The 72,089-nt window shown below is 33.3% G+C and overlaps 3 protein-coding genes across 3 annotated transcripts; 2 read left to right on the top strand and 1 right to left on the bottom strand.

Moving 5' to 3' along the window:
* The first annotated feature begins 1 nt into the window (after position 1).
* LOC139892771 (eukaryotic peptide chain release factor subunit 1-3-like) lies at positions 2-3,417 on the top strand. Its single transcript, XM_071875894.1, has 3 exons — positions 2-93; positions 918-2,371; positions 3,086-3,417. Exon 2 carries the CDS (start codon positions 928-930, stop codon positions 2,239-2,241), a length of 1,314 nt encoding a protein of 437 aa, XP_071731995.1. The 5' UTR covers positions 2-93; positions 918-927; the 3' UTR covers positions 2,242-2,371; positions 3,086-3,417.
* A 14,039-nt stretch (positions 3,418-17,456) lies between these two features.
* LOC139889506 (uncharacterized) lies at positions 17,457-18,179 on the bottom strand. Its single transcript, XM_071872454.1, has one exon. The coding sequence runs from the start codon at positions 18,177-18,179 to the stop codon at positions 17,457-17,459; it is 723 nt and encodes a 240-aa protein (XP_071728555.1).
* A 9,552-nt stretch (positions 18,180-27,731) lies between these two features.
* On the top strand, positions 27,732-45,068 carry LOC139889505 (uncharacterized). The gene is made up of 2 exons (XM_071872453.1): positions 27,732-28,896; positions 44,929-45,068. The coding sequence occupies exons 1-2, from the start codon at positions 27,732-27,734 to the stop codon at positions 45,066-45,068; spliced, it is 1,305 nt and encodes a 434-aa protein (XP_071728554.1).
* Positions 45,069-72,089: the final 27,021 nt, after the last annotated feature.

Raw genomic sequence — 72,089 nt, 5'->3', positions numbered from 1 at the left:
TAGGGTTTTCGCCGCCAAGAATCACTGAAACCGTTTCTTTTCGCTCTCCTTCCGCACACCACCGCCGGCGATCATCTGCTACTTGTTTTTCTTGTAATTATTTATTTCTCTTTCAGATCTGAGTTATTTAATTATATCATATATTTATATTCTTTCGATTGGCGTTGTTCATGTGCAATTGTATAGCTTATCATCAGATCTATTGCTATAGTCGTTATTAATTTTTTGGTATATAGTTTGTTTTAGATCGTATGGTTCATATGAATTATATAGTATGTATGCATCTATTTGCCTATTTGATGTTACTTCAGACTGTAATCATATCCTGGAGTTAAACTCTTGTTTTGACTATACGTGAATGAGTTATGCCTTAGATTTATATCATTTAATTCTTATAGAACCATAGGAACTATGATTTATCGATAACTGATTACCTGGAGTAGATTATGAAACTTCCATATCAGATGCGTGCTTATGTTATCTCATAGTTATTTTTTGTTTATTTTTTATTGTATATTTAGGGCAAATTGAAAGTTAGTTCTACGACTAATTTATAGAGTTATTGCAATGTCGTTTTAATTCTATTAGAGATGCTTTCTGTAGATTCTGCTGGAATATATATTTGTATAGTTATTGCAATGTCGTTTTAATTCTATTAGAGATGATTTCTGTCGATTCTGCAGGAATATATATTTGTAGAGTTATTGTAATGTCGTTTTAATTCTATTAGAGATTAGAGATGGTTTCTGTAGATTCTGCAGGAATATATATTTGTAGAGTTATTGCAATGTTGTTTTAATTCTATTTGAGATTAGAGATAGAGTTGATTTCGGTAAACTCTGCAGGAAAATATAATTTTTTTAATATTTGGTAATCGAGATTGTTTTTTAATGTTTTCTGCTGCTATTGATTTGCAGTTTAAGTACAATGTCGGAAGGTCAAGAAACTGATAAGAACATCGAGATCTGGAAGATTAAGAAGCTTATAAAGGCATTGGAAGCTGCTCGAGGAAATGGAACGAGCATGATTTCTCTGATTATGCCTCCACGTGATCAAATTTCACGAGTCACGAAGATGCTTGGTGATGAATATGGAACAGCTTCGAATATTAAGAGCAGGGTGAATCGTCAATCGGTCTTAGGTGCCATAACCTCTGCTCAGCAAAGGCTCAAGCTTTACAGTAAGGTGCCGCCCAATGGGCTTGTGCTTTACACCGGAACGATCGTAACTGATGACGGTAAAGAAAAGAAAGTTACTTTTGACTTTGAGCCTTTCAGACCGATAAATGCGTCTCTTTATCTCTGCGATAACAAGTTCCACACTGAAGCTCTTAATGAACTGTTGGAATCAGATGATAAGTTTGGTTTTATTGTTATGGATGGTAATGGCACCCTTTTTGGGACGTTAAGTGGCAATACTAGGGAGGTTTTGCACAAGTTTACTGTTGACTTGCCAAAGAAACACGGTAGAGGAGGGCAATCGGCTCTGCGTTTTGCTCGTCTTCGAATGGAAAAACGTCACAATTATGTAAGGAAGACAGCAGAGCTTGCGACACAGTTTTTCATCAATCCTGCTACAAGTCAGCCCAATGTTTCTGGACTTATACTTGCAGGGTCTGCTGATTTTAAAACCGAGCTTAGTCAATCTGATATGTTTGACCAGCGTCTTCAGGCGAAAATTCTGAATGTGGTTGATGTTTCTTATGGGGGTGAGAACGGTTTCAATCAGGCTATCGAGTTGTCTGCTGAAATTCTTGCTAATGTGAAGTTCATACAAGAGAAGCGTTTGATTGGCAAGTATTTCGAGGAGATAAGTCAAGATACAGGAAAGTACGTATTTGGTGTTGAAGACACATTGAAAGCTTTAGACATGGGAGCTGTCGAAATACTGATTGTGTGGGAGAATTTGCACATGACTCGTTACGTGCTTAAGAATAGCACTACGGGTGAAATTATTATAAAGCATTTGAATAAGGAACAAGAGTCTGTTCAGAGTAATTATCGAGACTCTGAAACAAATGCTGAACTTGAAGTTCAGGAGAAGATGTCATTGCTTGAGTGGTTTGCTAATGAGTATAAAAGATTTGGGTGCACGCTTGAGTTTGTTACTAATAAGTCTCAAGAGGGATCGCAGTTTTGTAGAGGCTTTGGTGGAATTGGTGGCATCCTTCGTTACCAGCTCGATATTCGTTCATTTGATGAACTTTCTGATGATGATTTGGAAAATTATGAATCGGATTAGCAATCAACCGATAATGATCAAACGCTCGTGCAGCAAGGGGAGGCGGGTCAGGAACCAGGATCGGGCACCGGTAATCAAGCTTCTATTCAAGTGCCTTGCGTAAGTCTCCGTTCAAGAAATCCTAACAAAGGTGAGTTATCTTCTTCACTTGTCTATATGGTAACTATTACATTTATTTTGTGATTTTAGATTCTAATTTTTATGCTGTTTTAACTTGTGCGAGTAGATGTAGAGTTGCATTGAAGTTCTATTCTCTTTATTTTAAACTCTTGTGTTTCTTTTGGATAGTGTTATGTTGGTAAGTCGTAAACGCTTTGAGTCTTCTGTCTAAAGTTAAAACTGCATTAAAAATTGAAGTGACAAAGTGTTATGTTGTCAAGTTTAAAAACGCAAAATGGTCTTTTTACTGCTATATTGTTTATGGAAGAGTCGGTTTTATTAATTTTTACGACAATTGCTATAAGCTCTTCATGAACTATTGGAGGTTTTATGTGCAACTTACAAAACAACATTGTTTTGATGAGATTAGTGAAGGGTTAAGCTTACGGTAGGTACAGGCATTCATGTTAAAGTTTATGTTTATTTTTCTAGGATTGCTAGTTCCACGTGGCTAATTTTACTGGATACATACAAGCTTCAAGTGTAAATGCTTGTATCGTATGTATTAGTCATGGAAAATGCATGTTACATTGCAGACTTAGCAAATATTCACTGGACACATTAAACAATATGTAGTTGTGCAAGTTTTTCTATTATCAAACTTTGAAACTTATGGCTCTCTTTTATGTTATTTGGTGTCAAGTATTGCTGTAACACGTTTCTATGGCTTTGGATACTGAAACAGGTGGAACTATATCCGTGGAGCATAAGAACAACAGTCTTTGTGATAACCACCTGATAAAAAGACCTCAAAAGACTAAAGAGTAAGACGATCTATGCGATGGATTGTTCAAGTACATGAGTACATGATGATGGCTGTTTTTCTTCAAGATTTTATCTTGTCTGAATTTTGATTATATGATATTTGCTATTGTTGGAGTTTAGTTTTCTTTGAAATTTGTGTGTGCACTGTTTTTATATCTACTGGGGATTGCTTGTGATTCCATGATTCTAATGCATGTTTTAAGTCTCCCAGATGTTTATGCTACATTACTTTTGAAAGTGAATAAATGTTTTGATTTATATAGTTGTGGATATATATGTTAGTATTATAAATGATGGTGTGGTTTGTTTGGATGGAGTTTTGCTCATGCAAACGGATTCCCGGAACAGGTTTAGGTTCTATCTTGGGATCATCATAAACGGTCACGGTTCTTCTCTGAATAGCTTTTTCAAGGAAAACCTTATCCCTGTACCCGTTGGTGACCAGTAGCCACTTGATGACCACTAAGCTTTTGATGCTTTGGATTAAATGTTGCCCATAGTTTCTAGCTGAGCAACTTGCATGAAACTGCCTCATTGTTTACCAAAGTATTTATAAAATTAAAATGATCAACTGATTTGCCAAACAAATATATGATTACATACCGTGAATAACTTCAATTCAAATGGTGACCATAGTATTTAATCGAACACCTTAAAACATGCCTCATTATGTTAACCAAATATTATAAAAAGATCAACTGATTTGCCAAAAAGAAAAGTATATGATTTCATATGGTGAATAACTTCATTTCTTTTGTTGATGCTGATTATTGATTTGACACACACACACACACACACACAAACGTGTTCTCTTATAGAGGGTGTTGTGGTAATTATCAACCTCGTTAACTCCTATCAGGGTTATCTGTATGAGTAATTAAGTCTTTAAAAAAAAATTAAGTAATAGAATGTAAAATTGCTTGCTTTTCATTGAACACACTCGTATGTATATATACACCATGAAGCCTAACTAACACCCTGATTTTCAGGGATTACAATCTTTACAAATCATATCATAATCTTTTATAGATATGATACAGCTAATAATATAATATTACAATCTTTACAAATCCTATCATAATCTTTTATAGATATGATACAGCTAATAGTCCCCCGCAGTCGAAACGGGAGGTAGGCGGACGTTAAGACTGTCCCGAAATTCATCAAACAAAACCAGAGGGAGGCCTTTTGTGAATATATCTGCAACCTGATGTCGTGAAGGTACATGCAAGACTCGAACTTGACCACGTGCAACTTTTTCCCGAACAAAGTGTATATCTAAATATGTTTCGTCCTTTGATGCTGAATGGGATTGCTGGACAAGAAAATTGCACTTACATTATCACAATAAACAATGGTGGCTTTTTGAATTGGTCGATGTAGTTCAAGAAGTAAGTTGCGCAGCCAACATGATTCAGACACAACATTTGCAATCCCACGATATTCGGCTTCAGCGCTTGAACGAGATAAAGTTGGTTGACTTTTTGAAGACCAAGAGATGAGGTTATCTCCCAGGTAGACACCGTAACCGGATGTGGATCTCCGGGTGTCCAGACAGCCAGCCCAATCGGCATCCGTGTAAGAGACTAAGTGTGTAGTGGTGGAACGAAACATATGAAGCCCATGATGCAATGTGCCTTGAATATAACGAATTATGCGTTTGAGGGCGAGCATGTGAGTGTCGTATGGTGCATGCATGTGAAGGCAGATTTGCTGCACCGCATAAGAAATGTCCGGGCGAGTGAAAGTTAAATATTGTAGTGCTCCTGCAAGGCTACGAAAATAGGATGGATCATGATACGGTTGCCCTTGTTTTGAACCCTGTTTGGACTTGGTATCGACCGGTGTTTTAGAGGGTTTACAAGATGTCATACCCGCTCGTTCTATAATTTCGCGTGCATATTTAGACTGACTCAGAAACAATCCATTCGGAGTGTGTTGAACAGAAACACCCAAGAAATAGCTCAATCTACCTAAATCCTTCATTGCAAATTCGTGGGATAAGTGGTGCATAATTGTTTGTCGCAAGTGATCCGAGGATGTGGTCAAGATAATATCGTCGACATACAAAAGTAAATAAGCTGTGTCACGTCCATTTTTATAGATGAAAAGGGAGTGATCACATTTGCTGTGAGTAAAACCAAGAGTAGCGACGAAATCGGCAAAGCGTTGGTACCATGCTCGAGGTGCTTGTTTGAGACCGTAGAGGGATTTCTTTAAATGGCACACATAATCGGGATGTGTCGGATCTCGAAATCCCATTGGTTGATACATAAAAGCTGTCTCATTTAGATTGTCATGTAAAAAAGCATTTTTAACATCTAGTTGCCGTATATCCCAAGAGTTAGATAATGCTAAGCTGAGAACCACGCGAATGGTAGCAGGTTTAACCACGGGACTAAATGTCTCTGTGCAATCTATTCCAACCTGTTGAGACCTGCCATCACCAACCAAACGAGCTTTGTATCGCTCAAAAGAACCGTCAGAGCATAATTTATGTTTAAATATCCACATAGACCGTATAATATGCATATTATTAGTACGAGGTACAAGTTCCCAAGTCCCATTTTTAATAAGAGCACGAAACTCATCCGTCATGGCACGCTTCCAGTGAGGATCATTAAGAGCCTCACGAGGGTTACGAGGAATCGGAGATGGGGTCATAGTGGCGTGTAGATTAAACGGGGTTTTTGGTTTGTGAATTCCGTCCATGGCACGAGTAGTCATTGTGCGTGGAGGAGGTGGAGGAGTGAGCTCGGGAGTTGTGTTTGGGGCAGCAGTGATGGAAGTAGGAGTAACATGTGATGCATGTTGTGAGTTTGGAGTGGATGGTGGTGAGAAATTAGTTGTAGAGTGTTGGGCTGATGGTGCCGAATGGGGAGAGCCCAGAAGAAACGGTAGGTGAGTGAGATTGAAGTGGCGTATTATTTGTGGAGCTAGATGGAGAAGATTCTGTATGAGCGGGTTGGGCTGAACTTTGTGATTGGGCCAAAGGGTTGGATTGGCCCGGGAGTGTAGGTGTTGTTGGGTTTGCGAGTGGAAGAATCGACAAAGGAGAGTGGAGAAATTCATAGTTTTCAGATTGTGATGGTTGTGGGTTAGAGAAAGGAAAGATGGTTTCATTAAAGACAACATGTCTAGAAAGGATGATTTTTCGAGAGCGAAGGTCGTAGCATATGTAACCACGATGTGTGGTTGGATAGCCTAGGAATACACACGGGGTTGAGCGGGGTTGTAGTTTGTTGATAGTGGTGGCGGGAATGAGAGGGTAGCAAAGACATCCGAATACTCGTAGATGGTCGTATTTTGGTTGGCGTTTGTAGAGTATGTGAGTTGGAGAAAGATAGTTTAGTAATTTAGTGGGGATTATGTTTAGTAAGTATGTCGCCATGGAGAGGGCGTGATGCCAGAAATTAGGTGGAGTGGAAGAGTGAGATAGGATGGTGCGAATGATGTTATTAATTGCACGAATTTTTCTTTCCGCTTTCCCATTTTGTGGAGAGGTATGAGGACACAAAAACCGAAATGCAATACCTTTTTGTTTGCAAAAATTATGAAAATTGGAATTATTATATTCTGTACCCTTATCGCATTGAATTGTTTTAATGTTGATTGAAAATTGAGTGAGGATATATGTATGGAAGGATGTAAAGATGTCGACCACTTGTGATTTTTGTGCAATAGGAAAAGTCCATAAGAAGTTAGAATAATCATCTAAGAAAAAAACATAGTACTTGTGTCCTGCAGAACTAAGAATAGGTGAAGTCCAAATGTCAGTATGAATTATTTCAAATGGGGACATAGTAAAAGAAGTAGAATCATAAAAAGGTAACTTAATATGATGAGTTTTTATTACATGAACTTATAACCGACTTATTTTTAAGAAATCGTAAGATGTTGGCGCCAGGGTGTCCAAGACGTTGGTGCCAAATGTCGGAAGAAAGTGCAGCAAGTGAAGTGGGAGACTTGAGTTGTTGAAGAGCGGAAGAACTGAGTGGATAAAGGTCCCCCGTGCTATTACATCTCATGAGTTGAATGCCTGTCCTGAAATCCTTAATAGTGAAACCAAATGGATCAAATGTTATGGCAAGATAATTATCAGTAGTTAAACGGCGAACAGAAAGGAGATTTTTAATTAAATTAGGAGCATGAAGAACGTTTTTTAAAAGAATAGGTTTATTTGTAAATGGTAGTAAAGTGTTCCCAATTCCACGAATGGGAAGAGTATCGCCATTTCCAACGATTATTTGTTTCGGAGTGCTCAAATTAAAATAGGGAGAGAGAGTACCTCGATTACCAGTCATGTGTGATGAAGCGCCACTGTCCATGTACCAATGATCATCCGGCGGGTTGAGTGACATTGTGTATAGTGCTTGATCTATGTCGGTAGGAGAGTAAGAAGTCGTGGAGCTGTTCGAGGTAAACTGGGCTTGTGGACGTGGGCCCAATAAACCAGCAGACCCAGAAGGCATATTGGGCTGATTCCATGGGGTGGTAGGGTATGGGCATGGGGATGAATTAATAGTCCATGGTTGATTAAAAGAGTGTTGGGCCCAATTAGGTGGTGCAGCCCAGTTATTGTTGGGTGAGTTCCAATTGGGAGGTTGATTCCACCTAGGATTAGACTGACGAGAAGAAAATTGTGTACCAGTATTACCAAAATTAGGGTACATGTTGCGTCCTCTTCCACCTCGTCCACCCCGTGCACCTCGATTACCTGATCGGCCACGTCCACGGTAACCTGATGACCCTCGATGGTAACCAGAATTCTCTCGATCACCAAGACCCTGTAGCGACCCCGACAAATCGTCAAATGACGGCGTCATCTACGTATGGTCCCATTACATGGTCGTAAGTCTTTATAACAAAGTTTGACCGAAAAGTATGTCGCATTCATTTCGTAAATAAGGGTGTTTCAAAGTTTACAAAAGTAGTTTCCATAACAAGTACATAACAATGTTTAAAGTTTGTATGAAACACGTGCGACACGATTAAAAGTAGTCAAAAAGACGCTCCACGTATGCAAGTATACTCGACATCCAATGCAAGTATCAAATAGTATGAGCGGAAGCATGTATCACCTAAGTTCAAGGACCTGAGAAAAACATAGAGAATCTGTCAACGAAAACGTTGGTGAAATCATAGGTTTAAATAAGTAAATGAGTAATAGTAAGTTGAACCACAAGATTTGCAACATCGATAAAGCCATAGTACATTCTAAAAGTTAATATTCACGAGCACCCAATTATCAAAGCTTAACGTTCCGTCCGTTAAATACCCCATCAATTAGTGCTAGAACAACACTGTTCCCGAAAATATATTTCATTCGTAAACGGTAGCGAACCGTTTGAATGAGGGTTTGTCAAACCCATATGGCCATATAACATAAGTTCTCGCTTACACCATCTGATGTAACTAATGATAATCGGATTGGGGATTTTCGTTCTAAACTCGTATGTAGAATGTTTGTTTTCCCGTTCTTGTGTTCACTTAGTTCAAAAGTATCGTTTATGTTTTCTCATCCCAAAAGTAAGTTAAAAGAGTAAAAGTGGGACTATGATCTCACCTTGTATGCACGAACCAAAAAGTACTTCGACAAGTAACGTGTGCAAAGAACAATGCTAGTCTTGACCTAAACAAATAGGTTGTATCAATAACGATAGTCACGAAGGGTCAAAGATGTTCAATTAGTCCTATGGCTCAATACGACTCGATTAATATAGCATGTGAATCAAATCATCAAGTTTTATGCAAGACACAAGTATAAAAGCATGTTAGAAAGATTGCATAATTAATTGATTAAGTTTGACAAAAAGTCAAACTTGGTCGGTCAAAGTCAACGAAAAAGTCAACACGTTCGGGTCGTGTCCCGAACTATTTTTCTGAGGTTCTTAATCACGTATGAGCATGTTAGGACAAGTTACATGTGAATCGGAGGTGCGTAGCATAGCAAACATTATTCAAAAATTGACCAAGTTGGACAGAATTCTGGCCAGGCCATTTGGCGCGCCGCGCGGGGTAGGGGCGCGCCGCGCCACCATCTGTGCAGGTCTGTTTCTGTTTTTCCCAAGTATGCACGAGCCAAAACCTTTTCCAACCCAACTCTTGACCCGCAAACACTTATAATGCCTATTATATATCGTTGGAAAGGTAATTTGACGAGGAATACAACTAAGCACATTTCATCAATCAAACTTCCACTTACAATAACCAAAAACCGTAATTAAACATTCATAATCAAAGTTTAAGTTCCAAAAACGCATTTTATGATTCGGGCAACCAATTTACATGTATGTTATGCCGTTTCGAAGGTAATCAAACACACATTGCAACAAAACACTTAACAACAATATCTCATAGCATTTGACGCATCAAAAGTTCATGTAAAGCTCGTCAAACCCTAATCCAAAATCACAAATTCAACAATCTTGCATATGAAACTAATCCATGTCAACCTACATACCAATTTGAAGCTAGTGATGCTAGGAACACAATTAAAACATGAACTTTCATCATTCAACAACATATGAACACCTAAAACTCAAGATTAAGCAAGCATTCTTTCAATATGAACTAGTTACATCAAAATATCAAAAACGAGCATACAAATCACATAAACAAACTAGACTCGAGCCATAGACACTAATTAACAACCTTATAACTTAAAAATCTCAAGAACACAAGAATTAGTGATTTTAGAAAGTTACCCAAAATTGATGAAATCGGTATGGAAACGAAGAGGAGATCACGAGGAGTTCAAATATGCTATTTGTTTTGATCGAATCCTTCTTGAATGAATTTGGATGATGATTGAAGGTTTGAGGGTTTTGAGAGAAAAAGGTGAAGTATTATTTGGGAGGTGATAAAATGAATGGAGAGGAAAGAGTTGACTAATTGACCTAGTCATCTCTTTCTCCATTTGGCAACTTTAGTCCCTCAATTTAGGAAACGGGTACGGGAATTACCTAAACGAGATAATTCAAACGCGTATTAACGAGATGTGTTATAAACATATAACGGAACTTAAATAGTTAAACGGAAAAGTAAACGGAAAAAGGCGGGATGTTACATTACCTACACCTTAAAAGAAATTTCGTCCCGAAATTTAAGTAGGCGTAGTAGTCGTTGTTTCTTCCTCGAGATCTTGCGTTTCCGAATTCACGAATAGATGAGGATACTTCCTTTGCATTTGATCTTGTCTTTCCCAAGTAAACTCGGGTCCTCTTTTGGCATTCCAACGAACCTTGACAATCGGAATTCGGCTTTGTTTCAATGTCTTGACGGAGGTGTCCACAATTTCAACCGGTTCCTCCACAAAATGAAGTTTGTCATCAATAGTAAGTTCTTCGAGAGGGATGACGATATCGGGTTCGGCAAGACACTTTTTCAAGTTAGATACATGGAAGGTAGGATGAACGGAGTTCAATTGAGGCGGAAGATCTAAACGATAAGCAACGGTTCCAATACGTTCCAAGATTTCGAAAGGACCAATATACCGCGGATTTAGCTTCCCGCGTTTCCCAAAACGGATTACACCCTTCCAAGGTGCGACTTTTAACATTACTCGGTCACCGACTTGAAATTCAAGATCGTTGCGTCGTTTGTCGGTATAGCTCTTTTGACGACTTCGGGCCGTCCTAAGCCTATCTCGGATTTGAACGATTTTCTCGGTGGTTTCGTGAATGAGTTCGGGTCCGGTGATTTGCACGTCGCCTACCTCGACCCAACAAAGAGGTGAACGACATTTGCGGCCATATAGCGCTTCAAAAGGTGCGGCTTTAATACTCGCGTGATAACTATTGTTGTAAGAGAACTCGGCGAGAGGTAAGTGCTTGTCCCAAGCTTTTCCGAAATCAACCACGCAAGCTCGTAACATGTCCTCTAAGGTTTGAATTATACGTTCGCTTTGTCCATCGGTTTGAGGATGATATGCGGTGCTCATGTCTAAACGCGTTCCCAACGCTTCTTGCAATGTACGCCAAAATCTAGAAACGAAACGGCCATCTCGGTCGGAGATAATCGATAAAGGTACACCGTGTCGGGCTACGATCTCCTTAATGTAAAGTTGTGCAAGTTTCTCCATTTTGTCCGTTTCTTTCATGGCAAGGAAGTGTGCGGATTTGGTGAGACGGTCAACAATAACCCAAATGGTATCATAACCGCCCGTCGTTTTTGGTAGTTTTGTGATAAAATCCATCGTTATCCTTTCCCACTTCCATTGCGGGATTTCGGGTTGTTGAAGTAGTCCGGACGGTCTTTGGTGTTCGGCTTTGACTTTGGAACATGTCAAACACTTGGAAACATAAGTAGCTACGTCCCTTTTGATGTTCGGCCACCAATATAGTTGTTTAAGGTCGTGGTACATCTTATTGGCACCGGGGTGAATCGAGTATCGTGACTTATGGGCTTCATCTAAAATAAGGCTTCGTAGGTCCCCATAACTAGGCACCCAAATCCTTCCGGCGTAATATCGGAGTCCGGTCTCCCTAATTTCGAATCGAGAGACGAGAATGTTCAAGAGCTCGTGTGAAAGGTTTTCATCCTTGAGAGCCTCATCTTGGGCTACCCGAATTTGGCTATTAAGGTTTGTGTGGATGGTGATGTTTAAGGCTCGGACACGAAGAGGCACCGCTCTTTCTTTTCGACTTAAAGCATCGGCTACTACATTTGCCTTCCCGGGATGGTAACGAAGCTCGCAATCGTAATCGTTTAAGGTTTCAATCCACCTTCGTTGTCTCATGTTTAGTTGCTTTTGATCGAAAATGTGTTGGAGGCTTTTGTGGTCGGTAAAGATAGTACTCTTGGTTCCATAAAGATAGTGTCTCCACATTTTAAGTGCAAAGACAACGGCTCCGAGTTCGAGATCATGTGTCGTATAGTTTCGTTCATGAATTTTGAGTTGTCGAGAAGCATAAGCAATGACTTTCGTTCGTTGCATCAATACACACCCAAAACCATGTTTCGAGGCATCACAATATACAACAAAGTCATCATTGCCTTCGGGAAGTGACAAGATAGGAGCGGTGGTTAGCTTCGTTTTCAAAATTCGGAATGCGGATTCATGTTCGGTCGCCCAAATGAATTTCTTTCCCTTGTGAGTCAATGCGGTTAGAGGACGTGCAACCAAAGAGAAGTTTTCGATGAATCTACGATAGTACCCGGCGAGACCCAAAAATTGACGAATGTGAGTAGGAGTAGTAGGAGTCTCCCATTTGCTAATGGCTTCGATTTTCGTTGGATCGACTTTAATACCTTGGTCACTTACAACATGACCAAGAAATTGAACTTCCTTTAACCAAAATTCACACTTGGAGAATTTGGCATAGAGTTGTTCTTGTCTTAAAAGTTCAAGCACAAGTCGGAGATGTTGTTCGTGCTCTTCTTCATTTTTAGAATAGATCAATATGTCATCAATGAACACAATAACGAATTTATCGAGATACGGTTTGCACACGCGGTTCATAAGATCCATGAACACCGCCGGTGCGTTAGTGAGACCGAAAGGCATGACAAGGAATTCATAACTACCATAACGAGTCCGGAAAGCGGTTTTGGAGACATCTTCCCCTTTAACCCTTAGTTGATGATAACCCGAGCGGAGATCGATTTTCGAATATACACAAGACCCTTGTAGTTGATCAAAGAGGTCATCGATGCGAGGAAGAGGATATCGGTTCTTAACCGTCAATTTATTTAGTTCACGATAATCAATGCACATTCGTAGGGATCCGTCTTTCTTTTTAACAAACAAAATCGGAGCGCCCCAAGGTGAATGGCTAGGTTGGATGAAACCACGATCAAGTAGTTCTTGGATTTGACTTTGCAATTCTTGCATTTCAGATGGAGCGAGTCTATATGGTGCACGCGCTACGGGTGCGGCTCCCGGAATAAGATCGATTTGGAATTCAACCGGTCGATGAGGCGGAAGACCCGGCAATTCGTCGGGAAATACATCGGAAAAGTCACTAACAATTGGCACATCTTCGATACGCTTTTCGTCGGCCTCGACTTTCTTAACGTGAGCAAGAATCGCGAAACAACCCTTGCGAAGTAGCTTTCGAACTTTAAGGCACGAAACGAAATTGAGTCCGGTGCAATTTTTGTCGCCATAGACAATCAATGGTTCACCATTCTCGATAGGAATTCGAATTGCGTGAAGATCGCAAAGAATGTGAGATTTATTTTTGACCATCCAATTCATACCGATTATTACATCAAAACTCCCTAATTCCATGGGTATCAAGTCAATTTCAAATTCTTTACCCAAAATGTTCAAAGTACACCCCCGGTAATATTTGTCGGCACTTAAGAGTTTTCCGTCGGCCACTTCGATGGAATAAGTAGTATCTAAAGGGTGTGGTGGAGTGCAAAGGGTAGGAGCTAAAGTCTTGGACACAAAACATTTATCGGCACCCGAATCGAATAAGCAAGTAACATAAGAGTTGTTGAGAAGAAACGTACCCGTGACTAGTTCGTTGTCATCTCGGGCTTCCTCGGTGTTGATGTTAAAGGCTCGGCCTCGGTTGTTGGGGTTGGTTTTCTTTTTCGGGCATTCGTTCTTATAATGGCCCGTTTGGCCACACTCGTAACAAGTGACCGTTTTTGGAGGATTGGGCCCCTTTCGAGCGACGGGGGCGGTGCTTGTGCAATTGTTGGCCCTATGACCAACTCCTTGGCAACGGTGACAAATTAGCTTGTTACATTCGCCGTAATGATGTTTGTGGCACTTGTTGCACAAAGGTAAGTTTCCGACATAACCCTTCTTGCCGTCGTTGTTGAAGGGCTTTTTGGTGAAGGTGTTGTCGTTGTAGTTAGTTGAGGGAGTGGCTTCCCATTTCCTTTTGTTGCCACCCGACTTGTCCTCGGCCTTAGGAGCCGGTACTACGATTTCGTCAACCGTTTCAATTAATTGGCGAGCCATGTTCATAGCGGCTTGATGAGTAGTGGGTTTGGATGACATCACCCCTTGTTTGATGCTTTTTGGAAGACCGAGCATGTAGAGCTCAATCCTTTGAGATTCGGGGTTAACAAGATTAGGACACATCAAGGATAGTTCGGCGAAGCATTGATTATAAGCCTTAAGATCGTTTCCGACCGCTTTCAAAGCTCTTAGTTCTTCCTCGAGCTTTCGGGTTTCTTCGCGCGGAAAGTATTCGACAATCATCTTTTCCTTCAAATCGGCCCAAGAGAGGGCATGAGCTTCATCGGTACCCACCGATTGAACATAGGTGTTCCACCAAGTGAGAGCAACACCGGAGAACGTGTGGGTGGAGTATTTGACCTTGTCTTGATCCCGACAACCGCTTATGCTAAAGACGGCCTCGGTTTGTTCAAACCAACGAGTAAGCACAACCGGTCCACCGGTTCCATCATAAGTGTGAGGTTTGCACCCCATGAAAGCTTTGTAGGAGCATCCCTCGTTTGAGTTACCGGCCCCATTGTTGTTGTTGTTGTTGTTGTTGTTGTGGTTGTTGTTATTGTTATTGTTGTTGGAAGAGTGACCGGCCATGGCCGCATCTACGGCGGTAGCTATCATCCGTTCGAGAGCTTGTTCGGTAGTTTCATTGCGGCGTACACGACGAGGAGCCATTGTTCCTTCAAAACAAAATAATACCGTTGGTTAGTATTCTAAATAATACTAACCGTGATATGGGATAAAGATATAGAGAAAATTATCCTTGACCCGCCTTAAATTCTTTATGTCATAATGTCGGTATGTTCATATGAGTCACCGTAATATAATTTCCGGGAATTATATTACCCTAATTCATATGTGCATTCGACATTACGTCATATAGTCAAGGTGGCGTGTCAATTAAATTATATAACGCAAGATTTAGATAGAATAAGAGTAGATATGAGTAGAAGAGTTAGAGTATAAATGCACAATTTGTCAAGTAATTCCTATGTCAAGTCTATATGCCGGTTGTAGTCTAGACTCACCAATGTACCCTAAGACTCGGGGTTGACACCAATGAACTCTAAATCCCTACAACCAAGGCTCTGATACCACTTGTAGCGACCCCGACAAATCGTCAAATGACGGCGTCATCTACGTATGGTCCCATTACATGGTCGTAAGTCTTTATAACAAAGTTTGACCGAAAAGTATGTCGCATTCATTTCGTAAATAAGGGTGTTTCAAAGTTTACAAAAGTAGTTTCCATAACAAGTACATAACAATGTTTAAAGTTTGTATGAAACACGTGCGACACGATTAAAAGTAGTCAAAAAGACGCTCCACGTATGCAAGTATACTCGACATCCAATGCAAGTATCAAATAGTATGAGCGGAAGCATGTATCACCTAAGTTCAAGGACCTGAGAAAAACATAGAGAATCTGTCAACGAAAACGTTGGTGAAATCATAGGTTTAAATAAGTAAATGAGTAATAGTAAGTTGAACCACAAGATTTGCAACATCGATAAAGCCATAGTACATTCTAAAAGTTAATATTCACGAGCACCCAATTATCAAAGCTTAACGTTCCGTCCGTTAAATACCCCATCAATTAGTGCTAGAACAACACTGTTCCCGAAAATATATTTCATTCGTAAACGGTAGCGAACCGTTTGAATGAGGGTTTGTCAAACCCATATGGCCATATAACATAAGTTCTCGCTTACACCATCTGATGTAACTAATGATAATCGGATTGGGGATTTTCGTTCTAAACTCGTATGTAGAATGTTTGTTTTCCCGTTCTTGTGTTCACTTAGTTCAAAAGTATCGTTTATGTTTTCTCATCCCAAAAGTAAGTTAAAAGAGTAAAAGTGGGACTATGATCTCACCTTGTATGCACGAACCAAAAAGTACTTCGACAAGTAACGTGTGCAAAGAACAATGCTAGTCTTGACCTAAACAAATAGGTTGTATCAATAACGATAGTCACGAAGGGTCAAAGATGTTCAATTAGTCCTATGGCTCAATACGACTCGATTAATATAGCATGTGAATCAAATCATCAAGTTTTATGCAAGACACAAGTATAAAAGCATGTTAGAAAGATTGCATAATTAATTGATTAAGTTTGACAAAAAGTCAAACTTGGTCGGTCAAAGTCAACGAAAAAGTCAACACGTTCGGGTCGTGTCCCGAACTATTTTTCTGAGGTTCTTAATCACGTATGAGCATGTTAGGACAAGTTACATGTGAATCGGAGGTGCGTAGCATAGCAAACATTATTCAAAAATTGACCAAGTTGGACAGAATTCTGGCCAGGCCATTTGGCGCACCGCGCGGGGTAGGGGCGCGCCGCGCCACCATCTGTGCAGGTCTGTTTCTGTTTTTCCCAAGTATGCACGAGCCAAAACCTTTTCCAACCCAACTCTTGACCCGCAAACACTTATAATGCCTATTATATATCGTTGGAAAGGTAATTTGACGAGGAATACAACTAAGCACATTTCATCAATCAAACTTCCACTTACAATAACCAAAAACCGTAATTAAACATTCATAATCAAAGTTTAAGTTCCAAAAACGCATTTTATGATTCGGGCAACCAATTTACATGTATGTTATGCCGTTTCGAAGGTAATCAAACACACATTGCAACAAAACACTTAACAACAATATCTCATAGCATTTGACACATCAAAAGTTCATGTAAAGCTCGTCAAACCCTAATCCAAAATCACAAATTCAACAATCTTGCATATGAAACTAATCCATGTCAACCTACATACCAATTTGAAGCTAGTGATGCTAGGAACACAATTAAAACATGAACTTTTATCATTCAACAACATATGAACACCTAAAACTCAAGATTAAGCAAGCATTCTTTCAATATGAACTAGTTACATCAAAATATCAAAAACGAGCATACAAATCACATAAACAAACTAGACTCGAGCCATAGACACTAATTAACAACCTTATAACTTAAAAATCTCAAGAACACAAGAATTAGTGATTTTAGAAAGTTACCCAAAATTGATGAAATCGGTATGGAAACGAAGAGGAGATCACGAGGAGTTCAAATATGCTATTTGTTTTGATCGAATCCTTCTTGAACGAATTTGGATGATGATTGAAGGTTTGAGGGTTTTGAGAGAAAAAGGTGAAGTATTATTTGGGAGGTGATAAAATGAATGGAGAGGAAAGAGTTGACTAGTTGACCTAGTCATCTCTTTCTCCATTTGGCAACTTTAGTCCCTCAATTTAGGAAACGGGTACGGGAATTACCTAAACGAGATAATTCAAACGCGTATTAACGAGATGTGTTATAAACATATAACGGAACTTAAATAGTTAAACGGAAAAGTAAACGGAAAAAGGCGGGATGTTACAGACCCTGTGTTCGATTATCCTGATTTTCAGCAGTAGAAATCAAAGCTGTGTTGTTGGTGTTGGAGTTGTTCATCGTAGCCTGGCGATTTCTTAGTGATTCTTCGAGAATTAATTTCGATCGAGCATCGTAAAAGGTAGGCAATTTATCCATTTGATTGATGTGAGTTCGAATTTGGGCGTAGTTGTCGTTGAGGCCAGCAACCAACTGTAAAACCAATCGATGAGGTTCTACCTTTGAGTCAACATCACCTAACTGATCTGCAATCATCTTAAGTTCTTGACAGTAGGTAGACATGTTGGGAAAATCGTCTAGTTTGGTGTTGACGAATCGATTTTCCAGAGCTATGGCTCGAGAGTGTTTGTTGTCGTGAAACATGCTCTTGAGTCGATCCCATGTTTTCTTTGCGGTGACATCGGGTTCCATTATCGTGTTCATCAGATCAAGAGAAAGAGTAGCGTATATCCATTGTAGCACAATAGCATCATGACGAGCCCATAGTTCAGGAGGGGTGATGACTTCCGTGTCTTTGCCTTTGGATGAAGAGGCTGGTGGTGTTTCAGAAGTAAGGTGATCAAGGACGTCATGTGCACGACAATGGATTTTAAATAGTTCGGACCAGGAATTGTATTTGCTAGTATCCAGGTCCAGTTTGAAGGGAAGAGAGTATTGGATTTGGTGGATGGGTTGAGCAGCAAGTTTGAGAGGATCGGTTGACATGTTTAAGAGATAAAGAGAATACAGAGGATGAGTATGGATGATTGCAGAATAAGAAGAAAGGAAGATTAATTTGAGATGTAATTTGCGCGGTATTAAGCTGCTGATACCATAATAGAAGGTAAAATTGCTTGCTTTTCATTGAACACTCTCGTATGTATATATACACCATGAAGCCTAACTAACACCCTGATTTTCAGGGATTACAATCTTTACAAATCCTATCATAATCTTTTATAGATATGATACATCTAATATTAAGTAAATATATACTTCGTATTAAACTTTCTAGACAAGATGTATAAACCATTACAAACTTGTGTATATTTAAAACATTAAAGATTACAAGCTAAACTTTTACTTTAAAGCAAAAAACATATAGACGATCAATGATTGGTTTAGACCATTCTCGGAGTATTGTTGTGGTGTTGTGGTATTGTGGGAGTGCTTTTTACTGATGTGATATTATTGTAGAATGAAGGAAGCCTTATGGTAAATGCATTGTTGTGAACTTGTGGTGTTGTGATGTTATGGGTAAAATATAATTGGTATTGGATAAATAAAGAAATAAAAAGAAAAAAGAAAAAAATGTTGACCAATCACAATACACAATAATCGTTGTGCATACCGTGACTTTTCCCACAAAAATGACAACGATGCCATTGACAATGATGCATAAGGGGTTGTTGTCATTGTTTGTGGAACAACAATACCCATTATTGTCATGCATAGTGAATGGGCTTATGTAGGATAAAATATGTGGAATTGTAAGTCAAATCTTTAAAAATAGGATACAATATGTGGGATTGTAAATATTTTAATTTGTGTTGTATAATATGTAATAAACTTTATATATTTGAAAACACATTTAAAACTCAATTCATTCATATAATTTTCATTAAATATTACATAACACAACTAAAAATATTTATAGTCAAAATTAATAAATAAAGACTTTGAAAAGTCAATAATGAATACTATTGTGGGACGAAGGGAGCATAGTTTTAACAACGATTGAATTTCGAGAAGGATAGTAGATTGTACAACATACTAACTAGCACAAAAAAATGTTGTTTCAACGATTGAATTTCGAGAAGCATAATTTTAACAACAATTGAATTTCGAGAAGGATAATTTTAACAACGTTTGAGCTTATTCTTCTCTTCTTGATATATTGACAAACAATCTCTAGCTATAGTCCACCTAGATGGAAATTTAAACGAGGGATTCAGATCCAGACGAACTCCCTTAACCATTCATCATCGACAACACTAAAAGATTAATACACATGCGAGCTAGAGATTTTCTAGCCTTTTCTTGTTAAAAGGAATAAGCATCCCAACCGCCACCGTCCCCAAAGTGATGGGTTTGAGGTTCAAGGTAGTTTGTTTTGTCATATATTTTTATTTTGTAAACAGGTAATTTCTTGCATACATTTTTTAAATGATATGACATGTAGCTCGTACCATAGGTTTTCGTTTCGACCGAAATTTTTCTTGAACAAAAGCTACATTTAACCTCAGTATTATTACTACCTTTGACGTAATTAAAATACTCCCACACCCATGATCTTTTATTACCACCATTATTCTCTTCATTTCCAATAGATTCTTAGTCGACATCAATCAGAGGTGTCTCATTCTTCTCCAAATCCACATCGATGACGTGTTCCTTATGTTGTGATTCCGTCTACAAAGTTTAAAGTTCAAACGATCAAAGTTGCAAAATATTATTATCAAACACGATAGTGTGACATGTGATCTAGTACAATTAAAAGTTGAAATATAAATACCCGGCAAACGGGTCGGGTTGGGTCGGGTTGAGTCAGAGATCAAATGGGTTTGGGTCGAAACAGGTCGACTTTTGAATGGGTTGAACGGGTTGGGTCGAGACCGGGTCGGGTTGGGTCAGGTTCGGTTGAGACCCATTTATTTTCATAATTTTTTGGGTCGGGTTGGGTTGGGTCGAGACCCATTTTCAAATTTCAATTTCGTATTCTAGGTTTCGGTTTTACATTTCAGTTTTGCGTTTCGCAATTTAGTTTTTAGTTTCATTTCACATTTCAGTTTTCAGTTCCCCTTTCAGTTACGTTTACGTTTTGGTTTTCATTTTCACGTTTCGTTTTTCAGTTCCCCTTTCAGTTACGTTTATGTTTTACGTATAGTTTTGACCGTTTTACGTAATAGATAATATATAATAATAAAATTTTAAACTGTTGAAAAACAAAGAAGCGTAACTAAAAAGACTTGATTTTTCAAGTTTAATCATTAATTAAATTGTTAGAGAGAACAGTTACATTGATTGAATTAAATTATATATTTAAGTGGTTGTTTTGTCGGTCACACATTGACGGTACATAAAAATATCAATAAATTGGATGTTATGGTGTTTAATTGTGCAGACCCGTTTGTCATACCCATTGAACCCGCTCTAATTTTTTTTAGATATAATATATAGACCTGTTTGGGTCTGCTATCATACTAAAAAATTTATTCAGATGAACCCGGAGGAAACCTAAGGTCGACCCAACTGACCCATCTTTTGAAGAATGGGTCTTGTTTGCCAGCCATAAAATATATGCACATACATCTTACTGAGTTTGGCAAACAGAAACATAGTTCACTAAAAAAATATATGGAACAACAACAATATCATACAACCATACTATTCAGATGAAAAATGATGTGAAAAGCATGTCCATACACTATACACAAACATACACATTCGAATGAAAATGATGCATACTAAACCATGAATACCTAGTTGGTTAATATATTAATATTTCATAATAGAAGATCAAAAAGTGACTAATTGCACATCGATAGTAGCTAGTTTTTAGACACAAAACTCAACTCATTTACAAGTGAGTTCATATAATCTATCAAAAATATTAACAAGAATAGTTATAGATTATCGTTACCGACCTTAATGCAACTTATATTCCGGGAATTGTAGATGGTACTGCTATTGAACGTAGTTACAACATACAAGTTGTGAGACTCACAATGATAACAGGGCGGTTCAGTTAATATGGTGCGGATATCATTTATTTTCATAACCGCTCCATAAAATTCGGTTAACCCATAAGTGTTAACCATATCCACGGTTACATCTTCGGTTCGATTTTATCGGATTAATATGATTATAGTTCGGTTAATTTGATTATCTGCTCAACCATAGAACTTATAATATAATAACATATTTAATATTTATTTAATTAATTTGATAATAATCTTCTAATCTATATGGTAATAGTAATTGCATATATCTATCTATCTATCGATCTATTTATCTATCTATTTATTTCGACTCTAGTAACTGAGGCAACAACAAGCGTTAACTTATTGGCGTCTTGACTGTCTCGTAGAGTATAAATTGAATTTCAAGTAGATTTTACTACTCATGGAAATTTGATTTTAACATTTTCATGGTGTCACATCATTTTTTTTGCCGGAGCTCCTCACGGAAGCAATCTCTCTATCCCGGAATAGAGAGAGATGAGTTTCTTTTTCCGTGGTGGAGAATTTTTTCTTTGGTAGTTAGAAAAACAACTTCTCTTCTATTCTAAGATAGATGAAGGATTATCTATATTTCACCTCCGCTTAACTAGCATATGATTTGCTGGATTGAATTGGTTATTGTTGTTATTACGACCAACTCCTCCACACCAAAACCCTACCGACGACCAACTCCTTCGCACCTAAACCCTACCGTCGACCAAGAATGGTTCTCCGGCTGCTCGAACGCCTCCGCAGAATAAAACCAAAGGTGTTGTTGCATAAGTCCGATCTGGATAACCGAGTTCGTAGACTCATTCGCCATGATATCAGATACGAACTCGATACATATCCTCCTACTCAGGTTAATCTAATTTTCCCTCTTGTTTATCTTCTCCTCTTATTTCCTGACTTTAAATTTCAATTTCAAATTCAATTTCATACATATAATAATAATTATACATATATAAAATAAATACATATCACACACTCATAGCATATAGCATATAGCATATAGCAAATAGCAGCAGTTGCATATGTATATAAAATTGATGTCTCTGTTTATAAAATTACGATGCTGGAAGTTTTTTTTATATAATCATAAAGTAATTACTATTCGATAAAAGTTGGCTTCTTGGTGACAATTTATAACAAGAAACATGATTATAATTGAGTTTCTGGTGTAGTTTGTTCCAAAGTTCAAATCTTTTGCGATTGAAGAAAGACCGAGAGACCTGGAGAGAAGTGGATTAGATTAAATAAGAAATTTGGGGACAATGAAGAGATAAAAGTAGAGGCAACCCCGGTCCCAGTTACCGACTCTCCTCCAAAAGATTGTGATGTTACAACAGATGAAGATTTGAAGCCTTACACATTTGCTGACCAGCCTTGCATGAAAATTGTGATTAATATCTTTAAGGGTGAAGAAAATGGTATTTTGGGGTTTGTCTCTAACGTATGGCCTGGCTTAAAGGCACAGGGTTGTCCCGTTAAAAATATGGGCCATGTTCAACAAATACAAACTAGGCCTTTTGTATACTAAATATTTTCTTATATTATAATAATAAGTTCTATAAAACTAATAATATCATGAGTACTTGCATCTTTCAAAATAGTGCTTGCAAAAAACTTAATATCAAACAATTAAAGGGACTTGCATTGAATCACTAAATATAATATATGTTGGGTTTTTTTGGGCCCTTCGAATTATGAGCCCTGTGCTATGGCACACTTAGCACATGCTCAAATCCGCCCCTGCTTAGAGCCATGGCCTGACTACTTAGGGTCATGGCATGACAGCTTAGAGGCGGTTGAGATTGATAAAGTTTATATGGGTCATCAAGTTGCCATGTCTGGTTTCACATACTGCTCTGGTTTGGGTCATAAATTTTAGTAAGCGACTAACATTTAATCTTCATCATATATATTCTAGTTTTTATTCATTTTTTGTGATTTCAAAAAAGAAGTTTTGATAAATTATGTTCTTTTTTGCTCACTTATATCATATTCATATACCACAACGACAACAATACTAACCCAATCTTACTAAGTGTAGTGTAGACAATCGCTCTTTTATCATATGATTTGTAGTCGCATTTATTTAAGGCCAAATGGAAAAGAACTACTCCGTAAATGTTTGTAGAGGTGACAAAATGAGCAGGGGTGCAGGTCGATTAATGGTCTGATAGGTAATAATTTGTGATCTTATTGTAGGTGACGAAACAGATAAGGGTGGGTTGACTAATATCTTTTTCTATCTAAAATAGTAAAATTTTCGATAGGTAATTAGTTCGCCAATATGAGTAATAATTGATTTTAAGAAGTTTTTAGCTAGAAGTCCCTTGACCTGATTGACCCATTTTCTTTTCAGCCATTTGACCCGTCATAAAAAGCATAACCTGAATAGGCCCATCTTGAATAAATGGATTGAAATCGCCACCTTATTTGTTTGCAATTAGGTTTTTTACTTGCCTGAAAGTTCAACAAATAGGTCGGCAGGCAGAGTACATTTGTTCATGTTTTGCTTACACTTAGCTTATGTAAGCACATACTTTATAATTTTTTGTCAAACAGTTTTCTGAACCTAATACTTTTGTTTTGTGCAAATCTTTCAGTAATTTGGATAATGAGCTGCAGACTCAATTGCAAGTGATCATATACATAGCATTGTATATGTATATTTTATTTACTAAAGGCTAAAAACAGAAGTAACGCGAAGTATATTCGAAGGGCTTGGAATATTCGCTGAAAATAAAGATAGCGGATCAGTTGCCGTGTTAATAAAAGACTGCGGGTCACTTCGCTAAGTTTCCGCGGATAGTTAAACAGTCAGCACACCGCGAATATTTTAAATACTATAGACAGAGAGCTCGGCCTCTCATTTATAGGTTGTTGATTCTCTGCCATTTGCCAAGACCTTTGTAATTTTCTCTTGTGATCTTGCCCAAGGAACTTTTACATCGGGTTAAGGTGAATCATGCTAATTAACAATCAAGACCAGGTCGGGGTGGTTGATGAAATGTCCCGTTCTTATTGATTAAAAACGTTCCATATTAATTGATTTCGTTGCGAGGTTTTGACCTCTATATGAGACGTTTTTCAAAGACTGCATTCATTTTAAAACAAACCATAACCTTTATTTCATCAATAAAGGTTTAAAAAGCTTTACGTAGATTATCAAATAATGATAATCTAAAATATCTTGTTTACACACGACCATTACATAATGGTTTACAATACAAATATGTTACAACAAAATAAGTTTCTTGAATGCAGTTTTTACACAATATCATACAAGCATGGACTCCAAATCTCGTCCTTATTTAAGTATGCGACAGCGGAAGCTCTTAATAATCACCTGAGAATAAACATGCTTAAAAACGTCAACAAAAATGTTGGTGAGTTATAGGTTTAACCTATATATATCAAATCATAATAATAGACCACAAGATTTCATATTTCAATACACATCCCATACATAGAGATAAAAATCATTCATATGGTGAACACCTGGTAACCGACATTAACAAGATGCATATATAAGAATATCCCCATCATTCCGGGACACCCTTCGGATATGATATAAATTTCGAAGTACTAAAGCATCCGGTACTTTGGATAGGGCTTGTTGGGCCCGATAGATCTATCTTTAGGATTCGCGTCAATTAGGGTGTCTGTTCCCTAATTCTTAGATTACCAGACTTAATAAAAAGGGGCATATTCGATTTCGATAATTCAACCATTGAATGTAGTTTCACGTACTTGTGTCTATTTTGTAAATCATTTATAAAACCTGCATGTATTCTCATCCCAAAAATATTAGATTTTAAAAGTGGGACTATAACTCACTTTCACGGATTTTTACTTCGTCGGGAAGTAAGACTTGGCCACTGGTTGATTCACGAACCTATAACAATATATACATATATATCAAAGTATGTTCAAAATATATTTACAACACTTTTAATATATTTTGATGTTTTAAGTTTATTAAGTCAGCTGTCCTCGTTAGTAACCTACAACTAGTTGTCCACAGTTAGATGTACAGAAATAAATCGATAAATATTATCTTGAATCAATCCACGACCCAGTGTATACGTATCTCAGTATTGATCACAACTCAAACTATATATATTTTGGAATCAACCTCAACCCTGTATAGCTAACTCCAACATTCACATATAGAGTGTCTATGGTTGTTCCGAAATATATATAGATGTGTCGACATGATAGGTCGAAACATTGTATACGTGTCTATGGTATCTCAAGATTACATAATATACAATACAAGTTGATTAAGTTATGGTTGGAATAGATTTGTTACCAATTTTCACGTAGCTAAAATGAGAAAAATTATCCAATCTTGTTTTACCCATAACTTCTTCATTTTAAATCCGTTTTGAGTGAATCAAATTGCTATGGTTTTATATTGAACTCTATTTTATGAATCTAAACAGAAAAAGTATAGGTTTATAGTCGAAAAAATAAGTTACAAGTCATTTTTATAAAGGTAGTCATTTCAGTCGAAAGAACGACGTCTAGATGACCATTTTAAAAAAACATACTTCCACTTTGAGTTTAACCATAATTTTTGGATATAGTTTCATGTTCATAATAAAAATCATTTTCTCAGAATAACAACTTTTAAATCAAAGTTTATCATAGTTTTTAATTAACTAACCCAAAACAGCCCGCGGTGTTACTACGACGGCGTAAATCCGGTTTTACGGTGTTTTTCGTGTTTCCAGGTTTTAAATCATTAAGTTAGCATATCATATAGATATAGAACATGTGTTTAGTTGATTTTAAAAGTCAAGTTAGAAGGATTAACTTTTGTTTGCGAACAAGTTTAGAATTAACTAAACTATGTTCTAGTGATTACAAGTTTAAACCTTCGAATAAGATAGCTTTATATGTATGAATCGAATGATGTTATGAACATCATTACTACCTTAAGTTCCTTGGATAAACCTACTGGAAAAGAGAAAAATGGATCTAGCTTCAATGGATCCTTGGATGGCTCGAAGTTCTTGAAGCAGAATCATGACACGAAAACAAGTTCAAGTAAGATCATCACTTGAAATAAGATTGTTATAGTTATAGAAATTGAACCAAAGTTTGAATATGATTATTACCTTGTATTAGAATGATAACCTACTGTAAGAAATAAAGATTTCTTGAGGTTGGATGATCACCTTACAAGATCGGAAGTGAGCTAGCAAACTTGAAAGTATTCTTGATTTTATGAAACTAGAACTTTTGGAATTTATGAAGAACACTTAGAACTTGAAGATAGAACTTGAGAGAGATCAATTAGATGAAGAAAATTGAAGAATGAAAGTGTTTGTAGGTGTTTTTGGTCGTTGGTGTATGGATTAGATATAAAGGATATGTAATTTTGTTTGCATGTAAATAAGTCATGAATGATTACTCATATTTTTGTAATTTTATGAGATATTTCATGCTAGTTGCCAAATGATGGTTCCCACATGTGTTAGGTGACTCACATGGGCTGCTAAGAGCTGATCATTGGAGTGTATATACCAATAGTACATACATCTAAAAGCTGTGTATTGTACGAGTACGAATACGGGTGCATACGAGTAGAATTGTTGATGAAACTGAACGAGGATGTAATTGTAAGCATTTTTGTTAAGTAGAAGTATTTTGATAAGTGTCTTGAAGTCTTTCAAAAGTGTATGAATACATATTAAAACACTACATGTATATACATTTTAACTGAGTCGTTAAGTCATCGTTAGTCGTTACATGTAAATGTTGTTTTGAAACCTTTAGGTTAACGATCTTGTTAAATGTTGTTAACCCAATGTTTATAATATCAAAAGAGATTTTAAATCATTATATTATCATGATATTATGATGTACGAATATCTCTTAATATGATATATATACATTAAATGTCGTTACAACGATAATCGTTACATATATGTCTCGTTTCAAAATCATTAAGTTAGTAGTCTTGTTTTTACATATGTAGTTCATTGTTAATATACTTAATGATATGTTTACTTATCATAATATCATGTTAACTATATATATAACCATATATATGTCATCATATAGTTTTTACAAGTTTTAACGTTCGTGAATCACCGGTCAACTTGGGTAGTCAATTGTCTATATAAAACCTATTTCAATTAATCAAGTCTTAACAAGTTTGATTGCTTAACATGTTGGAAACATTTAATCATGTAAATATCAATCTCAATTAATATATATAAACATGGAAAAGTTCGGGTCACTACAGTTGATCACTAGATTGAAAAGTGAAAGACGATCATCAGGGCCTAAAACAAACAACAACACCCCAATCCTCCTCATTGCACTCGATCCTAGATTCAATTCCGTAAGGAAGATGAATCTAGGGATTGATCAATTGGCGCCATCCGTGGGACACGTTTTAAAATTAAACTCGAAATTTTTTGTTTTGTGATATCAAACAATTAATTGGCTTGTTTAATTTTGATCGTGTGTTATTTGATGATTCACAGGTGCATACATTCATAATTTGTGGTAAATTGCTTATTTAATTGAAGTAATGACCGATAAGGGAATTAACCGCGGTATTGCTGTCGCTATGCAAGCAAATGCCCAAAAAAGGGGACGAAAGCGTAAGTCAGCAAAAATGTATCAAAATTGGCAATCTGCGCCAATAAGTTTTCCAAAAATGCAAAGCGACGATTTCTCTGAAATGCCGATAGTAGTATCGTGCAAAATCGCGCAAACTGGAATCACAATTATGAAGGTTCATGTTGATAATGGCAGCAGTGTTGACATTGTTTATGAGCAATGTTTTGTTCAACTACCAGAGAGTATTAGGGCAAGTTTACAACCAACCGCAGCCTCGCTAACTGGTTTTGCGGGAGAATCTTCATTGCCTATGGGTGTATTTCCTTTAAATGTTGAGCTTTTTGATGAAAATGATGATAGTTTAGTGCGTCAAGCGCGGCTAGATTTTTATGTTATGCGGACTTCTTCTCACTATAACATGTTGTTAGGCAGATCAACATTGGAAAAATTTGGAATTGTTCTATCTACCATTCATGGCATGATTAAATTCGCAATTCATAAAGGTGTTGCGACGATAATTTCAGCGAGCATTATGCCTATTTGTGCGGTTGTTAATGTGAAAAGTGCAGTTCAAGAAATCGCTGATGTTGCGGACAACGTGGTAGTGGTTAATCCTGAATATCCTGATCAAAAAATTAAAGTGGGATGCAACGTTAGTGCGGATACCAAAAAACAGACTATGAAATTGCTCGTGCAGTACATGTATGTTTTTGCTTGGTGCGAAAACGATATGACTGGCATTCCGCATCATATTGCGAAACATAAACCTAATGTAAACCCTGCTTTAAAACCTGTAGTACAGAAGCGTAGAGGCATGGCCCCAGATCGCGCTAAGTGGCTATGCGAAGAAGTAACGAAGTTGGTGGCAGCTGGAATTTTACGCGAAGTTCAGTATCAATCTTGGATTGCAAATCCAGTTTTGGTGAAAAATCCTGATGGCTTGTGGAGAATGTGCATTGATTTCAAGGATCTAAATAAAGCGTGCCCTAAGGATAACTATCCGCTTTCAGAAATTGATTTGAAAGTGGAATCATTACATGCTTTTTCATATAAATGTTTTTTAGATACGGCGCAGGGATATCATCAGATCCCAATGGCTAGGGAAGACGCAGATAAAACCGCTTTCCATGCAGGCAAAGGCATATTTTCTTATATAATGATGCCTTTTGGTTTAATCAATGCGGGTGCGACATATCAACGCTTAATTGACACTGCGTTCCTGGTGTTCATGTATCTATTATTCCAGACCGAGACAGTGAATTTATATCGAGGTTTTGGCAATCCTTATAGGAGGCTTTGGGAACTAAGTTGGATATGAGCACCCCTTATCATCCACAGACGGATGGTCAGAGTGAAAGGACCATTCAAACGTTGAAAGACATGTTACGAGCGTGCGTTATTGATTTTGGTAATGGGTGGGATAGATATTTGCCGTTGGCTGAATTTTCTTATAATAACAGCTATCATGCAAGTATTAAAACCGCACCGTTTGAAGCACTGTATGGTAGAAAGGGTAGGTCTCCTGTCTGTTGGAATGAGGTTGGGGATGCTCAACTCACAGGTTTGATGACCCGTCCTAATCCACCTGGACGAAGTCTTCAACAACTGGTTCCATTACGAGGTACATACCTCTATATGTCTTGAACGACTCCATGTAATATCTTTGAAATGAGTAAATGCACAGCGGAAGACTTAATTCGTACCTGAGAATAAACATGCTTAAAAGTGTCAACCAAAAGGTTGGTGAGTTCATAGGTTTATCATAACAATCATTTCAATATATTAATAGACCACAAGATTTCCGTTTATAAATATATGTACACTCGCAAGTGTATAAAAGTATTCTATAAGTTGTAGGCACCCTGTAACAAGCCTTAACGTTCATATTTTACCCTCTGAAGTACACCAGATCAGGTGTGTTTAAAATAACCTCGAAGTACTAAAGCATCCCATAGTCAGGATGGGGTTTGTCAGGCCCAATAGATCTATCTTTAGGATTCGCGCCTACCGTACATAGACAAGTAGTTTAATGTTACCAAGCTAAGGGTATATTTCTGGTTTAAACCCACATAGAACTAGTTTTAGTACTTGTGCCTATTTCGTAAAACATTTATAAAACAGCGCATGTATTCTCAGCCCAAAAATATATATAAAAAGGGAGTAATGAAACTCACAATACTGTATTTTGTAGTAAAAATACATATGACAACATTTATCCAGTGTAGGGTTGGCCTCGGATACACGAATCTATATCAGTTATACATATTAAAACATAATGTAAATCAAATAATCCCATTTATTAATTATATAGTATTTGTATATTTAGTATTGTAGTTTATATATATAATTTGTACTACATTTTGTCTATATATAATATTTTAAATTATATACTATATATATGTTTATTTTGTATATATAAAAATATGTTAATATTTTTAATATATAATTATAGGTAATATAAATATATTTTATATATACAACATCTTTATTTGTTATAATATAGTAATAATAGTGGGAATGATAATTTTAATAAAAATGGTAGTTTTTAGAATTGTCATAATAATGATACCTTAAATAAATATGATAGTAAAAATAATATTACTAATAATAATAATAATAATAATAATAATAATAATAATAATAATAATAATAATAATAATAATAATAATAATAATAATAATAATAATAAAAATAAAAATAATAATAATAATAGTAGTAGAAATGCTACCTTAAATATGTTGTAGCTTCCATGGTTGATTAAATAAAAATAATTTTAAGTCACTGCCTAGATTTGAACTCACGACCCCTCATTTAACGACCAACACCCTTAACCATTGAACTGTCTATGCTTTCCGTTTTAATTACTGCATTTAATTTCTTATAACCCATTTTCTTTCTGTTTCTTTCCTTATTCTTCTTCTTAATCACAGCTCGATCAAATGGTCATACAACCATACAATACCAATATCAATATTAATCAAATAATTTGTACATCTTCTTCAATTTATATCGTCCTCATCTATTCAACATCCCCCATATTATATCGAACGTGAGCCAACAACATTAGGTCCACTAGTAGAGATAAATGGGCTTTCATGTTACAAGTTAGTCCATTATGTGATCCAGCAGAAAGATTAAAAAGGGTCCATTGGTTTTATAAATATTGGATCATATATGTTCGTGAGATTAAAAGAATTTAACATGGAGTTCGACAGGAGTAAACGACGGTATTCAATATCTTCTGGTCTCATCCATTCGGCTATTGTCACCATTATTTCTTCTTGATGTATCAACTGTCCCAACAACAAGTGGGTCTTGTTTGAACCATAATTTAAACGATAAGAAACAATAACAGATTATGGTGACATTTGCTCGTAAGAGGAAGAAAACTGAAAGAAATAGTGATAGTTTTCGAATTGTAACAAGAAGAAGTAGCAACAGACTGTTGTGGCTTAGTGGTGGTTTCGTTTGGTTTTGCAGGTGATGGGTGTCGACCGAAGGGTAAATAGAAGGTAAAATATAGCATTGAGTGGTTGTGATGGTGGGTTTAAAATAGAAACAGAAACCTCGAGCAGGAAGCAGGAAGACAGTTTAAACAAACGGCCCAATTTGTATCAAGTTCAAATTTAAGTGGCCCAACAATGAAATCAGTTTACACAGCCCAACCATTTCAGTTTTAATCAGCAACGAAGCTTCGGATTCCTTATTGAAAGGATGTGATTGTGCACCTCATGTCTGGCTCCACATAATTAATTGCATTAATATTTAATCATTAAGTTACATAAGTGATAAACACTTATGGGGCACTTGTCGGTTACAAGGAAAAAAAAAAGAGAGGACACGCATGTAAATTTAAAACAGGAACATAATATCATCGCCTTTTTTATACCCGTATATCATCCTTAACCATCATCTTAATATTCGCAATTATCCTCACTTATTCGTGAGTTTTTACTCTCACAGAAGCATCACAGCAACGGCAACAGTAATATAAATAATTAAGGTGGTTTTATGGTAGCACTTGGGAGAGAGAGAAGAAAAAAATATTGAAGAAGGTGGTGGCGATTTATGGTGGGTTCAAGGTATACAAGCTTGGTGATGGGTTGATGATAAAAGTTGGTGATAAGTTATCGGAGATTAGGCTGGATAAAAAAAATATATACAAAACTCTCAATAGTAGTCATGATGGTGATCAACGAAGAAAATAGGAAGTGAGATATGTGGTGGTGGTTTACTTGGTGATTGATATGGTGGTGGGTTGTGATCGAAGGTGTTGATGAAGGTTCACGATGGTTAAGCTTTGTGATGGTGTGTTCTTGATGGTTTGAAGAAACAGAAACTAGATAGATGATAAGGTGGTTTTGGGTTGATAACATGATGAAGGTGGTGATTGATATTAGCGTGATCAAAGTGGGTTTTCTTTTGTTTCTGTTTTTCTTCATGAATACAATAACAGATATGTATAAGATGGTTGAGTAAATAAAGCAATAGCTAGATTCGTTCATAATTGATGTATGAAAATTGACTTGTAACAAACTAAAGACAGAAAGTACAGGTAGTTTCAATCAGAGAAGAAATTTGAGGAAGAAAATAAAAAGGCAGATAATAATGGATGACAGATTTCGTACTATATGCTTCCTAACCATTTGTTTCCATCTGATTCTAATTTATAAGTATTAATATGTTATTAATAAAAATACTGATAATTAAATAACAAAATTACTAATAATAATATTTATAATAGTAACATCAATAATAATAATAATAATAATAATAATAATAATAATAATAATAATAATAATAATATCAATAAAAAATAATACTACTAATAAGAATATTTAATCTTTATAAATTATATATATTACAATATATATAATATTACTTATGTATTGAATTCACATATATACATATATATTCATTTGTTAATCCTTAATTATTATGTATCATTTTTTACATATCTAATTCAAATGTTTAGATTATATTTTATAATTTCAATTTATTATATCTACTTACATTTATATATAACTATACACCTATTTATTTACAAACAATTGTCGTGAATCGTCGGGCATAGTCAAAGGTCAAATGAATACAGGAACACAGCTCAAAGTTTTTGAGACTCAATATTACAGACTTTGTTTATCGTGTCGAATTCATATTAAGATTAAGTTTAAATTTGGTCGAAAATTCCCTGGTCGTCACAGTACCTACCCGTTAAAGAAATTTCGTCCCGAAATTTGAGTGAGGTTGTCATGGCTAACCATTAGAATGTTTTCCTGACGAATATGAGTTGATAAATAGAGTTTTATCATTATTGAATAATATAGATAAAACGACTCGATTATGTGAAGCGTACGAGTGAAGCTATCACTAAATAGTGAAATGAAAACGACAATTTTCATCATAACTTTTGACTAGTCTTGGTTGAATTCCGGTCTAAAAGATTTGATTCTTCGGCGAATAAGGGAATTAAGATCTCTATAATTAAATACAGTGATCTGCCTCGATTACTCTGTCTGATATTTCCATTATAAATTTACCTTTTCCGTTCCATTAGTTTTCACCACTTCTATACCTTCTTTCTCAATTCATATATCCAAAAGATTATAATAATGCTTAATCCGGTTCTAATCCTTGTTATTTTTCTAATTATCATTTCTGTCATCCTTCTTTTCAATCTTCCTCCAGAAGAATCTGTTTACTTCTACTATTATCTTGGGGTGATACTATTCTTAATTATACCGTATCTTTATATTGCTATTCGTATTAATATCCACGGTTTGTAACCTCCGTGTTGTTATTGGGCTTTATATTTTCTCTTATATTTTGAAGCTCTTCGCCTTTTTATTCTCCTCTCGACCTCTAGTAAGGCGAGTAATAGTCCAGAATTCGTAAGTATGGAGTTTCAAATGAATTTAATGTTCTAAACAAGAAGGAACGTAATGGCACGATTTGATTTGTCAAATTACCAGAATCACTGAGAATAGATCTATCAAGAATATATTTTCTTGATATGTTCAGAAGTTAATCAGAATGAAAAAGTTATGTTACATGACACATGATGACGTTATAATCTGTGAATCATCATGTTCTATTTAGAAACTTAGCATGACTTATAATCACGTTGATCAAGTGTGATTATATTATTCTAACTCATGCTTCAATTCCCAACACTTCTCCAGAATTCATTCATAATTTATACTTAGATGTTACAGAATATTGAAAACTAAATCAGTTTTCAATATGATGTAATACAGATAGCACAAAGAGGTATATAATTTCGGACGAGAATATTTATGAAAATATCTTCAGAAGTATCGAAGATATTTATGATGATATTTTGGAATTTCTAAATTCAAAAGTTGATACGAAAAAATTTTCCGCAAGATTTTAACATGACTTCGGAGCAAGATATTCTCTAAAGATTTCAACGGATCCAGAATTACCTGGATTCTTTGAATATAGGGTATGGTCCTTGTATTTGTCCTTGGTCTCCTTCGTGGTTAGCTTAATCCTTTTTCCAGTTCCAACTTTTCTGAGCTTTACCAACATACTATTCTTTATCATCAAACTTCCGATGATTAAGACTGTTTACGGTTGTCTACGGTTTGTGCTGCTTCATTCAGCTTTTTCGACATTCAGAGTATTGTTTTGTAGACTGAGTGCTTTTCAGAATTTCAGAATGAAAGATCATAATTCTAAGAGATAAATGTTATACATATAACTGTTGATGTAGATATGTTGTGAGTTTTCAAAGTACTGATTACTGATTCCCGATAATTGGTATGGCAGTTCTCGTTACAAGATGCGGATGAGTATATGATAGAGTTTAAATGAATAAATATAATGATTTATCAGATAGATTTAAGCCAAGAAGCAACGAGGTTGCTGGTACGTGTGTTGGTAATATGGTGGAATATAAAAGGTTCATTGGTAACACTAAAAGAGCACGCATATATATATCAAGGCGATAATAAGGTTGTTTCGAACGAAAATTCGAAGTTGACTTGCTGGAGCTGTGGCAAAATTTGCTAATTTGAAGAGAGATTGTAAAGTTACTTTCTGTAATAACAATGCCAAGGAGTTAGCACAGATAAGTGTTAAACATTTACTCAGGTTCCGAGTGTTTTCAGGTGCATAACTATATGCATCAATCTTTCTTCTTCCGTAGATGGAGTGCGGTTGGTTCATCCTATCGATTGAAGTGTTTTCAAGAATTATGAAAGGTTTGAATCGCAGATTGTAATCGTCAAGATACAAATGAGATTTAAGATGAAATCAAGTGGAAAACTTAAAGAATTGTTTAGTTTCATATGTTATAATCAATATTTTAATTCATTTTAATTGTCCAACGTCGGCAGTCCACAGTTGATAGTCTACAATTAGCAATTCAATAGTTCATATATAGTTTAATATATAATATTTGAATTAATTAATACGTATCGTGACCCGTATTCGTCTCAGACTCGATCACAACTCAAACTATATATTATTGTAGAATCAACCTCAACCCTGTATAGCTAACTCCCGCATTACTGCATATAGAGTGTCTATGGTTATTCCAAATAATATATATAGATGGGTCGATATGATATGTCAAAACCTTGTATACGTGTCCCGATATTTAAAGTGCGTAAAAAAAATAACAGAAATTAAATGACGATAAATAAAGTGCGTAAAGTAAATAACAGAAATTAAATGACGATAAATAAAATTGCGAGAATATAAATTGCGATAAATAAACTGCGATAAAATAAAATGTAATACGGAATTAACAGTTAGCTAGGAACAGTTAGCTAGGATCTTGTTAGCGTGGTTTCTTAACAAAATTTCATATTGTTAATTAGTCTGTTTCTAATCAATTTTTATTGTGTCCATTATTTCTTCATTATGCCACTTGTTGGATTCTGATAGGCCAAAATCCAAATATGAAATTGAATAAAACTGGTTATTCTGCGGTGAACGGATACGTATATCGGTGGTTGTAAATAGGATAGTAAATGACTGTTGAATCAGATTCGAAGAATGTACAATGTAACTTATTAATGTGAAATCTAAATATTCCTCGGGTATTACCTACCCGTTAAAATATTTTCACGCTTAACAGTTTGTACAAAAGAATTTTTAATTACAATCTTTATGAAAACATATATACATATATATTTTCTTCAGATGTAATCATGGATTCATTGAGTTAATATGATATTAAACTCATTTGGTTTACCGTTAGAACTAAAATACATAATCTCTAAAACATTTAGAGATTACTTAATCGCCATGAAGAATGAAGATAATTGATGTAGAACGATACGTAGAACGATGATTATACTCGAGATACAGAATGAGATGTTAAGGCATAGATTGTTGATGGTAGTGATGCTGTTATTGATGGTACTATTGGTGCCGGTGATGTTGCTGAAGCTGGTACGTTTTGCACCATATTTTCCAAGGCTACAACTCGGACGCGAAGCTCGATGACTTATTACTTCGGAATGATTGTCGGTAGGAACGAGCGAATGAATAAAGTTTTAGAATTTTTGATATCATATTATCATTGGGTGGTATCCTGGAAATGAGTGTGAAAATGGTGTTTTGGACAGGTTCGCCGGTAAGTGCTTCAGGTTCTTCACCAAGAGGTGAATTTGGTTGATGGAAAGGATCGCCTTCTTCGCGTCTCCATGGATTAAGTTGACTACGAACCCATCAGATGAATTGAGGATGACTGATTGGTTGATTCATTCTGGTTATACTGCTTTCGGAGTTCGAGTGGAAATCCATATCGGAATAGCTGTCGGAATAACTATCAGAATAGCTATCGAAATCTGAGGGACTCAAACTGGTTGAGGGATTCATCCCGTACGATCAGATGAAGGATTTTCGATAAGAAATAGATTATAGGATATAGATTAGTACCCTGTAATACATAATTTACATATGCATATATAATACTAAAATCCCATAAGTTACGGAGGAATCTACGGAAGCTGTCAGGCAAAGGTAACAATAACAGGTACGCTAAGATATGAATTAGCAGATATGCTAAGATATAAATTTTGTCTATACACTAATCATGCAATTAATCCAATAAGATGTGTCTAGACTAAGGGTGATAAGCAGATGATTTCTGACTAGAAATGATAAGCAAAACTTTTGACATGCAGGCACGGTCGAAGTCCAGGCTCACTAATACATCTAAACAACTATTAGTTAGACACACTAATACAAGACCTGGTTCACTAAGACCACCGCTCTGATACCACCTGTGATGACCCGTCCTAATCCACCTGGACGAAGTCTTCAACAACTGGTTCCATTGCGAGGTACAAACCTCTATATGTCTTGAACGACTCCATGTAATATCTTTAAAATGAACAAATGCACAGCGGAAGACTTAATTCGTACCTGAGAATAAACATGCTTAAAAGTGTCAACCAAAAGGTTGGTGAGTTCATAGGTTTATCATAACAATCATTTCAATATATTAATAGACCACAAGATTTCCGTTTATAAATATATGTACACTTGCAAGTGTATAAAAGTATTCTATAAGTTGTAGGCACCCGGTAACAAGCCTTAACGTTCATGTTTTACCCTCTGAAGTACACCAGATCAGGTGTGTTTAAAATAACCTCGAAGTACTAAAGCATCCCATAGTCATGATGGGGTTTGTCAGGCCCAATAGATCTATCTTTAGGATTCGCGCCTACCGTACATAGACAAGTAGTTTAATGTTACCAAGCTAAGGGTATATTTCTGGTTTAAACCCACATAGAACTAGTTTTAGTACTTGTGCCTATTTCGTAAAACATTTATAAAACAGCGCATGTATTCTCAGCCCAAAAATATATATAAAAAGGGAGTAATGAAACTCACAATACTGTATTTTGTAGTAAAAATACATATGACAATATTTATCCAGTGTAGGGTTGGCCTCGGATTCACGAACCTATATCAGTTGTACATATTAAAACATAATGTAAATCAAATAATCCCATTTATTAATTATATAGTATTTGTATATTTAGTATTGTAGTTTATATATATAATTTGTACTACATTTTGTCTATATATAATATTTTAAATTATATACTATATATATGTTTATTTTGTATATATAAAAATATGTTAATATTTTTAATATATAATTATAGGTAATATAAATATATTTTATATATACAACATCTTTATTTGTTATAATATAGTAATAATAGTGGGAATGATAATTTTAATAAAAATGGTAGTTTTTAGAATTGTCATAATAATGATACCTTAAATAAATATGATAGTAAAAATAATATTACTAATAATAATAATAATAATAATAATAATAATAATAATAATAATAATAATAATAATAATAATAATAATAATAATAAAAATAATAATAATAATAGTAGCAGAAATGCTACCTTAAATATGTTGTAGCTTCCATGGTTGATTAAATAAAAATAATTTTAAGTCACTGCCTAGATTTGAACTCACGACCCCTCGTTTAACGACTAACACCCTTAACCATTGAACTGTCTATGCTTTCCATTTTAATTACTGCATTTAATTTCTTATAACCCATTTTCTTTCTGTTTCTTTCCTTATTCTTCTTCTTAATCACAGCTCGATCAAATGGTCATACAACCATACAATACCAATATCAATATTAATCAAATAATTTGTGCATCTTCTTCAATTTATATCGTCTTCATCTATTCAACATCCCCCATATTATATCGAACGTGAGCCAACAACATTAGGTCCACTAGTAGAGATAAATGGGCTTTCATGTTACAAATTAGTCCATTATGTGATCCAGCAGAAAGATTAAAAAGTGTCCATTGGTTTTATAAATATTGGATCATATATGTACGTGAGATTAAAAGAATTTAACATGGAGTTCGACAGGAGCAAACGACGGTATTCAATATCTTCTGGTCTCATCCATTCGGCTATTTTCACCATTATTTCTTCTTGATGTATCAACTGTCCCAACAACAAGTGGGTCTTGTTCGAACCGTAATTTAAACGATAAGAAACAATAACATATTATGGTGACATTTGCTCGTAAGATGAAGAAAACTGAAAGAAATAGTGATAGTTTTCGAATTGTAACAAGAAGAAGTAGCAACAGACTATTGTGGTTTAGTGGTGGTTTCGTTTGGTTTTGAAGGTGATGGGTGTCGACCGAAGGGTAAATAGAAGGTAAAATATAGCATTGAGTGGTTGTGATGGTGAGTTTAAAATAGAAACAGAAACCTCGAGCAGGAAGCAGGAAGACAGTTTAAACAAACGGCCCAATTTGTATCAAGTTCAAATTTAAGTGGCCCAACAATGAAATCAGTTTACACAGCCCAACCATTTCAGTTTTAATCAGCAACGAAGCTTCGGATTCCTTATTGAAAGGATGTGATTGTGCACCTCATGTCTGGCTCCACATAATTAATTGCATTAATATTTAATCATTAAGTTACATAAGTGATAAACACTTATGGGGCACTTGTCGGTCACATGGAAAGAAAAAAAAGAAAGAGAGGACACACATGAAAATTTAAAACAGGAACACAATATCATCACCTTTTTTTATACCCGTATATCATCCTTAACCATCATCTTAATATTCGCAATTATCCTCACTTATTCGTGAGTTTTTACTCTCACGGAAGCATCACAGCAACGACAACAATAATATAAATAATTAAGGTGATTTTATGGTAGAGCTTGGGAGAGAGAGAAGAAAAAAAAATTGAAGAAGGTGGTGGCGATTTATGGTGGGTTCAAGGTATACAAGCTTGGTGATGGGTTGATGATAAAAGGTGGTGATAAGTTATCGGAGATTAGGCTGGATAATAAAAATATATACGAAACTCTCAATAGTAGTCATGATGGTGATCAACGAAGAAAATAGGAAGTGAGATATGTGGTGGCGGTTTACTTGGTGATTGATATGGTGGTGGGTTGTGATTGAAGGTGTTGATGAAGGTTCACGATGGTTAAGCTTTGTGATGGTGTGTTCTTGATGGTTTGAAGAAACAGAAACTAGATAGATGATAAGGTGGTTTTGGGTTGATAACATGATGAAGGTGGTGATTGATATTAGCGTGATCAAAGTGGGTTTTCTTTTGTTTCTGTTTTCCTTCATGAATACAATAATAGATATGTATAAGCTGGTTGAGTAAATAAAGCAATAGCTAGATTCGTTCATAATTGATGTATGAAATCGACTTGTAACAAACTAAAGACAGAAAGTACAGGTAGTTTCAATCAGAGAAGAAATTTGAGGAAGAAAATAAAAAGGCAGATAATAATGGATGACAGATTTCGTACTATATGCTTCCTAACCATTTGTTTCCATCTAATTCTTATTTATAAGTATTAATATGTTATTAATAAAAATACTGATAATTAAATAACAAAATTACTAATAATAATATTTATAATAATAACATCAATAATAATAATAATAATAATAATAATAATAATAATAATAATAATAATAATAATAATAATAATAATAATAATAATAATATCAATAAAAAATAATACTACTAATAAGAATATTTAATCTTTATAAATTATATATATTACAATATATATAATATTACTTATGTATTGAATTCACATATATACATATATATTCATTTGTTAATCCTTAATTATTATGTATCATTTTTTACATATCTAATTCAAATGTTTAGATTATATTTTATAATTTTAATTTATTATATCTACTTACATTTATATATAATTATACACCTATTTATTTACAAACAATTATCGTGAATCGTCGGGCATAGTCAAAGGTCGAATGAATACAGGAACACAGCTCAAAGTTTTTGAGACTCAATATTACATACTTTGTTTATCGTGTCGGATTCATATTAAGATTAAGTTTAAATTTAGTCGGAAATTCCCGGGTCATCACAACAGGACCAGAAAATTATTCATGAGACTACCGAGAAGATCGTACAGATTAAAGAAAGGTTGAGAACTGCCAGAAGTCAGCAAAAGAGCTATGCCGATAAGAGAAGGAAAGATATTGAATTTCAGGTCGGTAACCATGTTATGTTAAAGGTATCACCATGGAAAGGGGAAAGTTGAATCCTCGATTTGTTGGACCATTTGAGATTATCAAAAGAATTGGACCGTTGGCTTATCGTTTGAAATAGCCACAAGAACTCAGTGTTGTTCGTGACATTTTTCATGTAGGGAATTTGAAGGAGTGTTTGGCCGAGGCCGATGAAACCATTCCTCTTGAGGAGCTGCAAGTTGATAAACAACTCCATTTTATTGAGGAATCTGTTGAAATTATGGATCGAGAGGTTAAGACGCTCAAGCAGAGTAGAATTCCTATTGTCCGAGTTAGATGGAACGCCAGACGTGGACCCGAGTTCACTTGGAAATGTGAAGATCAGATGAGGCAGAAGTACCCGCATTTTTTTCAGATGTCGAGTCAACCCCTGCACCTGCTTAAATTTCGGGACGAAATTTCCGTAACGGGAAGGTACTGTCACGACGCTACATTTTCCGTTATCTTTTACCGTTTATTATTTAACTCCCGTTAATTGTTATTCATGCCATGTCATTTCTATGACCTATATTATTATTTTAGTAATAATATATTAATTATTATGTGTTAGATGAATATTTGTATTCATATTTTAAGTAGTACGTTTCTACGTGTCGTGGATTTCTATCCGGCGAATCTTTTCGGTTTTCAACCCAACGGTCAAACTTTTGGGATTTTTAAATCCAAATTATTTTAAATATGATATTTTGATGTCATATGATTATATATAGTGTTTATATATTTTATCCGTCGCGTACTTGTTATCTCTCCGAAAAATCAATCTCGTAGTAGCGTTTTCGCGTTTCGGGCTTCGATCGGGCATTCGGGCCACAAGCAAATTAATCATTTATTAATTTTGTGCCAAAGGGGGGGCCCACCCTACCCATGGAAAACCGGACACCCTTAGATGGGGGTGGTTAGTGCATTTCATTTTTTTCATTTTCCATTTTACACTTACTATTTCACTTTTCTCTCAAACCTAATTTCTCTCTAGCATTTTCTCCTCTTTTTTTTCTTTTTGGCCGTAGACCAGCATACTCAACATCATCATCATTTCATAATCAAATCATACTTGAATCAAGGGGCTTTCAACATAATCGAATTCTACACAACGATCTCTACGGGTTCATATTACTTGATTGTTGATTAGGGTATAAACCTTAACCCTAAATTTTTGATATTTTCATTATTTTACTGATTTTGATGTTTAATATGATAGTATAGTGCTTGTATGTTGTTGGATTATTGATTGTATGCATAGAATCACTCGTTATTGCATGTTTTCGGTTTGATTGATTGTGGACAGCAGACTATTCGACCATTTCAGTGAACTAAACTGATGTAAATGTTAAATTAAAGTGTTTAGATGTGTTCCTCTCATCAAGACATTAATTTTTGACTCCGGATTCATGTTATTTCAATTCCCGGAACTTAAAGTTATGATTAAAATGGTGTTTTCATGAAATTAAGACATAAAAACAAATGTGTTCAGGTTTGGTCCGACCTTGTGACCACTTTTGGAGTCTCTAGGGTGTACTAGTGTGTTAGGATTGATTATTGGATGAACATTCATGTTCGGGTCATCGAAATCCGAGCCACGAATCACCCGGTATGACTAAAATATGTTTTTGATCGGATTAAAGTCCCAAGTTGAACGGTGGCTGTTGGTCACGACTTGGTGGCTGTTCTTAGGGTGTTCTTTAGTGCACTAATGTGTCAGGTGGTTTGGTTAGGCGGAGATATATATAAGACTCGCTGAAAACCGATACCCGGGGCTCAAGTTATGACCCGATGAACTTTTAATTAAAACTTATGGTTATAACATCTAACTTATGATATAAAATAATGATTTTCATTATCATTAAATTACTTATGATATAAAAGTGATTAATTAAAATTAAGAATTATGATATACATATTTATTATATCATTTATTAATTACATTTTGATTAATGAAACTTTAATTAAACTTATGATTAATAATACTTTTATTATTAATGAAAAATACTTATGGTAAGTATTAAACTTATGTTATGAGATTATTATAATAAGACTTGTAATAAGGATTAATTAATTATTTAATTATTATAAGGCTTAGTTATTATTTAATTAAAATTCAATTATTAAATACTTATGATTTAATAATTTTAATTAAAACTTACGATATGATTAATAATTCATTATTAATTAATAATACTTATGATATGATCAAAAACTTACTATTAATCAATAATACTTACATTATGATTAATATTTAATTAATTAATTAAATTCTTATGTTATATTAATTATATCATTTGAACTTATGTTAACTTTAATAATTCATTTTAATTTAATTAAACTTATGTTATGACATGATTATACATATATGACTTTAAATAACATTATAACTTATACTATTAATATAATTTATACTTTAAAATTCAATGTTGACTATGTTTGACCAAGGTTGACTTTTGAGTTGACTTTCGGTTGACTTTAATTTGTAGTTGACTTTTGTTGACTTTCTAATTAAGGAAACTTTCCTAACTTATAAACTTTTCATAAATAGCAACTTTCTAAACATGGAAACTTTCCAAAAATAGAAACTTTCCAAAAATGGAAACCTGCTAAAAATAGAAACTTTCTAAAAATAGAGAGTACGTGTCCTTACGCTGTTCTGATCAAACCGAAGCATACTGAGTGTTGTTCTATGTCTACTTGCAACAAGTACTATAACTATCATACTAAGACTTGACCTAAGTTAGTTATTTATATCGACCTGCTTTATTTATAGGTCAACGTTGTGATCATTCTTGATCACTTTACTTCGTGCAGTTCACGTTTTCTGTGTTACTACTTCATTTTCGTTAAGGTGAGTTATAGTCCCATTTTTCTATTTTATATCTTTTGGGATGAGAATACATGCATTTTATTTTTTTTATATTGGACACAAGTGGAAGTTAGTTTAAGTTATTCATTGTGAGTTGAACAAAAATATTCCCTAGCCTGGTAACTGTAATCACTGTTTTCTACTGGTGAACGCGAATCCTATGGATAGATCTATCGGGTTTGACAACCCCATTTCGTGCTAGTCGCGCTAGCAATTTTTGAAGACGGAATGTACTAGTACTTCGTAATTATTTGAAGATACACCGGTTCAGTGTATATTGTGTTTGGTAAGGGTGGAATTGGTTAAGTGGTTATCAGGAATTGGTAAGGGTGGAATATGTTTTCGAGTATATAATTTTTATAGTCCAAAATAAGGCTTTATGTTTTCAAACATAAATTTTTACGGTTTAAATTAAATATTGTTTGCAATATTAAACCTATAATTCACGCAACATTTTTGTTGACAGTTGCTCGCATGTTTTATTCTCAGGTTCATGATTGATTGTTTCCGCTGTGCTTAGAGAGTCTGCATATTTATGATGGCATCTTTTGTTATACATTTACTTGCATTCTATTTTGATACATTAAGTTGTGGGTGTTTGTTGACTTTGTTTTGGTCAACTTTTGATTAAGTATTTATGTATGGTTTTTCTAAACTTACATATTTTGGTAGGTTTCCTTTATAGGAAATCATTTTTTTAAAATAAAGAATGCAAGGTTATTTATTAAATTCATTTAGAGTTATGATCAAGCTGTGGGACCAAGATAACGATGGTCGTCAAGTGTACTTTGACGGGTCATTAAACTTTGCCTACGTTAACAGCGCCAGTTGCTGGCGAAACTCTTTACCTTTATTTATCGGTGGCAAATGAAGCTTTTGATTCAGTTTTAGTTGCGGAAAGGGATAAAATACAAAAACATGTGTATTTTGTCAGTAAAGCTCTCACATGAAGCGAAATAAACTATGCGCCCATTGAAAAATTCGTGTACGCGCTCATATTAACATCGCGAAGGTTAAGGAGATACTTTCAAGGGCACCCAATACATGTGCTAACTAACATGCCAATCAAGCAAGTTTTAACAAAACAAGAAATATCTGGTAGGCTCGCGTTGTGGGCGGTAGAGTTAGGTGCTTATCAAATTTCTTACCTTCCGCGCAATGCTACAAAAGGCCAAGTTTTGGCGGATTACCTCGCAGAAATGTCTGGGGAGTTGGAGGCGATTAATGAGTGAACAGAATTAAAGCCAGTTCAGGGCGAAACATGGGATTTATTTACTGATGGAGACTCATGTTCAGAAGGTGCCGGTGCGGGTTTAGTGTTAGCAAGCCCAAGCGGTGAGGAGCATACGTACGCATTACGTTTCAATTTGATGTAACAAACAACGAAGCGAAATATGAAGCGTTGCTTGCAGGTTTAAATATTGCGCATAAAATGGATATCACTAAGTTGCGAGCATTTATAGATTCGCAGTTAGTGGCAAATCAGTTTAATGGCTCTTTTGAAGCACATGACTCCTCGATGCAAAAATATTTAAAGTTGTTGCAAGAATTAGCGGTGCGTTTTGAGCATTTTGAACTTGCACAAGTACCAAGGAGTCAAAATAAGAAGGCGGATGTGTTAAGTATGCTGGCCGCTTTAACGTTTTCGCACTTTCAAAAGCAATTTTGGGTCGAGGAATTGCCAAGTAAATCAATTGATAATGATTTAATAGTGGCGTCCGTTGTAGAAGAACAGCAAAATTGGATGGAACCAATCTTGCAATATATCCGCAATAGTGTTTTGCCAAGTGATAAGCGTGAAGCTCTGTTAATTAGAGAGCGAGCACCAATGTACAACATTCAAAATGACATTTTGTATCGTAACTCATATTGTAGTCCAATGATGCGATGTGTTGGCCCAATTGAAGTAGAAATGATAATTAATGAAGTGCATAACGGTTCTTGCGCATTGCATTCAGGTTATAAAACTATCACGGCAAAAATTATGCGGATGGGTTACTTTTGGCCATCCTTATACCGCGATGTTGCAAAGATTGTTAAGCGTTGCAAAAGTTGTCAAAGGCATGCTCCGCAGAATCGGATGCCAAGGCACGATATGATCCCTGTTAATTCGCCATGGCCATTTCACAAGTGGGCTATTGACATTGTAGGACCATTTCCCGTAGGTCCTGGCAATGTCAAATTCCTAATTGTGGCAATTGACTATTTTACAAAATGGGTTGAAGCTAAGACGGTTCGCACTATCACTGGAGTGCAAGTGCGTAATTTTGTATGGGAGTATATTGCTTGTAGATTTGGTGTTCCACATGAATTGGTTAGCGATAATGGAGCTCAAATAGCGAAATATCCTTTTAAAACATGGTGCACTGATTTAAATATAATCCAAAAGTTTACATCAGTGGCGCATACACAGGCTAATGGCTTGTGTGAAGTAACCAATCACGACATTGTGAGCGACATCAAAAAGAGGTTATATGAAAAGCGAACTGGTTGGGTGGATGAGCTGCCCAATGTATTGTGGGCACATCGCACTACTTTCAAGAAGAGCACAGGCGAAACACCCTTTAGTTTAGTATATGGCCCTGAAGCAGTAATACCCGCTGAAATTCTTGTTCCAACGTATAGAGTTGTTAACTTTGATGAAGAAGTGAATGGAGAAGCCTTATGCGAAAATTTGAATTTAGTTAAAGAGCGAAGGTTAATGGCTGCTATCAGAGAGGAAAATAATAAACAGCAAATCGCCAAATATTACAACAAAAGAGTACGCACTTTGTCTTTTGATGTAGGCGAATGGGTGCTGCGAAACAATGATACGAGTAGAGCAAAAAAACTTGGTAAATTAGGACCTAACTGGGAAGGTCCTTATCAAGTTGTGGCAATTAATGTGGCAGGTTCATATAGGCTCGTAGACATAGAAGGGCAAACTCTCCCTAATGCGTGGCATGCAGCTTTATTAAAGCGATATTATGCATAGATTTGCAAAAATAAAGTGTTGGCCAATGTGCATGTATATTCAAAGTGCAAAAAAGAGATGTGAAGCCTGTATTTGATGTTTTTCTATGTGTTTTAATTTTTAATTTTTGCAAGTTTTGATCACGCTTGTAAGAATATGAAAAGCGAACACTTGTAAGAATATGTGAAAAGTTTGTTTGCATTGTTTAGAATAATTACGCTTGGCGAAATACTCAGGGTTTATGAAATATTCTATAATATTTTGCTTCATAATGCTGGTATGTTTCGCAATGGTTAAGTGGCGTAGTGATGAAATTGCCCACTTATGCAGAAATTGATTATCGCGGAAGGAACTTAATTTCCTAAGTATTTATTTCTAATGACCCGTCCTAATCCATCTGGACGAATACATTATATTTGGTTACATCGCGAGGTACTTGACCTCTATATGATACATTTTTCAAACATTGCATTCGTTTTTAAAAGATAAACTTTCTTTACATTGAAAATTGACAGGCATGCATACCATTTTATAATATCCAACTACAAATGACCTAATCTATCATTTACTTAATAATAATCTCTATTAAACTCAACGACTTGAATGCAATGTCTTTTGAAATATGCCATGAATGACTCTAAGTAATATCTTTAAATTGAGCAAATGCACAGCGGAAGATTTCTTTAACACATGAGAATAAACATGCTTTAAAGTATCAACCAAAAGGTTGGTGAGTTCATTAGTTTATCATAATAGATCATTTTCATCATTTTAATAGACCACAAGATTTTCATTTACATTTCTTATAAATATACGTCCCATGCATAGAGACAAAAAATCAATCATATGGATTGAACACCTGGTAACCGACATTAACAAGATGCATATAAGAATATCCCCTATCATTCCGGGACATCCATCGGACATGATAAAACAACATCGAAGTACTAAAGCATCCGCTACAACGGATGGGGTTCGTTAGGCCCAATAGATCTATCTTTAGGATTCGCGTCAATTAGTAGACTGGTTTACTAATTCTTAGGCTACCAAGCAAAAGGGGCATATTCGGCTTCGATCATTCAACCATATAATGTAGTTTCGATTACTTGTGTCTATTTCATAAAACATTTATAAAAGCAGCACATGTATTCTCAGTCCCAAAAATATATATTGCAAAAGCATTTAAAAAGGGAGCAAATGAAACTCACTCTACAATATTTTGTAGTAAAAATATTCATACGACAATACTGAACAATGCAGGGTTGGCCTCGGATTCACGAACCTATATCATTTATATATATATTAAAGCATATACTTGTAATCGAACAAATATATATATTATTAATGATATAACTTTTATATTTTGTATTTCTATATTTAATTGAATATATTCATATATTTTGAATAAATATTAATATAGTAAAGTTAAATAAATTTTATATGAAGATCATTTGTTTGTGAAATTAATACCTATGATAATACTAGTATTAGTAATAATATTGATACTATACAATAATAATGATAAAAGTGATAATAATAATAATGTTAATAAAAATTATGATATTAATAATGATAATAATAATAAGTTGTATTAAATATATTTTTATATATGTATATATATCGTTTCTTTGTTAAAAGTAATAATTATATTAATACTTAAATAATATTAGTAATGGTAAAAATAATCATATTCATAAAAATAATAAAAAAGATAATAATGATTGTAAAATAATGATACATATAATAATAGTAGTTTTTAATAAAATGATAAGTTTAATAATAACGATAATGAAAATATTAATTTTGAATGTAATACTAAATATTTAATAATAATAATAATAATAATAATAATAATAATAATAATAATAATAATAATAATAATAATAATAATAACAACAACAACAACAACAACAACAACAACAACAACAACAACAACAATAACAACAACAACAACAACAACAACAACAACAACAACAACAACAACAACAACAACAACAACAATAATAATAATAATAATAATAATAATAAAAGTAATTGTGTATACCCTTAAAACTTTGTTTAAAAAGAATGCTCCAGACGAGACTCGAACCCGAGACCTCTCGGTTAAACCAAGGAACACCAAACCAGCTGATCTATCTCGTCTTTCTGTTTAATACGTAAATCTAATCTAATTAACCTAAACTTTTCAGTTTTCTTCTTATTCATAATCTATTATTATCATCCTCAAATCATCATCTTTATAATTTGTTCATCATTTTATTGTATCATCATTGATTATTAATCAGACCATGAAACAAGCAACGATATTCAGCTGTATTCGTTTTATGGAATGGTTTTCGTGACCCAGGCTCAATAACCAAAGAATGGAATACGGCCCAAATAAAAACAGTTCACATATCATAGTCCAAGTGAGGCCTGTGTCTATATTTATATTAAGGATTCAGTTGAGTAACCCTACCAAAATCAAGTGGATTTATATTGTTTAATTGTTGTTTGCCACAAGGAAAAAGAACACGAGAGAAAAAAAAAAGAACCACAATATTGTTGTATACAATAACATCACCTTTTCAACTTGCTCGTGAAACAGAAGCAAGAAGAAAAATTACTGCATTTTTCGATTGAAATAAATGAAAAGTAATAGCAGGTGTTCTAACGACCCGTCCTAATCCACAAGGACAAATACATTACATTTGGTTACATTGCGAGTTACTAGACCTCTATATGATACATTTTACAAACATTGCATTCGTTTTTGAGAAGACAATCTTTCATTACATCGAAAGTTGACGACATGCATACCATTTTATAATATATCTAACTATAATTGACTTAATAATAATCTTGATGAACTCAACGACTCGAATGCAACGTCTTTTGAAATATGTCCTGAATGACTCCAAGTAATGTCTCTAAAATGAGCAAGTGCACGGCGGAAGATTTCTTTCATACCTGAGAATAAACATGCTTTAAAGTGTCAACCAAAAGGTTGGTGAGTTCATTAGTTTAACATAAATAATCCTTTCATAATTTTAATAGACCACAAGATTTCATACTTCCATTTCTCATAATCATACGTCCCATGCATAGAGACAAAAATATCATTCATATGGATTGAACACCTGGTAACCGACATTCACAATATGTATATAAGAATATCCCCATCATTCCGGGATCCTCCTTCGGACATGATATAAATTTCGAAGTACTAAAACATCCGGTACTTTGGATGGGGCTTGTTGGGCCCGATAGATCTATCTTTAGAATTCGCGTCAATTAGGCGTGCACTAATTCTCAAAATTAGTGATGTTCCCTAACTCTTAGGTTACCAAGCAAAAAGGGGCATATTCGGCTTCGATCATTCAACCATATAATGTAGTTTCGATTACTTGTGTCTTTTTCGTAAAACATTTATAAAAATTGCGCATGTATTCTCAGCCCAAAAATATAAAGGGTAAAAAGGCAAATGAAACTCACTATAATGTATTTTGTAGTAAAAATACATATGACGACATTGAACAATGCAGGGTTGGCCTCGGATTCACGAACCTATATCAAGTATTAACACATTATAGTATAAATCAATTAAGTTTATATATTTGTTATGTATTAATTATTCTTATAATATATTATGATACTTTTTTGATATTTAATTAATGTTATATCAATAATATTAGTTGAAACATAATTTTTATGTAATATTAGTATATTTTATGTTATAATATATTTACATATATATCTTTTGTTTTGCAAAATTAATAATCGTAGAAATACCTGACTAAGGGTAATAATAATAATACTAATAGTATGATACTAGTAATAATAATGATAATAATGATTATCATACTTATATGGTGATAATAATATTTATAATACTAATAATAACAATCATAATAACAATACTATTAAATGATCATAAATTCTTATTTTAGTAATAATAATAGTAATAATTATATTACTACTAATAATAACAATAATAATAATAATATTAATTTTAGAAATGAGAACTACCGTCAAAGAGCTTTTCTAAAAAAAAACTGCCCCAAACAGGGCTCGAACTCGAGACCTCTCGCCCACCCGCAAACACCCTTAACCATTCTGCCATCCATGTTTTTCTGACTTATAAGGCAACCCAAACATATATATCTAGTATTTCTTTTATCTTAGTTCATCATCTTCTTCACCAAGTTTAAAATCAAACGGGGGCAAAAACTCAACAACAATCGAACGGGTTTTCATTTATGACTTGTAAACAACATGAAACAAAAAAAATGTGTTCATGATATAAAAAAAATGAGAAAAAAAAACACAAAAAATCCTACTGCTTGCTAGTAGCTAGAAAAGAAAAAAAATTTTGTTTTCAATTTTGAGTTCGTTTTGGACAATCTTTACAACATGAAACATGTTTCAAATCATTCCTAAAATCTATCAAAATCATCAATTTAACTTAAAACATCAAAACAAGCTCTAATTTCTCCAAGAACAAAACAATTGACTTTTGACAATTTAACTTTGACTCGCAAATTCGAATTCGTTATTAAGAATTGGAACTTGAGATTTTGCAGGAAGTTTAAGTAAATGATTCCTAACAACTCTGCATTTTTAGTTTTTGAAATTTGTTTCGAATTTACGTTAGTGTATATTACTGTGAAGAACTCAAGAACTCAAACATTGATTTTTAGATTAAGAGTGTTATAGGTTATGATTACAACATGAATTGTGTTGCAAATCATTCCTATAATCTTTATGGATCATCAAATTAACTGGAGATATCAAAACAAACTCGAATTTGATTCAAGAACACTTAGTTGACTTTGAAAACCAAAACTTTGACTCTCAAATTAGAAATTGATAGAAAGAATTGAAGATTGAAAACTTACAGATAGTTTAGATAGACGATTCCTAACAAGACTGCATTATTACATTTTGGAAATTCATTCGAAATCAAAATATGGTGAAAAAGATGAATGTATAGAGTGTCGAGCTTATTTTTGGTTTTCTATCTTTCTCAAATGCATATATCTATATAAGGAATAAATTTTATTCTGTAATGTACCTTGAAATTGACAGATAACAAATTGTAGACAAGAACAAAAATTGATAAAAGTTGAGAGTGATCTGCAACTGATTTTGGAAACTGTCTGTGTACTATCCTTTTTTATATATCATTAATATTAATATTAATAATTAATAAATATAAATATATATATTAATAATAATAATTCTTTTAATATTATTAATACAAATAATAATAGTATTATAAATAACAAGAATGATGATATTTATTAATCATAATGTTTATAATAATAATATTAATATTAATAATAACATTAATGATAATAATAATACTAATAATACTAATATTAATATTAGTATTGAAAATAACAATAATATTACTAATACAACTAATTCTTAGCTTGTAATTACATTTAATATACTAACCTTGCATATTATTAATTATGTAATACTTATTTTATATAATAACACATTTGAATATTTAATATATATATATATATATATATATATATATACATATTTATTTACACACAATCGTTCGTGAATCATCGGACATAGTCGAAGGGTAAATGTTATCCATGTAAACAGTTCAAAAATTCTGATACTCACATTACAGACTTTGCTTATCGTGTCGAAATCATATAAAGATTAAGTTTAAATTTAGTCAGAAATTCCCGGGTCGTCACAGGTGTAGCAGGAATAATACGTTCGAACAGTAGTCTGATCGAGAGGGTTTGTAGTAGGTTTTAATGAGGAATATCGAATAACTATAGCAGTAGAAAATGAAAGGAAGAAAGAAATTGAAAAGAGAGAGGAAGAGAGAGAGAGAGAGAGAGAGAGAGAGAGAGAGAGAGAGAGACATAGCGGGTTATGATCTTGGTGGTTCAAAGTGGTGATTTGAAATTGGGTTTTGGTTTATTGAACGAAATAGAAGTGGAGACGATTATGGTGGTTGATTATTACTCATAACAGAACTGAAGCAGTAACATGATTTTAATGGTGATGTTTTTCATCGATTATTAAACAGAAAGATTAGAGCAGAAACAGCAGGTTTGTGGCGATGGTGTAGAGTATGATTGGAGTAGGAATCAATTAAAACAGCAAGCTAGTTGCAGCAGTCATGGTTGAATCAAAGAAGGTGATTTTAATTGGTGGTTTGAGGGTTTTTAAAACAAAAACAAATATACGCGAGTGGTGGTGTTTATGTGGTGTCGATTAACAAACAGGAAATAGATAGAAAGAAGAATGGTAGTGATTCACAGAGATGGGTTACGGATAAGATATATATATAGAGAGAGATATCACTAGGGTGGTGACAGTTTGCAGATGGTGGAGTGTTTATTAAATGGTAGTTAATAATACAGTAGGTAGGGCGTGTGGTGGTTGATGATAGTTGTTTATGGTGACAGTGGTTGTGGTGATCGGTTAGTAATAACCGATGATGATGGTGTTGAAATCACAAAGCAGAAAACAAAATAGATAGATGGTTTTTGTGATGGGTTGTTCGATGGTCATGGTAGGGTGGTAGTGGTGTTCAACGGTGGCGGTTGTGATGGAAGGTTTACGGTTTTTAGGGTGGTGGAAGGTAGCTGTGGTGGAAGACTGGTGAAGGTGGGTTATGGAAGTGATCATGGAGATGGTGAGAATGTGTAGTTATATATATATACATATATATATATATATATATATATATATATATATATATATATATATATATATATATATATATATACATACATACATACATACATACATACATATAATTAGTAATGTGATTCATGAATTGGAAAAGAAGTCAATAATCAAACAGTACCAAACAGTGCTCAACAGTATAGCAGCCACACTCTTGGTTTTATCTACCGACGTTTTTAAAGTGATGAGTATATCACGCTCCGTTGTAAATCAGTGGTGGATAAAAATTCCACAGAAAAATCCCATATTTTTAAATTAAATGTATTTATTTATTTTGGTCACTATGGTATAAAATTCGATCACTAAAAATTACATTAATTAATCACTCCCAATCCCAAGTAAGATATAGAAAGTTTTAAAATACAATAAATAGTTCCTAAATACATTTTTAATAAGCCTATAATTTATAGAACTCATTTTCGGATCACCGTTTATTTTAAAATCATTTAAGTTTGAATTTAACTTGCTTAATATCGATCGACTGACAAACGAGTACTATTATCATTTACTAATTAAATTCGAAACCATATAAATACACATTCAATATACCTTACATATATAGATTCATTTTAATAATAATATCATATATTATTTTATTTACATAATTAATTAACTCATATAATATTTTAATTTATAATAATTAATATGTATGTATATATATATATATATATATATATATATATATATATATATATATATATATATATATATATATATATATATATATATTTACACATAATTGTTCGTGAATCATCGAGAATAGTCAATGGTTAAATGATTCCATATAAATTGTTCAAAATTTTGAGACTCAACATTACAGACTTTGCTTATCGTATCAAAATCATATGAAGATTAAGTTTAAATTTGGTCAGAAATTTCCGGGTCGTCACAGTACCTACCCATTAAAGAAATTTCGTCCTAAAATTTGGTCGAGATCGTAATGGCTAACAATAAAAATGTTTTCATGACGAATATGAGTTGATAAATAGATTTTTATCATCATTGAGTAATATGAATAAGACAATTCGATTACTCGAAGAGTACGCATGAAGCTATCATTAAATAGTGAAATGAGAAAGACAAGTTTCATCATAACTTTTGATTAGTCATGATTGAATTTAGAAAATAAGGTGCGTCTTAGTTTTTGACGTTGTCTTGGTTGAATTTCTAACGACCAGTCCTAATCCATCTGGACGAATACATTACATTTGGTTACATCGCGAGGTACTTAACCTCTATATGATACATTTTACAAACATTTCATTCGTTTTGAAAAGACAAACTTTCCTTACATCGAAAGTTGACGATATGCATACCATTTCATAATACATCCAACTATAATTGACTTAATAATAATCTTGATGAACTCAACGACTCGAATGCAACGTCTTTTGAAATATGTCATGAATGACTCCAAGTAATATCTCTAAAATGAGCAAATGCACAGCGGAAGATTTCTTTCATACCTGGGAATAAACATGCTTTCAAGTGTCAACCAAAAGGTTGGTGAGTTCATTAGTTTATCATAAACATTCATTTCCATCATTTTAATAGAACACAAGATTTCATATTTCAGTTTTCATAAACATAATCTCATATCAGGTATTTCGCAAACTGCATAGAGATAAAAATCATTCATATGGTGAACGATTGATAACCGAACTAACAGGATGCATATATAATATCCCCATCATTCCGGGACTCTCATCGGACATGATAATCGAAGTACTAAAGCATTCGTAACCCGAATGGGACATGTCAAGGTCCATAGATATATCTTTAGGATTCGCGTCAATTAGGGGCCATTTCCCAAATTCTTAGGCTACCAAGCTAAAAAGGGGCATATTCGATTCGATAATCCAAATATAGAATGTAGTTTCGATTACTTGTGTCTATTTCGTAAAATATTTATAAAAGCAGCGCATGTATTCTCAGTCCCAAAAATATATATTGCAAAAGCATTTAAAAAGGAGCAAATGAAACTCACCTAATGTATTTTGTAGTAAAAATACATTTGACTATTTTGAACAATGCAGGGTTGGCCTCGGATTCACGAACCTATATCATTTGTGTATATATTAATACATATCCTTGTAATCGAACATATATGTATTTATTATTATTAGTGTTAAAGTTTTATATTATTAATTTATATATCTCATTATTACTATATAGAAATATACTTTTGTTATTTTATATATATCAAATATTTTATATGTACGTATTTCATTAGTTTGTTAAAATAGTAATTATATTAATACTAAAATAATATTAGTAGTGATTAAGATAATGATAATGATAATAGTAATGTTAATAATAATGATAATAATATTAATGATTTTATTAATAATGATAGTTTTAACGATAATTCTTATAATAATGATAATATCGGTAGTTTTTAATAAATTAAGTAATTTAATAATAATGATAATGAAAATTATACTTTTTGATATTAATACATAGTACTTAGTAATACTAATTATAACAACCTTATTACTTGTGGTAGTCTTTAATAGGAATACTTTTATAAAAAAATAATAATTCTAAAATGATACTTATTCTAATATTAATAAAATGATAGTAATTTGTATTATTTTCATAATGATAATACTAATAATAATCATAATCATAATAATGATAATAATACTAAAATGACACAATTTATAATAATCTTACTTATAAAAATATATTAATGATAAACAATGTTCCCAATGCTTGTAGCTATAAATATGATACTTGTAATACTTATAATACTTACAATATCAATAATAATAACTAATGATAATAACTATATTCATAATAACAATAATCGTTTATTATAACAATGATAATAATAATAATAATAATAATAATAATAATAATAATTATAATAATAATAATAATAATAATAATAATAATAATAATAATAATAATAATAATAATAATTATAATTATAATTATAATTATAATTATAATTATAATTATAATTATAATTATAATTATAATTATAATTATAATAATAATAATAATAATAATAATAATAATAATAATAATAATAATAATAATAATAATAATAATAATAATAATACTTGTAATAATAACAATTATTAATAATATTAGTAACATAACATTAATAATCACAATAATAATAAAAATGATAATATCAATAATAATAATAATAATAATAATTTTTATGATAAGAACTACCTTCCAATAGATGTTTTTTTAAAAAAAATTGCACCAAGGTGGGTTCGAACCCGAGACCTCACGTTCACAAGACCAACACTTAACCACTCGACTGCTTTCATTTTTCTGAAAAACTTCATTCTCTAATTTATTTAACCCGCCTGTTAATGTTTCCCTTTCTTCTTCAACCTACAGTTCGATCCATGGTTATTCAACCATACTAAATTTTAATTTGATTTAAGACTGGAATTATAAACAGAAATAATCAACCCTGGGCGTTCATAATTAACAGACAGACAGAAAATTTTAAACAACAACAGCGGCAAAATAATAATAATAATAATAAATAAGTAATTAAATACGAAGAACACTCAACTCTTGATTTTAACTTTCAGGCCGTTTTGGATTAAAATTACTAAACGAAATTTGTAGTAACTCGTTCCTAGAAACTTTTCAAATCACCAATTGAGCTTGAAACATCACAACCAATTCAGATTTCTTGATAAACAAATTATTTGACTTTTTGATTTAAAGGTTTGACTTCCAAAATTCGAATTAGATATGAGGAATTTGAAATTAAAACTTTGCAGAAAGTTTGACTTGATTAATCCTAACATAACTACGTTAATAGATTTTGAACATTGATTTGAAATCGAGCTTTTCAGAAAAATTTACACGAACAGAGAAAGGAAGAAAGTGTTTATCATATTTCTGTTTTTTCTTTGCGATTAATCATAGGGAGTATATTGTATAATGGTATAAATCGAATAAGTGAATTAGTAGTTTATCAATTTTTCAACTTGTTTTGTAGCTAAGGTGGTCGACAGAAACAAAAATGGTGAGCAGAGGATGAAGAAAAAAAAATCAAACAGATTGTGATTGATACAGATATATTACACGTATATATAATCTGATTTATATTGTATAATTAATTTAATATTTATAATTAATAATTAATAATATATATAATAATAATACTATTAATATTAATAATAAAAATAATAATAATATTAATAATAATAATAATAATGATAATTACATTCACAATAATAAATAATAATGATAAAAAAAATAAGAATGATATTAATAATATTATTAATGATAATAATAAAAATAATAATTTGTATTATTTTATAATAATAATAATAATAATAATAATAATAATATTATTATTATTATTAATTTAACAATTTTCATGTATTTCATTCTCATCTAAATAACCTTCTTAATAGATTTTAATATTAATATTTATGTTTTAACTTGTAGTTATATTTAATTTTATGATTTATTAGTTAGATAATGTTGAATAGTTATATCTATAATAACATATATTTAGTGTATAATATCTATTCATTACAATATATATATATATATATATATATATATATATATATATATATATATATATATATATATATATATATATATATACATTAATAATAATAATAATAATAACAATCTATTAATAACATTATTGATAATGTTACTTAATAATAATACTATAATGATAATAGTATTAATATAATAATTATATTCATTTTATAATTAAGTTTAATATATTAATATTTATTATAATATCTTTTAATTATATAATTTTATTACATTCACAATATTTATTAATTAAATATATATATGTTTATTACAATATTACGTATGTATAGCTATCGCATATATTTACATATTTATTTATACTTTGATGTTCGTGAATCGTCGGGAATAGTCAAAGGTTAATTGATTACATGAATATAATTTCAAAGCTCAATATTACAGACTTTTCTTACCGTATCAAACAATATAAAGATTAAGTTTAAATTTGGTCGAAAATTTTCGGGTCGTCACAGTACCTACCCGTTAAAGAAATTTCGTCCCAAAATTTGAGTGAGGTGGTCATGGCTAACAAAAAAATTATTTTCATGACGAATATGAGTTGAGAAATAGAGTTTTATCATCATTTAGTAATGTGGATAAAACAACTCGATTATTCGAAGAGTACGAATGAAGCTATCACTAAATAGTGAATGAAATAAATAGAGGTTCGCCTTAACCGGTGACGTAGTCACAGTTGATTTCTGGAATTCTAGAAATTTAGAGAAAATCTTCGTAATAAGATTAGATTCTTCGGAAATTAAGAAAATTAGGTTCATCTTTGGTTAAATGCGATAGTCTGTTTCGATTGCTCTGTCAGATATTTCACTATAAATTAAGCTCTTATGTTCTATAATTTTTACAATTCCTATACTTTCTTTCTTAGTTCATACATCCAAAAGATTGTGAAAATGCTTAATCCCGTTCTAATCCTTGATATTTTCCTAATTATCATTTCTGTCATCCTTCTTTTCAATCTTCCTCCAGAAGAATCTGTTTACTTCTACTATTACCTTGGGGTGATACTATTCTTAATTATACCGTGTCTTTATATTGCTATTCGTATTAATATCCATGGTTTGTGACCTCCATGTTGTTATTAGGCTTTATATTTTCTCTTATATTTTGGAGCTCTTTGCCTTTTTATTATCTTCTCGACCTCTAGTAAAGCGAGTAACAGTCCACAATTCGTAAATATGGAATTTTGAATGAACTTAATGTTCTAAACAAGAAGGAACGTAATGGCACGATTTGATTTGTCAAATTACCTAAATCACTGAGAATAGAACTATCAAGAATATACTTTCTTGATATGTTCAGAAGTTAAATAGAATGAAAGAGTTATGTAACATGGCACATGATGACGTTATGATCTGTGAATCATCATGTCCCATTAGAAAGTCAGCATGACTTACTGTAATATAATCACGTTGATTAAGTGTCATTATATTATACTAATTCATGCATCAATTTCTTTACATTTCTCCAGAATTCATTCATAAATTAAACTTAAATTTTACAGAAGTTTCCAATATAATGAAACACAGGAAGCACGAAGAGGTATATAATTTCTGAAAGGACCCGTTCATATACATTATAAACGATTCACAATAGTTGATTACATCGCGAGGTATTTGACCTCTATATGATACATTTTACAAACATTGCATTTGTTTTTAAAAGACAAACTTTCTTTACAACGAAAATTGACGGTATGCACACCATTTCATAATACATCCAACTATAATTGACTTAATAATAATCTTGATGAACTCAATGACTTGAATGCAACGTCTTTCAAAATATGCCATGAATGACTCCAAGTAATATCCTTAAAATGAGCTAATGCACAGCGGAAGATTTCTTTAATACCTGAGAATAAACATGCTTTAAAGTGTCAACCAAAAGGTTGGTGAGTTCATAGGTTTATCATAACAATCATTTCAATATATTAACAGACCACAAGATTTTCATTTATAAATATATGTACACTCGCAAGTGTATAAAATTATTCTATAAGTTGTAGGCACCCGGTAACAAGCTTTAACGTTCATGTTTTACCCTCTGAAGTACACCAGATCAGGTGTGTTTAAAATAACCTCGAAGTACTAAAGCATCCCATAGTCAGGATGGGGTTTGTCAGGCCCAATAGATCTATCTTTAGGATTCGCGCCTACCGTACATAGACAAGTAGTTTAATGTTACCAAGCTAAGGGTATATTTCTGGTTTAAACCACATAGAATTAGTTTTAGTACTTGTGCCTATTTCGTAAAACATTTATAAAAACAGCGCATGTATTCTCAGTCCCAAAAATATATATAAAAGGGAGCAAATGAAACTCACAATACTGTATTTTGTAGTAAAAATACATATGACGTCATTGAACAAGTGCAATGTTGGCCTTGGATTCACGAACGTATCAATATTGAGATTCAATATTGCAGGAAAAGTACGTAGACGCAACGGAGATGATAAACACTAGTTTGACTCACGAGCAATACTCTCGATCAATACCCATAACCTCCATAGCTATAACCCATAATTTCCTTAGCTTTATCCCGTTTGAAAACTTATTTTGAAATCGTCTGAGTATAACTCCGTCGTAGTATTTTATGTATACTAATAATATCATGAAATAATACAAAGAAAATATATATATGTAATTCGATTGAGAGAGTTTAGAGAAATATATTTTCAAGTTTCTATGAAATAATGAAACCTATTCAATTCTATTTATAATAGATTTTTGAATTATTAAAGTATGAATTATTAAAGTGAATTATTAAAGTATGAATTATTAAAGTATGAATTATTAAAGTGAATTATTAAAGTATGAATTATTAAAGTATGAATTATTAAAGTGAATTATTAAAGTGAATTATTAAAGTGAATTATTAAAGTATGAATTATTAAAGTGAATTATTAAAGTATGAATTATTAAAGTTAAAGTAAAGTAAAGTAAAAGTAAAGTAAAGGTAAAGTTAAAGTATAGTAAAAGTATAAAACTATATACGTATAATACGCGTATAAATATATATAATATTAATTTAAATCGTTATATATATTTAATAAAATAAAATATAAATATCGTTATCTTTATCATATTGGTTAAGTAATGAGTTGTCAAAAATGGTTCTAGATATTTATAAAAGATATATACATTTTAATAATAAAGTTCTTTTTAAACTGAAAACGTTTTTTGTACTTTTGAAACTAAATCAAATAAATATGATAATTTTGTTTTCCAAAACTAAATATAGTTAAGAATCATTTTGTTAAAAGGTTAAAATAATAGAAATCGTTATATCATAAAACATTTTAGAAAAGTAGAATTATATATATTCATAATAGGTTTCAAGTTTTTAAATTACAGTCTGTTGGTGAAGCATGGGATAAAGTCCAAAGGTTTAATAAATGTATGAAATTATCTTAATGAAAAATGTCGAGTTACTTAACTTGTCGATATCCAACATCTAAGTTATTTACACTCCACGTTCTTACTTATAGATCACTTTACCATTTTCTGAATATTGTCAAAAAGAATAGATTTCTTAAATCACAATGGACCTCATAACATTGGCCCATAATCATATCATAATGTATCTGATAATTCAATCATTTGATATTATCTCTTAATTCTGTCGATAAATATATCGAAACAAATACGTTCATGTAAAGTATCATATATCTAATACTTTGTTAATGTTTTCAGTTAATATTATATATTATATATACATATCTATATACACATAATTGTTCGTGAATCGTCGAACACGGTCAAAGGGTAATTGATTACATGAATGTAGTTCCAAACTTTTTGAGATTCAACATTACAAATTCTGCTTATCGTGTCGGAAACATATAAAGGTTAAGTTTAAATTTGGTCAGAAATTTCCGGGTCGTCACAGTACCTACCCGTTAGAGAAATTTCGTCCCGAAATTTGATCGAGGTCATCATGGCTAACCATAAAAATGTTTTCATGACGGATATGTGTTGATAGATAGGATTTTATTACCATAGAGTAATATGGATAAAATGATCCAATTACTCAAAGCGTATGAGTGAAGCTATCACAAAATAGTGGAATGAGGAAAATAAGTTTCGTCATAATTTTTAACGTATTCATGGTTGAATTCCGGAATTCAAGGGATTCAAAAAAAAAAAAAAAATCTTGGAAATCTATAAGATCTGTTTCTTCGAGATTTAAGGAAATTAGGATCTCTTTAATTAAATGCGATGATCTGTCCCGATTACTACGTCTGATATTTCCCTTATATATTTACCTTTTCCATTCCATTAGTTTTTAGCACCTCTATACTCAATTCCAATTTCAAAAGATTGCAAAAATGATTAATCCATTTCTAATCCTTGTCCTTATCCTTACTATAGCAACAATCATTCTCCTTTTCCAACTTCCACCGGAGGAATCTATTTTCTTCTACTTCGCCCTTGGGGTTATAGTGTTTTTAATTCACCCGTGTCTTTATGTTGCGATAAACATTGATATACACGGTTTGTAATTTATGTGTTGTTATTGGACTTTATATTCTCCCTTACATTTCGGAGTTTCATACTTTTGTTGTCTCTTCTCGGCTTTAAGTCAAGCGAATAATGGTCCAGAATTAGTAGGTATGAAGTTTTGGATGAACATAGTTAATATTCTAAGAAGGAAATCGTAATGGTACGATCTTGATTTGGCAAATTACCAGAATATCCAGAAAGATAGAACTATCAAGAAGATATGTTCTTAATATGTTTGGAGATTTGGTAGAATGTAAGAGTCGTGTAAATGGCACATGATGACGGTATGTTATGTGAATCATCACGTTCCATTAGAAACTCAGCATGACTTACTGTAATATAATCACGGTGATCAAGTGTCATTATATTATACTAGTTCATGCTTCAGTTCCCAACACTACTTCAAAAATATTCCTATTTTAAATTCGAAAGTTTCAGAATTTAGAAACTAAAATAGTTTCTTTTATGATGTAATACAGACATCACGAAGAGGTAAATGATTTCAGATAAGAATAATTATGGAAATATCTTCAGAAATATGGAGGATATTTATAATGAAAGATACGATGATATCTTAAAATTTATAATATCAGAGGATGATGAAGAATATTGTCCGTAAGGGTTTAGAGTCAGGAGCAAGGTATTCGATAATGACTTCAGCAGACACGGAATCATTTGGATTCTTTAAAAGTAGATTTTGTCCTTGTGATTTATCCACAGCCTTCTTCATGGTTTGCTCAATCCGTATTTTTCAGTATCAAATCTTCTCTTTTTCTGAGCTTTGCCAACACACTACTCTTTATCATCAAACTTTTTACTGTTAAGGTCGTTTATAGTTTTTGCTGCTTCATCAGTATTTCGATAACTAGTTCGCAGTTTAGGGTGTTTTTCAGAAACTTCACATTCAAAGTATATAAGTCCAGAAGATAGACACATATAATTGTTGGCGTAGACATGCTGCGAGATTTCAAAATACTGATTGCTAATTTTTGATGATTCGTATGGCAATTCTCGTTACAAGATGCAGATGAGTAAATGATGGGATTTTGATAAATATAAAGATTTTTCGAAAAGTCAAAGATCAATGAAGTTGTTAATAAGTTTACTGCTAATGTGGCGAGTTATGAAAGGTTCCCCGGTAATAATGATGAAGGGGTAATCATTATAATAAGGCTTATTTGAATGAACAATTGAAGTTGGTTTGCTGGAGCTGTGACAAAATTGTCTATTTTTAGAAGGGATTGAAAAGTTATTTTAGCTAGTAAATGCCAAAAGGTCTGACATGGATACATGTTAAATTATGACTTTGGTTTCAAGAGTTTTTCAGGTACGTAACTGTGGATAACATGTGGTTGGATCATCATCTCGATTGTTCATTATTTGAAGTGTCTTCAGGTATTTCGAAGGGCTTGAACACAGATTATAATCGTTAATATACATACGATGTTCTAACACAGTTTTGAAGTTAAAGTATAGCTTTGAAAGATGTAAGAATCTAAGAGTGATGATATCGTTTATAACTTGAATTGAATTCGGTGATTTCAAAATCAGAATATGTAATTAGATTTTTGAATGAGTATGGTTGTTTTGATTTCTATAAAAGAATGTATATTGTTGTGAAAGTAGGGAGTATAATGGATGATTTGCTGAATCAGATTCGAAGAATGTAATACATTAATTGTGAATTTATATATCTCTCGGGTATTACCTACCCGTTAAAAAAAATGTCACAATTAATATTTTGTACAAAAGAATTTTATTACAGTCTTTATGGAAATATATGTGTATATTTCTTCAGATGTAATATAGATTTAATGAGTTAATATTAAATTAAACTCACTTGATTTATGGTTAAGGCTAGGATAGATAATTTCTAAACTTTAGAAATTACATAATCGTCGTAGAATGTTTTCCCAATGAAGTTATGAATCAATACTTCATCGTTGTGGTATTCCTTAGTATCTACAGGGCGTATGACGTCGATGCTCATGGGACAGATTGTGAAGTTGAGGTTTGCGATGCGGTTGTTGTTTGTGGTGGTAATGGTACTGTTGGTGTTGCTGATGGTGGTACTGTTTATGCTGCTGGTGCTGCTGCTGGTGTTTGTAACCTTTGCACCATATTCTCCAAAGCCACTACCCGAGCGCGAAGCTCGTTGACTTCTTCTATTACACCGGGGTGATTGTCGGTTCGGACGAGCGGATAAATAAAATCTAGAATTTAGTGTAGTATGTAATCGTGACGAGATACTCTAGAAATAAGAGAGAAAATGGTGTTTCGGATAGGTTCGCCGGTAAGTGCTTCAGGTTCTTCGCCAAGAGGGCAATGTGGTGGATGGAAGGGATCACCTTCTTCTTGTCTCCAATGATTAAGGAGGCTACGAACCCATCCCCAATTCATCCAGAATAGATGATGACTAATTGGTTGATCCATTCCGGTCACACTGCTTTCGGAACTTGAGTGGGATTCCATTTCGGAATCCGAGGGACTTGAACTAATGACGAATTCCATTTCGTACGATTGAATAAAGAATTTTTCGATATGAAATGATTTTCCGGCTATTGGGTGGTATTCTAATTATATGGAGCAAAAGGTTTCGTAGATTACGGAGGAATTTACGGAATATGTCAGGCAAAGTTTACAGTAACAGATACGCTAAGATATGAATTAGCAGATACGCTAAGATATGAATTTTGTCTATACACTATTCATGCAATAAATGCAATAAGATGTGTCTAGACTAAGAATGATAAGCAGGTAATTTCCGACAAGAATGATGAGCAAAACTTTTGAAATGCAGACACGGTCGAAGTCCAGACTCACTAATGCATCCTAACGACTATCAGTTAGACACACTAATGCAGACCTGGTTCGCTAAGACCACCGCTCTGATACCAACTGAAAGGACCCGTTCATATACATTATAAATGATTCACAATAGTTGATTACATCGCGAGGTATTTGACCTCTATATGATACATTTTACAAACATTGCATTTGTTTTTAAAAGACAAACTTTCTTTACAATGAAAATTGACGGTATGCACACCATTTCATAATACATCCAACTATAATTGACTTAATAATAATCTTGATGAACTCAATGACTTGAATGCAACGTCTTTCAAAATATGCCATGAATGACTCCAAGTAATATCCTTAAAATGAGCTAATGCACAGCGGAAGATTTCTTTAATACCTGAGAATAAACATGCTTTAAAGTGTCAACCAAAAGGTTGGTGAGTTCATAGGTTTATCATAACAATCATTTCAATATATTAACAGACCACAAGATTTTCGTTTATAAATATATGTACACTCGCAAGTGTATAAAATTATTCCATAAGTTGTAGGCACCCGGTAACAAGCTTTAACGTTCATTTTTTACCCTCTGAAGTACACCAGATCAGGTGTGTTTAAAATAACCTCGAAGTACTAAAGCATCCCATAGTCAGGATGGGGTTTGTCAGGCCCAATAGATCTATCTTTAGGATTCGCGCCTACCGTACATAGACAAGTAGTTTAATGTTACCAAGCTAAGGGTATATTTCTGGTTTAAACCCACATAGAATTAGTTTTAGTACTTGTGCCTATTTCGTAAAACATTTATAAAAACAGCGCATGTATTCTCAGTCCCAAAAATATATATAAAAGGGAGCAAATGAAACTCACAATACTGTATTTTGTAGTAAAAATACATATGACGTCATTGAACAAGTGCAATGTTGGCCTTGGATTCACGAACGTATCAATATTGAGATTCAATATTGCAGGAAAAGTACGTAGACGCAACGGAGATGATAAACACTAGTTTGACTCACGAGCAATACTCTCGATCAATACCCATAACCTCCATAGATATAACCCATAATTTCCTTAGCTTTATCCCGTTTGAAAACTTATTTTGAAATCGTCTGAGTATAACTCCGTCGTAGTATTTTATGTATACTAATAATATCATGAAATAATACAAAGAAAATATATATATGTAATTCGATTGAGAGATTTAGAGAAATATATTTTCAAGTTTCTATGAAATAATGAAACCTATTCAATTCTATTTATAATAGATTTTTGAATTATTAAAGTATGAATTATTAAAGTGAATTATTAAAGTGAATTATTAAAGTATGAATTATTAAAGTGAATTATTAAAGTATGAATTATTAAAGTGAATTATTAAAGTGAATTATTAAAGTATGAATTATTAAAGTGAATTATTAAAGTATGAATTATTAAAGTTAAAGTAAAGTAAAAGTAAAAGTAAAGTAAAGGTAAAGTTAAAGTATAGTAAAAGTATAAAACTATATACGTATAATACGCGTATAAATATATATAATATTAATTTAAATCGTTATATATATTTAATAAAATAAAATATAAATATCGTTATCTTTATCATATTGGTTAAGTAATGAGTTGTCAAAAGTGGTTCTAGATATTTATAAAAGATATATACATTTTAATAATAAAGTTCTTTTTAAACTGAAAACGTTTTTTGTACTTTTGAAACTAAATCAAATAAATATGATAATTTTGTTTTCCAAAACTAAATATAGTTAAGAATCATTTTGTTAAAAGGTTAAAATAATAGAAATCATTATATCATAAAACATTTTAGAAAAGTAGAATTATATATATTCATAATAGGTTTCAAGTTTTTAAATTACAGTCTGTTGGTGAAGCATGGGATAAAGTCCAAAGGTTTAATAAATGTATGAAATTATCTTAATGAAAAATGTCGAGTTACTTAACTTGTCGATATCCAACATCTAAGTTATTTACACTCCACGTTCTTACTTATAGATCACTTTACCATTTTCTGAATATTGTCAAAAAGAATAGATTTCTTAAATCACAATGGACCTCATAACATTGGCCCATAATCATATCATAATGTATCTGATAATTCAATCATTTGATATTATCTCTTAATTCTGTCGATAAATATATCGAAACAAATACGTTCATGTAAAGTATCATATATCTAATACTTTGTTAATGTTTTCAGTTAATATTATATATTATATATACATATCTATATACACATAATTGTTCGTGAATCGTCAAACACGGTCAAAGGGTAATTGATTACATGAATGTAGTTCCAAACTTTTTGAGATTCAACATTACAAATTCTGCTTATCGTGTCGGAAACATATAAAGGTTAAGTTTAAATTTGGTCAGAATTTTCTGGGTCGTCACAATTTCGAACGAGAATATTTATGAAAATATCCTCATAAATATCGAAGATATTTATGATGATATTTTGGAATTTCTAAGTTCGAAGGTTGATGAAGAAAAATTTTCCGCAAGATTTTAACATGACTTCGGAGCAGGATATTCTCTAAAGATTTCATCTGACCTAGAATTACCTGGATTCTTTGAATATAGGGTTTGGTCCTTGTATTTGTCCTTGGTCTCCTTCATGGTTAACTCAATATGTTTTTCAGTACCAAATTTTCTATCGAGCGTTCCCAACACTCTCTTCTTTATCATCAAACTTTTGGCCGTTTAGACCATCTACAATTTTTCTGTTTCCTCTGCATTTAATGCTACGATATCTGAATCATCAGTTATCAATTCGAGGTGGTTTTAAGAGAATTGTGTTTTTAGATGATTAAACGCTGATGGTAATATGGTGGAATATAAAAGGTTTTCCGGTAACAATAAAAGAGCACACATATATATCAAAGTTATAATAAGGTTGTTTCGAACGAAAAGTCGAAGTTGATTTGCTGGAGCTATGACAAATTTGGCTAATTTGGTAAAGACTTGTAATGTTATTTTCGGTAATAATAACGCTAAAGGAATTAACACAGCTACGTGTTAAACGTTTACTCAAGTTCCGAGTGTTTTCAGGTGTATAACTATATGCACCAATCTTTTCTTCCGTAGTTGAAGTGTGGTTGGTTCATCCTCTCGATTGAGGTATTTTCAAGAATCATGAAATGCTTGAACGCATATTGTAATCGTCGAGATACAAATGAGGTTTAAGATGAAATCAAGTGGCAAACTTGAAGAATTGTTTAGTTTCATATGTTATAATCAATATTTTAATTCATTTTAATTATCTAATATTGGTAGTCCTCAGTTGATAGTCCACAGTTAGCAGTCCACAGTTACCAATTCAATAATTCATATATAGTTTATAATATTCGAATTAATTAATACGTATCGTGACCCGTGTACATGTCTCAGACTCGATCACAACTCAAACTATATATATTATTGTAGAATCAACCTCAACCCTGTATAGCTAACTCCAGCATTACTGCATATAGAGTGTCTATGGTTATTCCAAATAATATATATAGATGCGTCGATATGATATGTCAAAACCTTGTATACGTGTCCCGATATTTAAAGTGCGTAAAATAAATAACAGAAATTAAATGAAGATAAATAAAATTGCGAGAATATAAATTGCGATGAATTAAATTGCGATAAATAAAATGTAATACGGAATTAACAGTTAGCTAGGAACAGTTAGCTAGGATTTTGTTAGCGTGGATTCTTAACAAAATTTATTATAGTTAATTTGTTTGTTTCTAACAAATTTTATTTTTGTCCAATGTTTTCTTCATTATGCCACTTGTTGGATTCTGATAATTCAAAATCAAATTATGAAATTTGAATAAAAATGGTTATTCTGTGGTGAACATATACGTGCATCGGTGGATGTAAGTAGGATAGTAAATAACTGTTGAATCAGATTCGAAGAATGTACAGTGTAACTTATTAATGTGAAATCTAAATATTTCTCGGGTATTACCTACCCGTTAAAATATTTTCACCATTAACAGTTTGTACAAAAGCATTTTAATTACAATCTTGATGAAGATATATATACATATATATTTTCTTCAGATGTAATCGTAGATTTAATGAGTTAACATGATATTAATCTCATTTGCTTTTTGGTTTGAGCTAAAATAAGTAATCTCTAAAACTTTTAGAAACCACATATTCTTCGCAGAATATTTCTTCAATGAAGTTATGGATCAATACTTCATCGTTCATTGCTGTTGGTACTCCTTGATATCTATGGTGCGTATGATGTTGATGTTCAAGGTATGGATTGTGATGTTGAGGCGTGTGATGCGGATGTTGCTGTTGGTGGTGGTGATGGTACTGTTGATGTTATTAATGGTGGTACTGGTTATGCTGCTGGTGCTGCTGATGGTTGTACTGTTGCTGCCGGTGTTGCCACTGGTGCTTGTAATCTTTGCACCATATTCTCCAAAGCCGTAACCCGGGCACGAAGCTCGTTGACTTCTTCTATTACACCGGGGTGATTGTCGGTTCGGACGAGTGAATAAATAAAATATAGAATTTGGTTTAGTATATAATCATGACGAGATACTCTAGAAATGAGAGAGAAAATGGTGTTTCGAACAGGTTCGCCGGTAAGTGCGTTAGGTTCTTCGCCAAGTGGACAATATGGTGGATGAAAGGGATCGCCTTCTTCTTGTCTCCAATGACTAAGTAGGCTACGAACCCAGCCCTAATTCATCCAGAATAGATGATGGCTGATTGGTTGGTCCATTCCGGTCACACTGCTTTCGGAGCTTAGGTGAAACTCCATATCGGAATAGCTGTCGGAATCCGAGGAATTCGAACTGGTTAAGGGATTCATCTCGTACGATCAGATGAAAGATTTTTGATATGAAATAGATTATAGGATGTAGATTAGTACCCTGCATGACATGATTTACATATGCATATATAATACTAAAATCCCATAAGTTACGGAGGAAATATACGGAAGCTGTCAGGAAAGATCTATAGTAACAGATACGCTAAGATATGAATTTTGTCTATACACTATCGATGCACGAAATGCAGTAAGACGTGTCTAGACTTAAGATGATGAGCAAGTGATTCCCTAAGAATGATAAGCAGGTAATTTTCGACACGAAATGATAAGAAAAACTTTTGACATGCAGACACGGTCGAAGTCCAGACTCACTAATGCATCTAAACAACTATCAGTTAGACACACTAATGCAAGACCTGGTTCGCTAATATCACCGCTCTGATACCAACTCTAACGACCCATCCTAATCCATCTGGACGAATACATTACATTTGGTTACATCGCGATGTACTTGACCTCTATATGATACATTTTACAAACATTTCATTCGTTTTGAAAAGACAAACTTTCCTTACATCGAAAGTTGACGATATGCATACCATTTCATAATACATCTAACTATAATTGACTTAATAATAATCTTGATGAACTCAACAACTCGAATGCAACATCTTTTAAAATATGTCATGAATGACTCCAAGTAATATATCTAAAATGAGCAAATGCACATCGGAAGATTTCTTTCATACCTGAGAATAAACATACTTTCAAGTGTCAACCAAAAGGTTGGTGAGTTCATTAGTTTATCATAAACATTCATTTCCATCATTTTAATAGACCACAAGATTTCATATTTCAGTTTTCATAAACATAATCTCATATCAGGCATTTCACAAACTGCATAGAGATAAAAATCATTCATATGGTGAACGCTTGATAACCGAACTAACAGGATGCATATAGAATATCCCCATCATTCCGGGACTCTCATCGAACATGATAATCGAAGTACTATAGCATTCGTAACCCGAATGGGACATGTCAAGGTCCATAGATCTATCTTTAGGATTCGCGTCAATTAGGGGCCATTTCCCTAATTCTTAGGCTACCAAGCTAAAAAGGGGCATATTCGATTCGATAATCCAACCATAGAATGTAGTTTCGATTACTTGTGTCTATTTCGTAAAACATTTATGTAAGACCCGAATATTCGTAGTGTACATATGTGTATATGAGTTACTCAAGTTTGGGGTTTTTGTTGCACATAATTAAAAAGACAGAAGATGCTGAACTGGGAGGTCGCGCGCCGCGCGGCTAGGTGGCGCGCCGCGCCATCTGTCTGCGACAGATTCCCCTTTTCTTTTTAATTAGATATTTTGAGGGCATTTTGGTAAAATCACCTTGGGGTCCGAAATTAATGCCTTAGATCAGTTTTGGGAGCTCATTAACTCCATTCACAACCACCTTATCCTCTCCAATTCAATTCTAGTGAGAGAGTGCATTTCTTGAGTGAGAAAGCTTCATTAAAGGGTAAAGGAGGTTGAATCGGGTCTTAGTGCGAGTTCTAAAGTCGTTCATCTAGTCGCTAGCTATGTAGTGATTGTGTTGGTAAGTTCTAAAACCTAGATTCTTACTTTAATTGCATTAAGGGTTAGGGTTTGGGTTAGTGATGCACACAAAACCCACTTGCTAGTAATTTGGGGGTTTTGGGTGAATTTGGGTCATGTAGACTCAAAGGTAACTAATTAGGGTTTTCAAAGTGTTAATTTATGTTTATAAACCTAATTAGTTAGATAAAGTACTAGAACACTTCAATGATATGTAAATGGGTGTTAATTGGGCATGGATGACCCAAATGGGTGTGTTGACCTTGAAATGGGTCAAATGGGTCTTTAATGACCTAAGTGGTCTTGCATGTGTGAAAATGAGTTAAATTTTTGATTTAAAAATGTAATAAGACCATATTTGACTAGAGTTAGGGTTTTTGGTGAAGTTGACCCATTATTAGGGTTAATGGTGCAAAATGGGTCGGGATTGCACTTTGGGTCAGAATGACTTAGGAATGGTGAAAGAATTGGTTGACCGA

This window comes from Rutidosis leptorrhynchoides, chromosome 2 (assembly GCF_046630445.1).
Source record: "Rutidosis leptorrhynchoides isolate AG116_Rl617_1_P2 chromosome 2, CSIRO_AGI_Rlap_v1, whole genome shotgun sequence".
Lineage (NCBI taxonomy): Eukaryota > Viridiplantae > Streptophyta > Magnoliopsida > Asterales > Asteraceae > Rutidosis > Rutidosis leptorrhynchoides.
Note: the sequence above shows the minus strand (reverse complement) of the source record. Positions and strands in the feature narration are given on the sequence as shown.

Coding starts and splice junctions, on each gene's coding strand:
- LOC139892771 (XM_071875894.1), top strand. CDS start 928: ATGTCGGAAGGTCAAGAAACTGATAAGAACATCGAGATCTGGAAGATT.
- LOC139889505 (XM_071872453.1), top strand. CDS start 27,732: ATGACCGATAAGGGAATTAACCGCGGTATTGCTGTCGCTATGCAAGCA. Junction 28,897..44,928: donor TAAAACCGCTTTCCATGCAG/GCAAAGGCATAT, acceptor ATGAGTGAACAG/AATTAAAGCCAGTTCAGGGC.
- LOC139889506 (XM_071872454.1), bottom strand. CDS start 18,179: ATGTCAACCGATCCTCTCAAACTTGCTGCTCAACCCATCCACCAAATC.